Source organism: Erinaceus europaeus, chromosome 12 (genome assembly GCF_950295315.1).
Source record: "Erinaceus europaeus chromosome 12, mEriEur2.1, whole genome shotgun sequence".
In the NCBI taxonomy this organism is placed as follows: domain Eukaryota; kingdom Metazoa; phylum Chordata; class Mammalia; order Eulipotyphla; family Erinaceidae; genus Erinaceus; species Erinaceus europaeus.
The window spans coordinates 54,340,184-54,399,178 of NC_080173.1; the positions used below are offsets into that span (position 1 = coordinate 54,340,184).

General features: G+C 41.2%; 1 protein-coding gene across 7 annotated transcripts; it reads left to right on the plus strand.

Annotated features, from left to right (window-relative positions):
* Window positions 1–440: 440 nt before the first annotated feature.
* On the plus strand, window positions 441–55,384 carry KAT7 (lysine acetyltransferase 7). 7 transcript variants are annotated; one of them, XM_060203671.1, is made up of 15 exons: window positions 449–704; window positions 6,164–6,259; window positions 13,283–13,459; window positions 14,972–15,211; window positions 22,530–22,612; window positions 28,433–28,522; window positions 32,785–32,883; window positions 36,654–36,764; window positions 40,295–40,486; window positions 45,085–45,174; window positions 45,376–45,516; window positions 46,762–46,855; window positions 50,102–50,248; window positions 51,675–51,781; window positions 53,732–55,384. In XM_060203671.1, the coding sequence occupies exons 3-15, from the start codon at window positions 13,303–13,305 to the stop codon at window positions 53,831–53,833; spliced, it is 1,653 nt and encodes a 550-aa protein (XP_060059654.1). In that variant the 5' UTR covers window positions 449–704; window positions 6,164–6,259; window positions 13,283–13,302; the 3' UTR covers window positions 53,834–55,384. The 7 variants fall into 7 exon arrangements, with proteins under 7 accessions (XP_060059656.1, XP_060059655.1, XP_016044826.1 ...); XM_007525619.2 differs by having other exon boundaries at window positions 457–704; window positions 6,112–6,259; XM_060203673.1 differs by lacking the exon at window positions 51,675–51,781 and having other exon boundaries at window positions 441–704; window positions 6,112–6,259.
* The last annotated feature ends 3,611 nt before the right edge of the window (window positions 55,385–58,995 follow it).

The following is a 58,995-nucleotide window of genomic DNA, read 5'->3' on the forward strand; positions in this document are numbered from 1 at the left end:
AGTCGAGAAACTTGCTAAGTAGGGCCCATACCTATTTACTCCTTTTAGAAGCTCAAGATTCCACCCCTTTGAGTTGTTGGGAAGGTTTCTACTACAAAATACCCTTTCCAATTTTGAGTTTTTATGAAAAACGGAAACGTCCTTTAAGCTACTGGGCGACGAAGGGGTTAAATCTCTGCAACCTGATGGATTCTGGGGGGTTTCCTTTCTCAACTCTACGAATTAAAGCCGCTGGGGAGAGAAATTTTTGCCCGAGGTAAAGATGAAAACCGTTAACTTCAACCATCAGGCTTCTGCCCTAAACAAGAATGGCTACCCACGCCCACAAAAGGTGGGGTTTCCCTAACTAAGTATGTCCGACTCCGGTTTCTATCAATACTATCAGTGTCACTCCCCGCCCGATTCCAAAATGGCGCTCACTGGCCTCACCAAAACCAGCGAACCTCCCAGCACCCTCACTCGCCGATAACGTCAGTTGACGCGAACTCCAGCCGGAAGTGAAGGAAAAAGCGCCTCAGCCCGCGGCGCCTGCGCAGAAGGCACTAGACGCTGTGAAGCAGGAGGCACTTGGGGACGTCCGCAGGATTGGGACTGCTACAGAGGCCGCCACGGAGCCCACAGGAGCGACCGTGCCTACTGCTGCTGCCGCCGCTGCCCGAGTCGGATCCGTCGGGCCGCAGCCGCCGGCAATGCCGCGAAGGAAGGTAAGAGGAACGGGCAGGAGGGATGGCGGGTTTCTAAGGGCAGTTGAGAGAGCAACGTGACGCAGTTGGCCACGCCTCACAGTGGTGGAGTTCCAACTTCCCGTCTCCCCAAACCTAACTGAGCTAACCTCTCTTCTGTCCATACCCAACCGAAAAATGTGGGCCCGACCCTGGCCTCGGCCTGCGCTGGTAACTATTCCCGCCCTCTGCTTGCCTGGCTCGGAGGCGTTCTTCACGCTAATTGGTCGCTGAAATGTCTAGGAACATATTGATTGGCTGGTGGCACCGCCCATTTGGACCCAACGGTCTCCTCCCCGCGTGCGGGGGCGGTGTCTGGGTCCGGCCCTGCGGCCCTCCGACTGGCTGGAAAGAACGATCCCTCGTCTTTCGATTGGCTGGGCTTGGCAGTCTGTCCTGTGGGGGCGCGGTTTAACCAGAATGCAATTTGGTGTCAGGATTCCCCGCCCTCGGAGTTGGCGATGTTGATTGGTGCAGAGGCGGGGTTTGGGGCACCTTCCTTTCTGGGCCGGGGGCACAACAAAAGCGGAGGAGGACCCGGTGGTGGAGAACCAGCGCCCACTCCCCAGGGATGCCACTGGGGCCTGTTGCATCTGTTTTGCTTGGTTGTACAGCACCTCGGAAACGCATTTTCTACAGTCAGAAGCTTGCTAAAATTGGGCAGGACTTCCTACATCACCGACGGACAACCCCCTCTCTGCAACTGAGCAGGCGGAAGCCTAATGACATGTCCTCTGAGTCACTCGGTGAGGCAGCGTCAGGCTCAGGACCGCAGAACAAACCTAGTTTAAGCCGCTAAGTACTTGCCGACTTACATACTTACAAACTGGCTAGTGGGCATTCAGAAATTAGACATGGTCCCTAGTTTGACATTACAGCAGAGTGGTTTGGAAGACAGACATACAAATAACTGGAATAGTGTCTTGCAAATATTCTCCTTGGGTGTATATATAAAAGGCTGTGGGAGTAAGATGAAAAATAAATAGGTAGGAAGTTGGAAGAGCTGAGTTTGAGAGTCAGGCCAGGAAAGAATGTTTAGAAATAGGACCATCTCCAGTCAGTCGATTTTTCTGTGATGCCTTCTGGGATTTCTTCACTTAATGGGCAGATTACCCCTGAAAAAAAGGAAACCTAGGTGGTATTCTTGCTTATTCTTAAAAAAATTATTCTCTTCAGTGGTACGGGAGGAGGTGCAGTGGATCAGATGTTGAACTCTGAAGCATGAGGTCCCAAGTTCAGTCCCTGCTGCCAGAACATGTGCCAGAATGATGTCTGATTTTCTTTCTTTCCTTCTATCCTTCTCAGTAATAAATAAATAAAATATTTTAAAAACAATTCTTTTCACAGACTATAAAATATAACACTGCATCACCTCCCTGTGACTCGAAGAGAAATATGCAAAGTAATTTCTTTCAAAAATCCAAAAAGTTATGAATTCCAGATATAACTGCTCTGTAGTTGTGTACGTGTGTTTTTTAAATTTATTTTTATTTTATTTGATAGAGATCAATAGATAAAGGGGATATAGAGGAGAGAGAAAGAGAAGACACCTGCAGCACTGCTTCACTGCACATGAAGCTGCCTCTCTGCAGGTGGGGACCAGGGGCTTGAACCTGGGTCCTTGTGCATGGCAGCATGTGTGCTCTCCCAAGGTGTGTGTGTGTGTGTGTGTGTGTGTGTGTGTGTGTGTGTGTTTAACCAGGGTGCTGCTCAGCTCTGACTTAATGGTGGTGCTGGAGACTGACCCTGGGACTTCAACCTTTTGTCCTAATGTTTTTGAATAAAGAATAGGAAACTTGTGGTTTGAAACTTATTAACAGGAAAGAAAGAGAACCAGAGCACATGTGATGCTGAGCATGGAACTCAGAAACTCATACTTTAAAAAAATATATTTATTTATTTTCCCTTTTGTTGCCCTTGTTGTTTTTTATTGTTGTAGTTATTGTCATCGTTGTTGGATAGGATAGAGAAATGGAGAGAGAAGGGGAAGACGGGGAGAGAAAGACACCTGCAGACCTACTTCACTGCTTGTGAAGCGACTCCCCTGCAGGTCGGGAGCCGACTGGAACCAAGATCCTCATGCAGGTCCTTGCGCTTCATGCCACGTGCGTTTAACCTGCTGAGCTACCGCCTGACTCCCACAAACTCATACTTTTATGCCCTGGCAAGCCACTGCATCACCTCCTGGGCCACTGACTATTTTTTAAATATTTATTTATTTATTCCCTTTTGTTGACCTTGTTTTATTGTTGTAATTATTATTGTGGTTGTTATTGATGTAGTTTGTTGGATAGGACAGAGAGATGTGGAGAAAGGAGGGGAAACAGAGGGGGAGAGAAAAATAGACACCTGCAGACCTTCCTCAACGCTTGTGAAGCGACTCCTCTGCAGGTGAGGAGCTGGGGCTCGAACTGGATCCTTACACCGATCCTTGCGCTTTGCGCCACCTGCACTTAACCCACTGTGCTACCGCCGGACTCCCCTTGACTTTTTTTAAAATTTATTTTACCAGAGGACTGCTTAGCTCTTATTTGTGGTGGTGGTGGTGGTGGTGGAGTTGGTGGAGTTGAACCTGAAGCCTTTGGTACCTCTGGCATGAAAGTCTTTACATAACCATTATGCTATTTCCTCAGCCCTGATCTTTTTTTTTTTAAAGATTTTATTTATTATTAATGAGAAAGATAAGAGGAGAGAGAGAAAGAACCAGATATCACTCTGGTACATGTGCTGCCAGGGATTGAACTTGGGACCTCATGCTTGAGAATCCAGTGCTTTATCCACTGCGCCACCTCCCAGACCACAGCCCTGACACTTTTTTCCATTCTGACTTTCACCAGTTTGATATAATAAAGGGTTATAGTGTTAATACTCATTTGATAAAAGTTACCTTTATGGTTAATCATGCTTCAGGAGGTTAATTTATAAATAACTACTATTTTAAAAGGTGATTTTAGAGAGCTGAGTGGTAGCACACCTGGTTAAGTGCTCACATTACAGTGTCTAAGGACCCAGGGTCAAGCCCTTGCTCCCCACCTGCAGGAAGAAAGCTTCATAAGTGGTGAAGCAGGGCTGCAGGTGTTTCTCTGTCTCTCTCCCTTTCTTCCCCCTCTCAATTCCTCTCTGTCTCTATCCAATAATAAATAAATCATAAAAAGGTAATTAAAAAATCCTATTTGTGAATACTTGAAAGTCTTAATTTTTTAAAAATTATCTTTATTTATTTATTTGACAGAGACAGCCAGAAATTGAGAGGGAAGGGGGTGATACAGAGGGCGAGAGACCTGCAACACTGCTTCACCACTTGGAAAGCTTTCCCATTGCAGGTGGGGACCAGGGGCTTGAACCTGGGTCCTTTCACATTGTTATGTGTGTGCTCAATCAGGTGTGCCACCACTCAGTCCCTACTGAAAGTCTTTATATGCAACCTTATTTTTTTGTATTTTTGATTTCCATGTGGAGAATCTTCAGTGGTAGTAACATAAGAAAGATAACTTTTAGCCTTTTTTTTTTTTCTTTTTTACTTATTTTGGGATCAGAGTTGTAGATCATGACATTTTGATTGTAATATGAATTTTTAAAATGTGTTATCTATTCATGGAAACTTAGAACAAAAGTTAATCTAATGTTTTTTTTAATCTTTTTTATTTATTATTAGATAGATGCAGAAATTGAGAACGTATAGGGAGATAGAGAGCGAGAGAGACACCTACAGCCCAGCTTCACCACTCGTGAAGCTTTCCCTCTGCAGGTGGGGACCAGGGACTTGAACCTGGGTCCTTGCCCGCTGTAACGTGCACTTAACCAGGTGCACCACCACCTGGCCAAATCTAAAGGTTAAATGGTGTCTTGCACTAACATTTTTTCACCACACTAGACTTTTAAAAATTATTTTATTTTTCCCCTAAATATTTATTTATTTTGGATAGAGTCAGAGAGAAATTGAGAGGGAAGGGAGAGAGAAAGAGGAGGGGAGAAGAAGAGAGACAGACTCTTACAGCACTGTTTCACTGTTTTTGAAGCTTCAACCTGGGTCCTTGTGCACTGTAATGGGTGTACTCAGTCAGGTGTCCCACCACCCAGCCCCAAACTGGACTTTTCTTTTTTTTTAATTAAAAAATACATGCCCTTGTTTTTTATTGTTGTTGTAATTATTGATGTTGTTGTTAGATGGGATAGACTGAAATGGAGACGGGGAAGACAGAGAGGGGGAAGAGAAAGAGAGACACCTGCAGACCTGCTTCACTGCCTGTGAAGCGACTCCCCTGCAGGTGGGGAGCTGGGGGCTCAAACCAGGATCCTTACACCAGTCCTTGTGCTTAATCCGCTGCGCTACCCCCGGACTCCCTGGACTTTCCTTTTTCTCCCTCTCTCCCATTCTTTCTTTCTTGCCAGGATTTTTTTTCTCCCCTGATAGGTCAGGGAATGGAGGTGAGATGCAGAGAGAGAGAGTGAGACACATGGAGACCTGCTTCACCATTCGTAAAACTTCTACCCTACAGGTGGGGAACACAGGCTTGAACCTGGATCCTTGTGCATGGTAATACATGCGTGTAATTGGGTGTGCAACTGTCAGGCTCCCACTGCACTGGACTTTTTGTTAGTGCATGATTATGTAAGCCAGTTAATTTTGAGTTGTGGTACTGATTTGTTTCACAACTGGTGTTTAGTAAGAATTCCTGCTTGTGGTCCGGGAGGTGGCACAGTGGATAAAGCGTTAGACTCACAAGCATGAGGTCCTGAGTTCAATCCCCAGCAATCACACCAGACATCACTCTGGTACTTTCTCTCTTTCCTCCTATCTTTCTCATTAATAAACAGATAAAACATTTTTAAAAAAATGGAATTTTGGGGGGCTGGATGGTAGTGCATGCGCACCAGGTTAAGTGCTCATAGCTCATAGTACAAAGTGCAAGGATCCTGGTTTGAGCCTCTGGCTCCCCACCTTCAGGGGGGTCATTTTACGAGTGGTAAATCAAGTCTGCAGGTGTATGTCTGTCTTTCTCCCTCTCTGTCTTCCCCTCCTCTCTGAATTTCTCTCTTGTCCTATCCAGCAACAATAACAATAACAGCAAAGACAACAATGGAAAAAGATGTCCTCCAGGAGCAATGGATCTGTGGTATCCACTGGAGGGGAGAAACAATGGGGTCAATTCCTGGAGGCAAAAACCCCTGGAGGCTAATCCCTGGAGGAAAAAAAAAGAATTTCTTAATTTAACACATACAGGTTGTTTCACTTAAATACCATAAATAAAGGGACATTGACTATAGAACCTTTTCTTAGGTTTCAACTTAGTGTTTTCAGCATCATGGTTCTTTTTTATTTCCAGTGTTAATACATGCCCACAGAATAAATGCTTCTGTGCTAATGTCTGGATCTATGGTATTACAGAGAAATGCAGGCAGTAGTTCAGATGGAACCGAAGATTCCGATTTTTCTACAGATCTCGAGCACACAGACAGTTCAGAAAGTGATGGCACATCTCGGCGATCTGCCAGAGTCACCCGCTCCTCCGCCCGATTGAGCCAGAGTTCCCAAGGTAAAAGGCTTTCTCTTCCTGACTGTGCTTCACAGCTGACTGACAGGCTGTCTGTTATTATGCTAGGTAATGTGAAAGAATGGTTTGCTGTAGATGACAAAAGTTGGTAACATGCAGAGTGAATGAATGCAGAGCTATCAAGTTTTCAGGATATTTTTTTAGGGGGGTGTGCTGTCCAACTTGTGACCCAGAGGAATTATGTCTGGTATAATGGGTATGTGACAAAAGTGTGTGCCTTGAACCAATTAATTACTTTCAGACTGTAGTTGTTCTATCAGTAAAATAAGGGACCTTAGTGCTTCACTTTCTATCAGAATGGTTTAGGTTTAAGGACAGAAATAATAGTTTGTTAAGCTAAGTGGAGTACTTAAAATACTTCCAAAACTTTGGTTTGGTTTTATAACATAGTTAGTAGGTGTGTGTATGTGTGTGTGTCTCTCTGTGTGTGTATAAGTATGCTGAAACAAATACGTTTATTTATTTTGCCAGAGCACTGCTCAGCTCTGGCTTGTGGTGGTGCTGGGGATTGAACCTGGAATGTATGATGACTCAGGCATGAAAGTCATTTTGTATAACCATAATGCTATCTTCCTAGCCCACCTGAATTTTATTTTTTCACCACCAGTTCTGGCTGATGGTGGTTTTGGGGACTGAGTCTGGGACCTTAGAACCTCAGCATGAGAGTTTGTTTGCATAACCATTAAGCTGTCTCCTCAGTTCGGCCCCCTCTCCCTGAATTCCCTGAATTTTATTTTGATGGGAGAGAATAGGTAAATTAAAAAAAAAATTATTCCCTTTTGTTGCCCTTGTTGCTTTTTTATTGTAGTTATTGTTGTTGTTAATTGATGTTGTCATTGTTGGATAGGATAGAGAGAAATGGAGGGAGGAGGGGAAGATAGAGGGAGAGAAAGATAGACACCTGCAGACCTGCTTCACCACATGGGAAGTGACTCCCCTGCAGGTCGGGAGCTGGGAGCTTGAACTGGGATCCTTCCACCTGTCCTTGTGCTTAACCCGCTGCGCTACCACCTGACTCCCAATAATAGGTAAATTTTGGCACTGGAAAGTAGTTTGTAGATTCCCTGCAAAAATTAGCCACCTGGGATTAGATTTGGAGTGTACCTCTGACTTCTAGCTCTGATCTGGGAGTCCCTTAGGGAGGAAAGAAGCTTACAAAGCTGGTGCTGTGGAAATGGCTCATCATATAGAATGCAGAGCCTGTATGCAGGTTTGAACCTCTCTTCCACATGTGCCAGATCAGTCTCTGGTCTTTCTCTCTACCAATCAGTAAATCTTCAGAGGGCCAGGAGATAGTTCAACCAGTAGAGCAAACCCTTTGGCATACATAGAAGACCTGAGTTTCAGCCCACATGGGAGCACCGTGCATGGCAGAAAGGGAAGTAATGTGGTTTTCTCCCTCCTTGCATCTCTTCCTCTCTGTTTTTATCTGAATTTATTTTTTTCTATCTGAAATTAAAAATGAATCTACTGGGAGTGGTGGATGAATCATGCTGGAATGAAGCCCCAAAACACACGCACACGCACACGCACACACACACACTGTGTATATAGACAATAATAGATTAAGGGGGAAAATTGCAGTCTGCTTTTAGCAATTGTATAATGCTAACTTGGTACGTATTATAATAAAAAACATAGTGAGAAATGAAAGACAGTCTTTCTAGCAAGAAGTAAGCTTGTTCTTTTTCAGCTGCTGTTCCTAACTTCATTTTTGAATTTAGCATTTCACTTGTGGGTGTTACCTCTTGTGGGTTTTCAACTTTTTTGTTTTTTGCCTCCAGTATTTTTTCTTCCTTTTTAGCTAGAAGGTAAGAGCACATCACTGCTCTACTAGTAATTTGTGAAGCTTCCCTTTTTATTTTTATTTATTTATTTTTTACCAGAGCACTGCTCAGCTCTGGCTTGTGTTGCAGGGGAATTGAACCTGGGACTTTGGAGAGTGAGAGTGTCTGCATAACCATTATGTTGTCTACCCCTACCTTGAAGCTTCTCTTTTACATGGTGCTCCCATGTAAAGGCCAGGGGCTTGAACCTGGGTTCTTATATACATGGTAAAGTATGTGCTTTATCCCCTGTCTCATCTCCTTGCGACCTTTGGATTTTCAACTTGGTGAAGTATTTTTGAGCACAAGGGGAATAATGAGAAGCAGTTACTGTATTTTGGGCCTTGAGAGCTTGCTTGGAGGTTTTAGCAGGGGAGCGCAGCTACTCACATACCCTCGACTGAAGGCTGGTCTGTTGCTATCTGGGTAAGGCTATCCTCTTCCACGGAGGGTTCAGCTTTGGGAGGGACACACATGGAGCGGTGAGGGAGGATGAAGACACCCGCCTAGCCAGTTAGGTCAGCCAATTCAACCCTGGTGATTAATGGTATGACAGACATCACAGCCATATTGCCCGCCCTCACATCTGACTGTTTGTATCCTATATACTAGAGTATAGTAACAGAAACATCCTAACTCCTGGGGGCCAGGTGGTAGCGCACCTGGGTAAGAGCACTTATTTCTAAGCTCAAGGACCTGGGGGGGGGTCTAGCCCCCCTGCTCCCCACCTACAGAGTGGGATGCTTCATGAGTGGTGAAGCAGATCTGCAGGTGTTATTTTTCTCTTCCCTTCTTCTCTCAATTTCTCTGTCCTATCTAAAACAAACAGACAAACCCAACAACCAACTTAACTCCCGACTCCCAACATATTTGTTTTTATAAGAGAGAGAGGGAACAGCGCTGCTCAGCAGTAGCATATGGTGGTGCTGGGGAGTGAACCTGCTACCTTTAGGGGGTGGTCCTCAGATAGGCAAGTCTGGTACACAGCCCCTTAGGACAGACACACAGTCAGCTTATTAGTTTGCATAACTTCACAGGGTTCTAGTTACAGTGTCATCTACTTTTTGCTCTAGAGAAGATCATTTAGTCTACATTGTAAATGCAGTCCCCAAAGTAGTGCAACATTCTGGTCATGAAATATAATAATTAGCAAACAACTCAAGGGAGTCGGGCGGCAGCGCAGCAGGTTAAGCAGATGTGGCGCAAAGTGCAAGGACCAGCAAGGATCCCGGTTGGAACCCCAGGCTTTCCACCTGCAGGTGGAGTCGCTTCACAAGTAGTGAAGCAGGTCTGCAGGTGTCTCTCTTTCTCTCCCCCTCTCTGTCTTCCCCTCCTCTCTCCATTTCTCTCTGTCCTCTCTAACACTGACAACATCAATAACAACAATCATAATTACAACAATAATAAAAACAAGGGTAACCAAAGGGAAATACATAAATTTATAAATAATAAATTTATAATTTATAAATAATAAATAATAAATTTATTTCCTTTTTGTTGCCCTTGTCTTTTTTTTATTGTTGTTGTAGTTATTATTGTTATTGATGTCATCGTTATTAGATAGGACAGAGAGAAATAGAGGGGGAGAGAAAGAAACCTGCAGACCTGCTTCACCACCTGTGAAGCAACCCCCCTGAAGGTGGTCCTTGTGCTTTGTGCCACCTGCGCTTGACCTGATGCGCTGCCGCCCGACTCCCAAATAAATAAATATTTTAAAAAAATCTTTAAAAAAGGGAATCGGGCAGTAGTGCAGCGGATTGAGCGCATGTAGCGCAAAGTGGAAAGATCGGAGGAAGGATCCTGGTTCGAGCCCTCTGCTCCCCACCTGTAGGGGGAGTCGCTTCACAAACAGTGAAACAGGTCTGCAGGTATCTGTCTTTGTGTCGCCCTCTTTGTCTCCCCCTCCTCTCTTCATTTCTCTCTGTCCTATCCAACGACGACATCAATAACAAGAACAATAATAACTACAATGATAAAACAGCAAGGGAATAAATAAATTTTTTTAAAAGATTTTATTTATTAATGAGAAAGATAGGAGGAAAGAGAAAGAACCAGATGTCACCCTGGAACATGTGCTGCTGGGGCTTGAACTCAGGACCTCATGCTTGACAGTTCGGTGCTTTATCCACTAAGCCATCTCCCAGACCACGAAATAAATATTTTTTAAAAATCTTTTTTTTTAAAAAAAACTCAGAGCTCATGTATTACCTACCTGTTTTAAGTGTTAAGTATTTACAACTTCCAGGATATGTGTAATTACACTTGGTAAGAACATTACATCCTTTCTCAGTATATACTGGCCCCTCTGCCTAGAATAGTATCTTCCCATCTATCTATATCCTTTTTAAAAAATATTTATTTATTCCCTTTTGTTGCCCTTGTTGTTTTATTGTTGTAGTTATTATTGTTGTTATTGATGTTGTTGTTGTTGGATAGGACAGAGAGAAGTGGAGAGAGGAGGGGAAGACAGAGGGGGAGAGAAAGATAGACACCTGCAGACCTGCTTCACCACCTGTGATCGACTCCCTTGTAGGTGGGGAGCTGGGGGCTCAAACTGGGATCCTTATTGTGGGTCCTTGCACTTTGTGCCACCTGTACTTAATCTGCTGTGCTACCACCTGACTCCCGCTTCCAGCGTTATTTTTATTATTTATTTATTCCCTTTTGTTGCCCTTGTTTTATTGCTGTAGTTATTATTGTTGTTGTTATTGATGTCGTTGTTGTTGGATAGGACAGAAATGGAGAGAGCAGGGGGGAAGACAGGGAGAGAAAGACACCTGCAGACCTGCTTCACCGCTTGTGAAGCAACTCCCCTGCAGGTGGGGAGCTGGGGGGCTCGAACCAGGATCCTTATGCCAGTCCTTGCACTATGCGTCACCTGCACTAAACCCGCTGCGCAACTGCCCAACTCCCACTTCCAGGGTTATTACTGGGGCTTAGTGCCTGCACTACAAATCCATTACTCCTAGAGTCCATTTTTTTCCAATTTGGATGCCCTTGTTGTTATTGTTACCACTGATTTCATTGTTGTTGTTGGATAGGACAGAGAGAAATGGAGAGAGGAGAGGAGACAGAAAGGGAGAAAGACAGACACCTGCAGACCTGCTTCACTGCTTCACCACTTGTGAAACACACACACACACACACACACACATACACACACACACACACACACACCCCGTGCAGGTAGGGAGCCGGGGCTCGAAACAGGATCCTTACACTAGTCCTTGCGCTTCGTGCCATGTGCTGGTCTACTGCCTGACCCCCATATCTATAAGGTTTCATTCTGGGGCTGAGAAGATAGCACAGAGGTTGTGAATCAAATTTATTTTCACCAATTCTATCTATTACACTTAAAAAAAAAAGGAATAAAAGAAATTCAAAACTGAAATTAGAGCAAATTTGAAACAATAGAAACTCCTTAGATGATGTATAAATATTAGATAGTTCCAAAGATAAAAGTAAAACTCAGTGGTGTGCCTGGTTGAGTACATGTTATAATGTGCAAGGACCCAGGCTCAAGCCTCTAGTCCTCACCTGCAGGGAGAAAGCTTTGGGAGTGGTAAAGCAGGGCTGCAGGTGTCTCTCTGTTTCTTTCCTTCTCCCTCCCCTTTCCTCTCAATTTGTCTGTCTCTAGCCAAGAAATAATTAAAGAAAATTAAAAAATTTTAAAAATAAAAAAGCTAAAATTCGAAGGCAAAAAGAGAGGATACAACTATTGCTGGGTTTTCAGAAAAGTTATGATGCATTTTTGAATAGAAGAACATGAAAAAAAAAAACAAGCCATGTTTTGACAACACAATATTTGTGAAACACTAGACCTGTATACCAAGAATACCACGTGCAGTGCTGGGGATTGAACCCATAATCTTAGGTATGAATATCTGATGCTTTACCAGTTGAGCTAGTTCCCCAGCCACTGCTAGTTTTCTTTTTCTACTTCTCTCTCTCTCTCTTTTTTTTTTTTTTTTTTTTTTACCAAAAGCACTGCTCAACTCTGGTTTAAGCTGGTATGGGGTTGTTGAAACTGGAACTTCAGAGTCTTAAGCATGAAAGTCTTTTTTATAACCATGTTATGTTATCTCCTGCCACCCTAGTTTTCTTGTTCTTAAAGGTCAGAAAATAGATTTAGAGGTATTAGCTTGTCCATGTTATTATAGCTATTTGATATGGTGGAGTGAGTAAGGTTTATTATTGGTCTCAGAACCTAAATTTAATTCTATACTTGTGGTAGGCCTTTTTGTGTGAGTGTGTGTTGAATAGCTGGTGAGATTCAGAGAGAAATAGGAAGAAATAGATAGAGGGAGAGACACTGCAGCACTATTCCTGTGCCTGTGAATCCTCCCCCATATGCTGTCCCATGGTGGTCTGGGGCTCAAAAACCCAGGTTCTTGTGTATGATAATATAATTGTGCTACTGGGCCCACTACTAAACTTCTTGCTTATATTTTCTTTTACAAAACGGTGTATGTGTGTGTGTGTGTGTGTGTGTGTGTGTGTGTGTGTGTGTGTGTGTGTACAATTATACTGCTGCAAGTAGACTCTTGTTTTTGTTTTTCCAGATAGAGGGAGAGAGGGGAGAAAGATAGAGAAAGGGAGAGAGAGACTACAGCACCATTTGTTCCCTTTGCATAGTGCATCCATATAGTGATAGGGGATTTGAACCTGTTTCTCACTCATAGTAAAATGTGCACTCTACTGAATGAGCTCTCTCAAGACTACAAATAGAGTTTTTATTTTTTTATTATTATTATTTTTTATATAGGGGAAGACCTTCAGGGCTATCACTGGGGCTGGGTGCTAATACTGCAAATCCAATGCTTCTGGCAGCTGTTCCCCCCCTTTTTTTTCCTTTTCATTTGATAGGTCAGAGAGAAATTGAGGAGAGAGGGAGATAGAGAGCTGCAGGCCTACTTCACCATTCATGAAGTGTCCCCCAGCAGGTGGGGAGCAGTGGTTGGAACCCAAGTCCTTGCAAGTATCCTTGCACATAGTACTATGTTTGTTCGATTAACTGGGTATGCCACCACCCGGCTCCTACAGATAGAGACCTTAAGGATTTGTTGGATTTTGTGAAATAGTAGAAGAGGGCTTATATAATAACAAGTCATATGCATGGAAATAAAAAGATTTCCTCTTTCCTCTTGAATTATTTGTTACCTTTTATAATTGGCATCAGATTCCAGCCCTGTTCGAAATATGCAATCATTTGGCACTGAGGAACCTGTTTATTCTACAAGAAGAGTGACCAGGAGTCAGCAGCAACCTACCCCAGTGACTCCAAAAAAATACCCCCTTCGGCAAACTCGTTCATCTGGCTCAGAAACTGAACAAGTGGTTGACTTTTCAGATAGAGGTGAGTAGCTATGTTATGATTTGTACCCATTATAGAGATGATCTGGTCAGTTTCCTTTAAGGAACATTTGGAATATATTAGGTTAGACCTGTAACAGGTAAAAGGTTCTGGTGCCCTCATACCCACAAAGGAATAAGGGGTATCCCATATTTGTCACACACTTGCTTTATCAGTTTATTTATCTCTGGATTTCTGAAGAAGGGTGACCTTTAGTAATGGGAATGGCAAGCTATTGAGGTTGGGATTACCAGCCCCAATGAGAGGACTTGGAACAGAGGTCACAGAGTGGTAAACTTCTAGCCTGCCAACATGGTTGTTGGTTTGCTTGTACAGTTTGTATATCTTTAAAAGTTCATAGCTAACATTAAAAAAAAGAAAGAAAACGAAGATTGGGAGTAGATAGCATGATGTTTATGCAAAGAGACTCTCATGCCTGAGACTCTGGAGTACCAGGTTCAATCCCTTATACCACCATAAGCCAGAGCTGATCAGTGCTCTGGTAAAAAAAAGGAAAAGAAAAGTTCACATACAGATAGGGGTTACTCCTCCCCCCATCTCTTGTTTGTTTTTGTTTTTGTGTGTGTGTGTGTGTGTGTGTGTGTGTGAGATAGAGATAGGCATAGAGAGAGCTGTGTGTGTGAAAGAGACCAGAGCACGAAAACTTTACTACAGTGAGGGCCAGGAGCCTGGGTCATGCACATAGTAAAGTACTTCTTTCTTTTTAAAAAGGAATTAATTAAGTGGTCACTTAGTAGTAGTAATAATTGGTTGGACGTAAATTGTAGTTGTCTTCTTGAGATGAGCTTTAAGCTCTTATAGTCGTTTGGTTTCCAACCTGCGATTTTAGAGCCTAGAATTGACAGATTACCTGTAGGTTAACTTGAGTCCAGTCCAGTAACAGCCTTCACATCAGCTTTGTTCAGTGCCATCTAGAAAGGCAGCAACAATTTTCGTTTGTCTTCTATCCTCTTTATCCCCTAGGAGTGTAGAATGGCATTGTTTTTGTATTGTTTGTTTCCCTTATTTTCTTTCTTTTTTTAATTTATTGTTTTTTCTTTTTTAAAAGATTTTATTTATTTATTAATGAGAAAGATATGAGAAGAGAAAGAACCAGACATCACTCTGGTACATATGCTGCCGGGGATTGAACTCAGGACCTCATGCTTGAGAGTCCAGTGCCTTATCTACTGCGCCACCTCCCTGACCACTGTTTCTCTTAATTTCTACCTAGTTTTGATTACCTGTCGTTGGTGAACAAGAAAAGATACATGGCATGTATTAGGTAAACCCCAAATTTAGTTTTTTTCCCCAAATATAAGTTTAGAATTTAAAATGGCACAAAGGGAGTTATGAAATTTCTCTTCATTTTCCACTTACGAGTACAACAGATAAGTGGCTAGTGGTTAAAAGTAACTGGTTAAGTCATAGAAGGTCTGGAAGCCCAAAGGCTGAATAATACATTTCTGAATAAATGAATACACTCACAAGTTTAACTAATTGCTTTTGGTCTAGAAACTAAAAACACAGCTGATCATGATGAGTCTCCACCTCGAACTCCAACTGGAAATGCACCTTCTTCTGAGTCTGACATAGACATCTCCAGCCCCAACGTGTCTCACGATGAGAGCATCGCCAAGGACATGTCACTGAAAGACTCGGGTAGTGATCTCTCTCACCGCCCCAAGCGGCGTCGCTTCCATGAAAGCTACAATTTCAATATGAAGTGCCCCACACCAGGCTGTAATTCTCTAGGTTAGTATGCCCTGGCTTCATGAGACCTTGTGCTTTCCCTTGGAATTAGGATCACCCAGAAAGATTTTTTTTTTTTTTTTTTTTTTTTGGTGACCTAGCTCTAGGTTCTTCAGTGACCAGATGTTCTGAGTGCTAATGAGTTGTCCCCTTGAATAGAAGCATTTCTGCTTTTTTCCTTTCTTCTTCCCCCTCCAGGGTTATTGCTGGTGCTCGGTGCCTGCAATATGAATCCACTGCTCCTGGAGGCTATTTTTTCCTCTTTGTTGCCCTTGTTGTTTATCAGCATCATCATTATTATTGTTGTTGTTGTTGCTGTCGTTATCAGATAGGACAGAGAGAAATGGAGAGGGGGGGGAAACAGAGGGGAAGAAAAAGACGACACCTGCAGACCTGCTTCTCCGCCTGTGAAGTAACCCCCTGCAAGTGGGGGACTCGAAGCAGAATCCCTGTGCCAGTCCTTGTGCTTTGCGCCATAGGCGCTTAATCCACTGTGCTACTGGCCAACCCCCCTGTTTTTTTAATAATCATCTTTATTTATTGGATAGAGACAGCCAGAGATTGAGAGGGAACAGGGTCATGGGGGAGAGACATCTGCAACACTGCTTCGTCACTCACAAAGCTTTCCCCCTGCAGATGGGGACCAGGGATGCTCAAATCCAGATTCTTGCGCATTGTAATGCGCATTCAGCCAGGTGTGCTACCACCTGGTTCCTTCATTTTTATTTCTTTATTAACGAGAGAGGAGAGAATGAAGGAGATAAAACCAGAATTTTTGCTTTTTTGATCTATTGTTTATCACAATCTATTTGAATATTACTGTGATAACATTATTCAGTTTATTTATTTTTAATTAAATTACTTAAAAAGGGCGAGAGAGAAAATCAGCATCACTCTAGCACATCAGATCGAACTCAGAACTTCTTGCTTGAGAGTTGGTTGCCTTGTCCACTGACCACCTCCCAGGCCACTATACTTGTCTGTTTATCAAGAATTTTGGGGGCCAGATGGTGGTGCACCTGGTTGAACACACGTTTTATAATGCACAAGGACCCAGGTTCAAGCCCCTGGCCCCTACCTGCAAGGGGGAAAACTTTGCGAGTGATGAAGCAGGACTGCGGGTGTCTCTGTCTCTCTATCACCCCCTTCCCTCTCGATTTCTAGCAGTCTATCCAATAAATAAAGATAATACAAAGAAGAAGAAGAAGTTTTCTAGTGAATAGTTCCCTCTGAAAGGCCAGAGAGGTGGATTACCAGATAGAGTACAGGACTTGCATGTGTGAGGTGCTTGATTTAGTACCTTATACTCTACATGTGCTAGAGTGGGTATTCTGGTCTCTCTCATTAGATAAAATCTTTTTTAAAGTAGGAGCTGCTTTGTCATATATGTGACCCAGGTTCAAGTCCAGTCCCCACTACAAGGAAGGAAGCTTCAGTGCTGTGGTCTCTCTCACTTTCTACCTCTCTGCCTTCTTTTAAAAAAGAGGGGAGGAGGGAGACATCATAGTGATTATGTGAAGAACTTGCATGCCTGAGGCTCAGGTATCAGGTTCAATCCTCAATACCACCATAATCCAAAACTGTTTAGTGCTCTGGTAATAACAACAATGTAAATAAAGAAATAAATGATAAAAGAACTTAAAAAGAGGAACTGAGAGATGCCTCATCTGGTAGAATGAATACCTTAACAGGTATAGGCCCTTCCACTGCATAGGAAAACCATAGATGGCACCATAGCAGCTGTATGATGGTGTAGCAGTGCTTTGATAGTTCCCTCTCTCCTCTCTCTCTCCCTTTTCCTTTTCCTATTTAATTAATTAATTAACTAATTAATTAATTTCCTCCAGGGTTATTGCTGGGGCTCACTGTCTGCATTATGAATCCACTGCTCCTGGAGGTTATTTTTTTCCCTTTTGTTGCCCTTGTTGTTGTTGTTGGATAGGACAGAGAAAAATGGAGAGAGGATGGGAAGACAGAGAGGGGGAGAGGAAGATAGACACCTGCAGACCCGCTTTACTGCTTGTAAAGCGACCCCCTTGCAGGTGGGGAGCCGGGGGCTAGAACTGGTTCCTTACGCCGGTCCTTACACTCTGCACCATGTGCGCTTAACCTGCTTTGCTACTGCCTGGCCCCCTATTTTTATTTATTTATTATTGGATAGAGACAAAAAGAAATTGAGAGAGAGGGAGAGACAGCTGCAGCCCTTTTCTCTCTTTTTTAAAAAGATATTTATTTTTAATGAAAGAGAGATAACAGAGAGAAAGATACACAGAGAAAGCTACCAGAGCATGGCTCAACTCTGGCTTATGGTGGTGCTGGGGACTGAACCTGGGACTTTGAAGCCTCAGGCTTGAAAGTCTTTTGCATAAACATTATGCTGTCTCCCCAGCACCCCTTCCCTCCTCTCTACAATAAAAAGTGAAAAAAAATTTAACCTGAGGAGGCTGCTTACTGGTGGTATTGCAGATATGCAAAGTTCTGACTTGATTCTCCAGTGCTGTCAGAAAAGAAAGTTCTCTCCTTTTCTTAGCAAAAAGCAAAACACAGGACCAATCTTATGGCATGTAGTTCAAGCTCAGTAGGGACTAGTAGAGCATGACCTAGTTCAGAATAGTGGTTAAAAGGTCATAACTGTTAAAAAAAAAAAAAAAAGAAGAAAAGAAGAGAAAAGAAAAAAGAATAGAAAAAGAAAAGTAAATATATATTGATTTTTTTTTTTTTTAAACAGTATTTACCAGCTCTGGCTTATGGTGGTGTGGGTGATTGAACCTGGGTCTTGGGAGCCTCAGGCATGAGAATCTCTTTGCATAACCATTAAGCTATCTATTCCTGCCCAGAAAAATTGATTTCTTATCAAGAAGCTATAGAACTAGAGCAGAGTGGTAATACACCTGGTTGAGCACACATGTTGCAATACCCAAGGCCCCGGGTTCAAGCCCCCAGACCCAGTTTATAGGGAGGAAGCTTCATGGGCAGTGAAACAGTGCTTGTAGGTATCTCTCTCCCCCTCTATCTGTACCTTCTCTCTTAATTTTCTTCTCATTATCCAAAGTAAATTATTTTTTTAAAGCTATAGAACTAAAAGTATTCATACAAGATCTGGTCTTCTATAGTTTTAGTTTTAGGTCTTGAGACTGTGCACTTAAACCAGATAAGTAATATTGCATGTGCTGACTTTTCGCTCAGAGACAGAGAGAAGGCTTTTTAGCTATTTTAGACAATATTGTAGTAGATAGCCTTTTGTGGATGTATTTTGGTGTCTTTCTAGAAAAATATGTAAGATAAACTCATAATAGTAGAATTGCTAGATTAATAGATCAGCTATCTTTTTTTTTTTTTTTTAAAGATTTTATTTATTTATCAGTGAGAAAGATAGGAAGAGAGAGAGAAAGAACCAGATATCAGTCTGGTACATGTGCTGCCAGGGATTGAACTCAAGACCTCATGCTTGAGAGGCCAATGCCACCTCCCGGCCCACTCAGCCTTCATTTTTCAAAAGATTTTATTTATTCAAGAAGAAGAAGAAGGAGAGAGAAAGAACCAGACATCAGTCTGGTACATGTGCTGCCAGGGATTGAACTCAAGACCTCAGGCTTGAGAGTCCAATGCTTTTTCCACTACGCCACCTCCCGGACCACTCAGCTATCATTTTTTAAAAGATTTTATTTATGGGAGTCGGGCTGTAGCGCAGCGGGTTAAGCGCAGGTGGCGCAAAGCACAAGGATGGGCATAAGGATCCCAGTTTGAACCCCGGCTCCCCACCTGCAGGGGAATCGCTTCACAGGCGGTGAAGCAGGTCTGTAGGTGTCTATCTTTCTCTCCTCCTCTCTGTCTTCCCCTCCTCTCTCCATTTCTCTCTGTCCTATCCAACAACGACGACAACAACAATAATAACTACAACAATAAAAAAACAAGGGCAACAAAAGGGAATAAATAAATAAAATAAATATTTAAAAAAAAATATTTTACTTATTTATTCAAGAAGAAGGAGAGAGAAAGAACCAGACATCACTCTGGTACATGTGCTGTCAAGGATTGAACTCAGGACCTCATGCTTGAGAATCTAATGCTTTATACACTGCACCACCTCCTGGACCACAGCTGTCATTTTTTAAATGTTTTTGTTTATTTGTTACTAGATAGAGACAGAAATTGAGAGGGGAGGGGGAGATAGTGAGGGAAAGAGACAAAGACACCTGCAGACCTGCTTCATCACTTGTGAAGCTTTCTCCCTTCAGGTGGGGACCAGGGGATTGAACCTGGGTCCTTGTGTACTGTGATGTATGCTCAAGCAGGTGCTTTACTGCCTTGCCTCCCAGCTATCATTTTTTGTAAACTTAATGTAGAATTAATAGATCCATCTTACTTTTTTTTTTTAATTCTAAAACAAGTTACTGCAAACTTAAATCAGAATTATATTGTATGTGTGAGCAAGAGACCACAGCACTGTTCCATCATTTATTGTATTGTCTTTTTAAAAATGGATTTCCATTTATTTATTTATTTATTGTTGGATAGAGACAGAAAGAAATTGGAGGGGAAGGGAAGATAGAAAGGAAAAGAGACATAGAGACCTCTGTAGCTCTACTTCACCACTCATGAAGCTTTCCCCCTGCAGGTGGGCACCAGAGGCTTGAACCTGTGTCCTTGTGCACTGTAATTTGTGCACTTGACCAGGTGCGCTACCGCTTGGCCCCATTTACCCCTTATTTTATTTTACTTTATTTTATTTTATTTTTAAAATTTTTTTACATTTATTTATTTTCCCTTTTGTTGCCCTTGTTGTTTATCGTTGTTGTTGTTATTGCTGTCATCGTTGTTGGATAGGTCAGAGAGAAATGGAGAGAGGAGGGGAAGACAGAGAGGGGGAGAGAAAGACACCTGCGGACCTGCTTCACCACCTGTGAAGCGACGCCCCTGCAGGTGGGGAGCTGGGGGCTCGAACCGGGATCCTTATGCCGATCTTTGTGCTTTGCGCCACCTGCGCTTAACCCGCTGAGCTACGCCCGACTCCCTCCCCCTTATTTTAAAGAGAGAAAAAGGATAAGAGAGCCAAAAGGAAAGACACCACAGCATCTGTTACACATGGTGTTCCCTTGTGGTGATGAGAGACTCAAACTCGGGTCCTCACATATGGTAAAGTATGTACGCTATGAGGTGAGCTATCTTCTAGTCCCTGATAATAATTCTTTTTAAATTTTTTTAAAAATATTTATTTTATTTATTTATTCCCTTTTGTTGCCCTTGTTGTTTTATTGTTGTAGTTATTATTGTTGTTGTCATTGTTGGATAGGACAGAGAGAAATGGAGAGAGGAGGGGAAGACAGAGAGGAGGAGAGAAAGATAGACACCTGCAGACCTGCTTGTGAAGCGACTCCCCTGCAGGTGGGGAGCCGGGGTAAAATTTTTTTAAAAAATATTTTCTTTATTAATGAGAAAGATAGGAGGAGAAAGAAAGAATCAGACATCACTCTGGCACATGTGCTGCTGGGGATTGACATCAGGACCTCATGCTTGAGAGTCCAATGCTTTATCCACTGCACCACCTCCTGGACCACATAATAATTCTATTTTACTTTACACATAACATATGGCAGACTTATGTAATTTATGTAGATATTTTAGGTGCATATCTAAAAAGACTATTTTTTTTTCACTTCAATTTATTGATGAGAAGAGAGAGAGAACCAAAATACCAATCTATCCTCTATCACATGAAATGGCAGGAATCAGTGAGGGAGGAATATTACCTACGACCTTACAGCCTCAGGTATGAGAACCTTTTTTGCATAATCATAATGCTATCTGCCTGCCCCCCTACTACATTTTCTCTCCAAACTTTATTTAAGGAAAAGAGATTATGCACAGACACAGGTTTTATTTATTGAAAATCAAATAGTTCATGTGCTGGCACATGAGATCATTGGGAATGTGTTTTATCACTGAAGTTTTGAAATTGAAATAATTTGGATTTCCAGAATTTTATTTGTGAATGAGTTTTATTTTGGGGGGCCAGGTGGTGGCACACCTGGTTGAGCACATATGATATAATGTGCAAGGACCTGGCTCAAGCCCTCGGTCCCTACCTGCAGGGGTAAAACTTCACAAGTGGTGAAGCTGTGCTGCAGTTATCTCTCTGTCACTTTTCTGCCCCTTCCTCTCATTTCTGGCTGTCCCAATCAAATGAAAGGTAATAAAATTTTTATTTATTTATTTATTTTTCCTTTTGTTGCCCTTGTTGTTTAACATTGTTGTGGTTATTGATGTCGTCGTTGGTGGATAGAACAGAGAGAAATGGAGAAAGGAGGGGAAGACGGGGAAAGATAGACACTTGCAGACCTGCTTCACCACTTGTGAAGCGACTCCCCTGCAGGAGCCGGGGGCTCAAACCCAGATCCTTATGCCGGTCCCTGCGCTTTGTGCCATGTGTGCTTAACCAGCTGCACCACCGCCCGACTCCTGATAATGAAAATATTTTAAAAATTATTTTTACCAGTGCACTGCTTAGTTCTGGCTTATAATGGTGCTGGGGTTTCAATCTTGGACTTGAAATTCTTTTTGTATAGCCAATATAACTCTAACACACTTAATTGGTGAATTCAATCTGTGATCAGACTCATAACTGATAAAAATAATATACCAAAACCCCAGAGTTGTAGTAGAGAATATACATATATTTTTAATTATTACCTTTTTTGGATACAGTCAGAAATTTAGAGGGAAAGGGGGAGATACAGAGGGAGAGAGACAGAGAGACCCCTGCAGTACTGTTTCACCACTCATGAAGCTTTCCCCCTGTAGGTGGGGACCAGGAGACTTGAACCCTTGTCCTTGTGCACTGAAATGTGTGTACTCAACCAGATATGCCACCGCCTGGCTCCTTATATTCCCTTTCTATAGAAAACTTGCTTTAGAGGGGACCTGGAGGTGGTGCACCGAGTTAAATGCACATAGTACAAAGTGCAAGGATCCACATAAGGATCACAGTTCAAGCCCCCAGCGACTCACCTGCAGGGGAGTCACTTCACAAGCAGTGAAGCAGGTCTGCAAGTCTCTCTCTCTCTCTCTCTTCTTCTTCTCCCCCTTTCTATCTTACCCATCTCTTTCAATTTCTCTCTGTTCTATCAAAAAAAGGGGGGGGGGGCACAGGAGTAGTTGATTCGTAGTGCCAGCACCAAGCCCCAGTGATAATCATGGAGGCAAAAAGAGAAAACTTCCTTTTTGTTATGTTCATTCATACCTACTCTTGGAATTCTTTCTTTTTTAGAATTCTTTTTAAAATGCTCTTATCTTGAGATTAAGTTTTTCTGTCTTTTAACAGGACATCTTACAGGAAAACATGAGAGACATTTCTCCATCTCAGGATGCCCACTTTATCATAACCTCTCAGCTGATGAATGCAAGGTAACTGTATTTTCATTTATTCAAAATACATATTGGTTGCCTTACCATTTTTCAGGCACTCTGCTAATAAACACTGGGGATACACTATGAACAAAATAGACAAAGTAGAGGAGACATTATAGAAAACAAGTGGTGATTATTAATAAACTAGTTAAACAGAAGTATAGCTTGCAATGAGTGCTTTGAAAATTAGCAAGGTCACTATCTGTGGACTATTTGGAACACTAGTGCATTGATATTTTCCATTGAAAATTGACACCAGACTAATAGAAACATTTTCCACTGAGGCATGTGCGATCGAAATATGTATGTTTTGGGTTCTGCTTTTTGAAACTATTTTACTGTAGACACACTTTTAAAATAATTTTTCTTTCTGTTTGTTCAGAATACTTTTCCTTTTTTGTAATTCTTAGTCATACCTACTCTTAGAGTTCTAAGTTCTTGAAAAATATAGCACCTTGGCAGAGGTGGTCACAAAACTTTGGTGGTAGGGTAGTTGTAGTGTGGAACTATACTCCTGTAATCTTATAATCTTGTAAACTATTGTTAAGTAATAGAGAAAGAGAGAGGGAGAATGAACTCATGTTTTTAAGAGTTAAGTTTAATCAAGTTCCTACTTTGTATGTTTTCATATGGATTGTTGCTCTTAAGGATGAAATTTTAAAAAGTTAACTATGGGGAAGCAGGAGTTTATAATGTTATTAATTAAATGTACTGCTCATGTAGTATTTGGACAGGTTATCCAAAATGGCTAGATTAAAGTACTAATGGTTGTGTTCATGCTTGTTGCTTTCCTAACAAGGCCAGGATCATGTTTTTTTTTTTTTTCCAAAGGATTTGAAGTATTTAACTTTAGACACTGAAAGTTTTATATGCATTCTTTTTAGTCTATTAAGGGATTAATGATTTACAGTCAACAGTAAAATACAATAGTTTGTACATGCATAACAGTTCAATACCCACTAGGTCTTCTGCCATCGTGTTCCAGGACCTGAACCCTCCCCACCCACCCCAGAGTCTTTTACTTTGTTGTAGTACACCATCTCCAGTCCAAGTTCTGCTTAGTGTTTTTCCTTCTGATCTTTGTCAACTTCCACCTATGAGTGAGATCATCCTTCTGTTTCTGACTTATCTCACTTAACATGATTCCTTCCAGCACCAGAGGATCATAAAATTGTTCCTCACATAAAATTGTGAGTCAATTTCATTCTCAGGAAAATTAGATTATCCAGTTAATTCTTCCCAATTCAGGAATCTGTACTCTTAATTACAGGTAGACTACAGTGAAGGGTTTGCTTATGTGTTTAGTCTTTCAGTGAAGTAGTATATTTTCAGTGCTTATGTGAATTTTAAAGTCCCAAGACTCTTCCTTCATTCCAAGCTTCTTCTTATAAGCAAGGCAGTTCTTTCTTTTCTTTTCTTTCTTTCTTTCTTTTTTTTTTTTTTTTTAACCAGAGCACTGCTCAACTCTGGTTTATGGAGCTGCAGAGGATTGAAGCTGGGACTCTGGAGCCTCAGGCATGAGTCTCTTTGCATAATCATTATGTGATTTATCCCTACCCCTGCAAGGCAGTTTTTTTCTTGCTCTTGTAAACAAAGTATGTAGTCAGTCTTATTATTAGCTTCACATTAACCTGAGTCAAGATCTTTATCAGATGCTAACAAGACTTAAGGAACTTTTTTCTCTGAAAAATAATTGTGCTTTCTCTAAAAAAAAAGAGTAAAGATTTATTTTATGTTTGTGAGAGAGGAGAGAGAGATCTGGAGTGCACATCTGGTACATGTGATGCTGGGGATCAAACTTGGGACCTCATGCTTGACAGTCCAGTGTTTTGTCTATTATTACCCCACCTCCTGAGCCATTGAATATCTCTGTCTTTCTCTCCCCTTCCCCTCTTTTGGAGAGTTATCATCTACTTGTTTTTAAATACAATCTGTGGTTTCGTGCTCTTTTACCTAAAATCTTCCTAAGGTTTAATTTCTACAATTGTTGGTTTGTAGCAACATGAACATATTACTTTCAGCAAATGATTTTAAAGGAAAAAGAAAGATTTCAGTTTGGGGAAGAAAAGTCTGAAAAAAAAAAAGGTATTTCTCTCTTACATCTTCTTTTTTCACAAGAGGAAACAGACTCGTTGTTATCCATCTTCTGTTTTTATCAAGATTTATTATTTAAAATTGATAGAGGGGGAATGTGATAGAGAACCAGAGCATCACTTGTGCTGGACTCAAACACAGGATTTCATGCACTAAAATACCTCTTAGGCAGCATATTATCTAGTTTTACTATTGAGACATGTGCTTGGAGAATTAGGAGAACTTCTAAATAATGATATATTTTTACTAGATTTAGAATTGAAAATGGTCCCATGAAGCTGAACATTACCCTCACCCTCCACCCAGGGTTTTTACTTTGGTGCCCTACTACAAAATTAGTCAGCTTCATGGGAGGGAGAGGGATGGGACACAGTCTTTTGGTGGTGGGAATGGTGTTTATAAAAAAAAAAAATTGAAATGGTAATATTAAACTAATTCTTTGCTTTACAACCAACTTTAAGTTTCAAAGTACTTTTATGTGTAAGATTATTCTATTTTCCAGCAAACATTTGCAATCAGTGATGTTACTTTTTTTATTCAGTCATATATTTTTATTTATTTATTTTCCCTTTTGTTGCCCTTAATTTTTTATTGTTGTAGTTGTTGTTGATGTCGTTGTTGTTGGATAGGACAGAGAGAATTGGAGAGAGCAGGGGAAGACAGCGGGAGAAAAACATAAATACCTGCAGACCTGCTTCACCTCCTGTGAAGCGACTCCCCTGCAGGTGGGGAGCCGGGGGCTCGAACCAGGATCCTTACACTGGTCCTTGCATTTCATGCCCCGTGTGCTTAACCCGCTGCGCTACCGTCCAACTCTCCCATATATTTCTTTTTTAAAGGTTTTGCTTGTTTATGGGGTAGAGGGACAAGAGAAAGAACTAGAGTGTCACTGGCACATGTAATGCTAGGGATCAAACTCAGGGCTTCATGCTTGAGTCTAGTGACTTAGATATCTGCTGTCTCTTGGGCCACTCTGTTATAGAATTTTGTAATTGTATGTCCTTAACAGTGTTACATGGATTTGAGAATTATGTGAATTAAGAGACTGCATTCATTGAGGTTACATTTTTCTCTAAAAAGAAAGGCAAAATTATCATACAGTAAGAATTTTTGCACACTTGATTATTACATAATGCTACCTAGATTAAAAAACCAGACTTTTATGAGTTGGGCGGTAGCATAGCAGGTTAAAGCGCAAGGACCGGCATAAGAATCCCAGTTCGAGCCCCCAGCTCCCCATCTGCAAGGGAGCCGCTTCACAAGAGGTGAAGCTCGTCTGCAGGTGTCTGTCTTTCTCTCCCCCTCTCTGTCTTCCCCTCTCCATTTCTTTCTGTCCTATCCAACAATGATCATCAACAACAATAATAATAACTACAACAATAAAACAAGGGCAACAAAAGGGAATAAATACATAAATATTTTTAAAAAAGAAAAACAAGACTTTTGAGGCTGGGTGGTGGCGCACCTGGTTGAACACACATGTTATAATGCACAGGGACCCAGGTTTGAGCCCCTGGTGCCCACCTACAGGGGGAAAGCTTTGCAAGTGGTGAAGCAGTGCTGTATGTGTCTCTCTGCCTCTCTTCCTCTCTACCTCCCTTTCACCTCTTGATTTCTGACTGTCTCTATCCAGTAATAAAGGTAATTAAAAATAAAAGAAAATAATTTAAAAAGAAAAAACAAGATTTTTGTGTGGTGATAACTGATGTGTGGAACAACAACAAAAAAGTAAAGATATAGAGATTGACTTGATGATGGGAAACAGCACTGCTTTTGCTTGGGTAGTTAAGAAAACCTTTCGTGGGAGTCCGGCGGTAGCGTAGCGGGTTAACTGTATGTGGCGCAAAGCACAAGAACCTGTATAAGGATCCCAGTTCCAGCCCCCGGCTCCCCACCTGCAGAGGGGTTGCTTCACAAGCAGTGAAGCAGGTCTGCAGGTGTCTATCTTTCTCTCCCCCTCTCTGTCTTCTGTTCCTCTCTCGATTTCTCTCTGTCCTACCCAGCAATGAGGACAACAAGAATAACTACAGCAATAAAACAACAAGGGCAACAAAAGGGAATAAATAAATATTTAAATTTAAAAAAGACCTTTCCTGGGGAGTCGGGCTGTAGCTCAGCGGGTTAAGCGCAGGTGGCGCAAAGCACAAGGACTGGCATAAGGATCCCGGTTCGAGCCCCAGCTCCCCACCTGCAGGGGAGTCACTTCACAGGCGGTGAAGCAGGTCTGCAGGTGTCTGTCTTTCTCTCCTCCTCTCTGTCTTCCCCTCCTCTCTCCATTTCTCTCTGTCCTATCCAACAACGACGACAACAACAATAATAACTACAACAATAAAACAACAAAGGCAACAAAAGGGAATAAATAAAATAAATAAAAAAAAATTAAAAAAAAAAGACCTTTCCTGAGGAAGAATTGGCATTTGCTTTGAATCATGGCTTATGACAAAGAAACAGTTTTGTCAAGATCTAGAAGAGAGCTGGCAAAAAAAAAAAAAAAAAAAAAATCTCTTGGATAGTGTGCTGCTTTGTCAAATATGTGACCCAAGTTGAAGTCTGGCCCCTACTGAATTGAAGGAAGCTTTGATGATATGGTCTCTTTCACTCCCTGCCTCTCTTGTCTTCTCTGACTATTATCTTTAAAAAAAAAAAAAAGTCTAAAAGAGACATTGAAGTAGAAGGAGGAACAAGTTTGGAGGTAGTACAATCTGGGGATTAAACATTGAATTTAAGGACCAAAAGTAGTTCATAAGTTTGTTTGTTTGTTTATTTATTACTAGAGCACTGCTCAGCTCTGGTATATGGTGGTAAGGGAGATTTAACCTGGAATTTTTAAAGCGTCAGGCATGGGAGTCTCTTTGTATAGCCATTATGCTGTCTTTGCCTACCCCATAAGTATTTTGAAATATCAGAACTTTCTAGTATGTGGAAGAGTGGACTGGAGGATCCAAGAGTTGACAACATACAGCGTAGCCTAGATGGAACCCCTCTTCAAAGTTCAAGTAATAGATGCTGATTTGGATTAGTGTATTATCTGTGACGATAAGAATTGCTTTGGCACTGGATATAATTTAGAGGCAGCAGCCTAAAACATGTTGATGGCAGCCCAGGAGGTGGCACAGTGAAAAAAAAAACAAGCATGTGATGGACTCAGTATAAGTTGTGAGAAAAAGAGAAGACTCAAGGGTATCTTTTATCTGATCAGTTATCTAGAAGATGTTTCTATTGATGTAGGGAAGGCTTTAGTTTTAGTATTGAACTTGAATAGGCTGTTGAATTTTAGTCCTGAGTTTCTAGAAGGTAAAATTCAAGTTTTGAAGAGCTAGTGGAATTTATCTATGGTCTACAGAGCTATCTCCCTATAGACTTGTTCTCAGGTTTCTAGCCTTTTTTCTATATTTCCTTCTGCTGCTCTTGTACTTCCTTAACACTGCTCCTTAGCCTTGTTCAATGGGCTAAGAACAGGCTCAGTCATCAAACTTAGTTAAAATCTCAGCTTTACCACCATTTAGCTCTCAGTTATGTGACTTCTCTGATTCTCAGTTAGTGACTGAGAAAACAGAATGTGAAACTTACTTTATTTCTTACAGAGATTGCAGTTATAAATGTGAAGACCTTTTGAAAGTAAAAGGACAATATAAATTCACAGGACTACAATTGCATTCTTATGCTTTGAGTAAACATAGTCTTAGAAGCAGGTGGATTTATTGACATTGTTGATGGTTGCAGGTGAGAGCACAGAGCCGGGATAAGCAGATAGAAGAAAGGATGCTGTCCCACAGGCAAGATGACAACAACAGGCATGCAACCAGGCACCAGGTATGGGCTTTGTAAAGCTCTGGCCATTCACAGTTTGAGAGCTGAGTCTTGAATCTTCATTGCCCAGTAACTGTCTTTAGGCGTATCCATATATCAATATCTTATTTCTGCTTGTATAGCTAAGTAACTGGTCTTCTAGTCATATAATCAGAGTAATTTTTGTTTTCTAAATAGTAAATTTTCATCAGGTACTTTTGCTTAATAAATGAAGAAATCATGCTATCAGTAATAATAATAAAAGAGAATCCTCATTATTTGGAACATCATACTTCCTGTGTGACTTTCTCATTTTGTATCTACTTTTTAAAGCATTCAGTTTACCTTCAAACCCTTCCACTCTGCTGATATATTTCCAAGGTCACCAGTGGCTTTCTTAGCATTTGACACTTGTTGATATGTCATTTTTCTTCTACCTCATTCTTCCGTGGTGTTCAAGATCTGCTTTAGCTGATTCTTCTGCCTCTCTGAACAGTCATGCCCCTTGATTACACTTCATTCCTTATCCTGCCCTGAATGCCTTTGGACTTTACTCTTGCTCTTTTTCTGCTTATAGCACTATACCTACACCAAGAAGAGATCATATTTATCCTTCAGGACCTTGTGCCACTCTAAGTTGTAGGAAGTCTCCCCAAATCATCTACCATTAAAGAATCTCTTCTGCATATTCCCATTGTAACATTCTCAGAAATATCAGTTTAGTCTTGCCATGAATTAGTTTATGATACTGGTGCTTTTGTTTTTGTGGCCAGATTATAGATGGTTAACAGAGGATACATGGTGATAAGGGAGAAATTTGCTTTTGGAGCCAAATAAATCAAGATCTGAATATTGTGATTCTGTTAGTCTAACTGTGTGTGATCTTGTGTAGGTCAGTTAACCTTCCTAAGGTTTACTTCCTTGTTAGTAAAAAGTAGTGAAGAGCTGCTGCAAAGATAGCATATCATTATGCAAAAAAAAAAAAAAAAATTTCATGCTCAAGGCTGAGATCCTATGTTCAATTTCAAGCACCACCATAAGCCATGAGCAGTATGCTGGTGAAAATTAAGTAAATAAATCCTTTCTGTTAGATATTAGCTAAATCATGCATATAAAGCACCTCTTCCTAGTACTTGGCAATTATTAAGAACTCTAGAACAGTAACTTTTTTTAAAAAAAAAATTATTTATTCCCTTCTGTTGTCCTTGTTTTATTGTTGTAGTTATTATTGTTGTCATTGATGTTGTTGTTGTTGGATAGGACAGAGAGAGATGGAGAGAGGAGGGGAAGACAGAGAGGGGGAGAGAAAGATAGACACCTGCAGACTTGCTTCACCGCCTATGAAGTGACTCCCCTGCTGGCGAGTAGCCGGGGTCCCGAACCAGGATCCTTGCATCCGTCCTTGTGCTTTGTGCCACGTGCGCTTAACCCGCTGCGCTACCACCCGACTCCCGAGCAGTAACTTTTTAAATTTTGGGTAGACAGTGAAATTGAGAGGGAATAAGGAGATAGGGAGAGAAAGACACCTGCAGTACTGTTTCATAAAGTTTCCCTCCTGCAGGTGGGGGCTGAGGGCTTGAAGCTGGGCCCTTGTGCACTGTAAATTGTGCACTTAAGCAGGTGTGCCTCTGTCTGGCTCCTAGAGCAGTAGCTTTTTACTCCTCGTTCTTGCTCAGTTTCTAAATTGGTATCTATTTTTGTGTGCCGTGGATCAGACCAGTAATTGAAAGAAGCAAGCTTTCAGTAAGTCCATACTGAATAGAATTGGCATTTTATTTTTTTGTCATTGCTAGAGCTTCTGTGCTTCCGTGTGACTTTTCCAGGTAGTGTCAGAGAGACAAAGACTGAGAGGGGAGAGACACACCACTCACTAATGCTTCCTTCAGTGCCTCAATACCTTCATTTGGTATACTGGGGGCTTGATCTTGAGTTGCACTTATGGTAGAAAAGCAGAAGCCCTTCCAGATGAGCTATCTCACTGGCATATTTTAATAATAGTTTCTTTTTTCTTTTCAGTTTTTTTTTAATATTTTATGTATTTATTTTCTCTTTTGTTGTCCTTGTTGTTTTTCGTTGTTGTTGTAGTTATTATTGTTATTGATGTTGTCGTTGTTAGATAGGACAGAGAGAAATGGAGAGAGGAGGGGAAGACAGAGAGGGGCAGAGAAAGATAGACACCTGCAGACCTGCTTCACCGCTTGTGAAGCAACTCCCCTGCAGGTGGGGAGCCGGGGCTCGAACCAGGACCCTTATGCCGACCTTGTGCTTTGTGCCACCTGCGCTTAACCCGCTGAGCTACAGCCCGACTCCCTTCTTTTCAGTTTTTAATGTGTTTTGTGTTTTTTATTTATTATTGGATAGAGAACAGAATTTGAGAGCGGAGGGGGAGATAGAGAGGTAGAGAGATGGAGAAACACTTGCAGCCCTGCTTCACCACTTCTGAAGCTTTCCCCTTGCAAGTGGGGCCCAGGGGGCTTGAACCTGGGTCCATGTACACTGTAATGTGTGCGTTCAGCCAGGTGTGCCACCGCCTGGCCCCTTACTGTTTTTTTCTAAAATCAGTGCATACGTGATTTCACTTTTTCATTCATATAGGAGATTGACGTGTGAGCAATGAGGTTGTATGTGCATAAAGGCTAGACTCAACAAATTAATTAAATGCTATAAATAAGTATTTAAATAAATAAATAAATGAAATAAGTCAGGAGAGACACCACAGTCCCAGAGCTTCCTGAAGTGCCATGGTACTCTCTTGTGATGTCAGGAGTTCAAGTATTATCCATGCACATAGCAAGACATTGTTGTGTTAATGAACACTTCCATCTTTAATTATATTCTACTTGGATTAATATGAAAGTACTCACACTTCTGAATCCATGTTAACTGATAGTGAGGGTGGTGTCTGAATGATGAAGGGAGTCTATTTAATTTTAATTAATTAATTAATTAATTAATTTACAGCCTGGGTTATTATGACTGCTTAATTTCTCTGCTCCAAGGGGACCTTCTTTCTTTCCTCTTTCTTTCTTTCTTTCTTTCTTTCTTTCTTTCTCTCTTTCTCTCTTTCTCTCTTTCTCTCTTTCTTTCTTTTTGCCTTAAAGATTCATTTAATCTTGTGGTCCAGGAGGTGGTGCAGTGGGTAAAGCACTGGACTCTCAAGCATGAGGTCCCAAGTTCAATCCCTGGCAGCACATGTACCAGAGTGATGTATGGCTCTTTCTCTCTCCTATCTTTCTTATTAATAAATAAATAAAATCTATATAAAATTCATTTATTTATGAGAGAGAGAGAGGATAAGTATAGAGAGAATCAGCATCATTCTGACATATGGTGACACTGGTGATTAGATTTGACATCTCATACTTGAAGGTCTTAACAATTAATCCATTGTGCTACTTCCTGGGCTATACTCTATTTTTTAGATAGAGAGTGGAGTAGGGGAGAGAGAGAAGGGAGACATTGAAGCACTGCTCTGCTGCTTATGTAGTGTGCCCAGACAGATGCTGCCATGTGGTAGCCGGAGGCCTGAATCTAGATATTCATATACAGTAAAGTATGTGCTCTACCAGATCTCCCTGCCTCTGCAATTTGCAAGTTTTATTTCATGATTTTAAAAAGATATATATGTTAATAAGAGGGAGAGAAAAAGAGAACCAGAGCATTACTCTGGCATTATGCAAGGCTCAGAATCTTCTGACACTGTGCTTTATCCCTTATGCCACCACCTTTGATACTCTTACAACTTGCAATTTTATTTATTTATCTATTTATTTATTTATTAGGGGAAGGGAGGTAAGGAGAGAGACAGTGACACCTACAGCACTGCTTCTCCACTCATGAAGCTTTCTTCCTGCAAGTAGGGGCAAGGGCTTGAACCTCAGTCCTTAATTTGAGCACTTAACCAGGCATGCCACCTCCTGCCCCATCCCCTTATTTATTTTTAAGATTGTTAACTAGAGAGGGGATGAGAGTGAGAACCAGAATATTACTGGCATATTTGATTCTGGGAATCCAACTAGGACCTCATGCTTAAGAGTCTCCCACCCAATTCACAAGACCTTAGTATTTGGGCATTGGGGAAGACCTTAGTATTTACAGAGTGGCTGTGATACAACTGCCGTCCCCCCCCCCTTATTTCCTTTATTATCCTTTTCTTTTTTCTTCTTCCCCCTCTACTTCCCTGTCTTCCTTCCTTCTCTTCTTCTTTTTTGTTACTTTGATTTTGAAACTTAATTATGTGCTTTCTTTCTGGCTGACTTCTCAGTTTTCTCCCCTTTTCATTTTAGGCACCCACAGAGAGGCAGCTTCGATATAAGGAAAAGGTGGCAGAACTCAGGAAGAAAAGGAATTCTGGGCTGAGCAAAGAGCAGAAAGAGAAATATATGGTGAGAAAGGTCAAATATTTATTTACTATCTCTTTTGATTCATTTTGTTTTATAAGCTTCTGCTTTTCAGATTTGCCATTTAGTATCCACTATACGTTGAAAAGATCTTTCTATGGCATTTAGAGCGTACTGTCATGCCTCAAGGCTGGCTGCCAACAGTGGAAACAAGGTTTTTGGAAAATAAAAATCTGTTAGAATTTAGGTGAAAATATTGAGTCCTCTAGTTTGTAAACTTCACTTTAGATTAATGAGTAAATTTGTCTTTTTTCAGGTTTAAGCATAATGCACATAGTGCACATTTATAATAGAAACTATATAATTAAAATGTATAGACATAGACATATTTTAGGCTATATTCTTTAGCTTAAAAGTATACATATGGGAGTCGGGCGGTAGCGCAGCAGGTTAAGCGCAGGTGGCGCAAAGCACAAGGACTGGTATGAGAATACCGGTTCAAGCCCCCAGCACCCGCTTCGCCAAGTGGTGAAGCAGGTCTACAGGTGTCTTATCTTTCTCTCCCCCCTGTCTTCCTCTCCTCTCTCCATTTCTGTCTGTCCTATCCAACAACGAAGACATCAGTAACAACAACAACTGCAACAATAAAACAAGGGAAACAGAAGGAATAAATAAATTTTTAAAAAGTATATATATATATATATATATATATATATATATATTCAGGAAAGAGCAGAGAGAGAAGGAATAAGAACACTGCTGTGGCACTGGGAACCTCATATTTGAGAACCCAGAACTTTATTCACTATCTCACCTCCTGGATTGCTATCTGTAGCTTTTTTTTTTTTTAATGGAGTCAGAAATTGAGAAGGGAAAGGGAGATAAAGAGACAGACACTTACAGCACTGCTTCACTACTTACAAAGCCGCCCCCCCAACCTGTATGAATCCTTGTACATGGCAATGCTTGTACTCAATCAGGTGACCTATCAGCTGGCCCCTATCCTTTATAATTTTTAAAAAATATTTATTTATTTATTCCCTTTTGTTGCCCTTATTGCCTTTAATTTTTTTAAATGTCTTTTTTAAAGATTTTATTTATGAGAACAAATGAAAGGAGAGAGAGAGAATTACTCTGGCACAAACAATGCCAGGAATCAAACTTGTTAGGAATAATGAGACACAAATGGCAAGTAGAGTCAGGTGTGTAGATAAAGGAACTTTTTTTTAAGTTTATTTACTTATTTTCCCTTTTGTTGCCCTCGTTCTTTTTCATTGTTGCTGTAATTATTATTGTTGTTAGTGATGTCCTCATTGTTGGATAGGACAGAGAAATAAATGGAGAGAGAAGGGGAAGACGGGGGGGGGGGGGGGGGGGGGGGAGGAGAAAGATAGATACCTGCAGACCTGCTTCACTACTTGTGAAGCAACTCCCCTGCAGGTGGGGAACCGGAGCTCAAACCGGGATCCTTACACTGGTCCTTGTGCTTTGTGACACGTGCGCTTAACCCGCTGTGGACTCCCGATAAAGGAACTTTTTTTCCCCCTTTTGTTGCCTTTGTTGTTTATCATTGTTATTATAGTTGTCGTTGTTGGATAGGACAGAATGAAATATAGAGAGAGGAGGGGAAGTCAGATAGGGAGAGATAGACACCTGCAGACCTGCTTCACTGCTTGTGGAGCGACCCCTCTCCCCACCCAATTGGCAGGTGGGGAACCGGGATCCTTCCGCCAGTTCTTGAGCTTCGAGCTTAATCAGCTGCGTAATCGCCCTGCCCCCATAAAGGAACGTTTTAATGCGGTAACCAGGGAAGAACTTGAGAAGCCCAGCTACAGCAGCCAGGGGGAGTTGAGAGCCCGACGGGGAGCTGAGCCTGGCCTGGGATATGGTGGGCTTTATATAGGGTCTTGGTTCAGGGGATATATCTGGCATGAGAAGAGTTGGTGGTCTTGATTTATTATTTATTCTGGGATATTTCTGGTCGAATGTGTCTGGTGTCAGGAGTAAGATAAGTTTTGCCTGTATGGATGAGGGGTCTGCTTGTCCCCTTGAGTCTGTTTCAGCGAGATAAGTTCTTTCTGTGAGGGTGTCAGACTTCAGCATATTCCCTTCATTGTGTAATTTGAATATTACTATAAATATACATATTAAAACATGGCTGTGAATACTTAGAGCATGAGATGACTTTACTTAGACAGAAATATGCCATATGTATTTATATATACTTAATGAAAATGTTAACACTGTAAATAAATAGATATGGGTTACTGTGAGATGGACTGTAGGTGGTGGATGTGAATTTGTTTTTTGTTTTTAAAACATTTTATTTATTATTGAGAAAGATAGGAGTAGGAGAGAAAGAACGAGACATCACTCTGGCATATGTGCTGCCAGGGATTGAACTCAGGACCTTATGCTTGAGAGTCCAGTTCTTTTATCCATTGTGCCACCTCCTGGACTTTGTGGGTCTGAATTTGTGGCTAAATACTTAACACCAGACTGTGTTCAATTTGTAGAGATGATACTAAAGTAATAGACTGTAGAGTACATGATTAATCTGCAAATTAGGTAAAGGTGTACTCCATTATTGAGTGCTTACTGTAGTTAATGTTGCTTCCATAATCTTTGTAACAAAATGTATGAAGGGTATTTTTTCACGTATAGGTGGGAAAATAGGTTTAGAGAGGTTAATTTGGTCAAAATCGTACAGGTAGGAAGGTTCTGAAACACAAGTTTATAAGCATCTGCTTTCCAGTAATGGGTGAGGTTATAGGAACCCAACCTTCCCAGTAAAAATGCTGGATAGGAGTTTTTTTTATTATTATTGTAAAATAAAGTTCATGAAACTTAGAAGAAATCACTAATACTTAAATTTTGAGGGGCTAAACCCAATTTTTAAAAGACATATGAATGGTTTCTTTTTGTTTGTTTGTTTCTTCATATGCTAATAGATGTGTGAAATCGCTAATGTCCCTGAGATGAGCCATCCACCTCACCTAGCAACCATTATCTCTAGTCTCTAGGAGGGAGGTGGAGTCTGGGACTGAGAGGGAAGGGCTAGAATCAAAGATTTAAAAGGAAAAGGAAAGTTTCCCCAGTGGCATTTCTTTTCAAGGAAAGGGTACATTATTGAGGCCACTATGGTAAGATTTGATGCTTACTTAAAACTGGGTTATATTTTTGCTTCTATTTTTCTGATTGGAACAATATTTAGCAAAACTCTTTTTTTTTTTTTTTTTTTTTTTAAAGGTGAGCCTGTTTTTCCTGTGTACTTGGGCTGTTGTTGTAAAATGGGATCTTCATGCCTTTGGCAGACAACGTAGTGGTGGATGCAGTAGTTCTAAGTGAAAGAATTTACATGACTGCGCCGTCCAGTTGGACCTTTCTACCTGAAGATTCTAAAATCTGGTTTCTTGTGGTTTGTTTTGATATCGGGTGAATATATATAATGAATTTCAGATCTCAGGAATTTGTTGTACCTTTGTGTTTGTTAAATTTTATTGATTTGTACTGCCATGCATTTTTTTTTCTTTTTAGAGGAAGAAATGGAGATAGAGTTCTTATCCCTTCAGTGTTTACTTAGAGATAAAAGAAAATCCATTTGGAGGCATAGGAGCATTTCCTTCCCAGATTCCCTAGGGTGGCTAGTGGGTGTCTTCTTAATTAACTTGGTTTATAATATTTTGTGCTGAATCCCAAGTATTTAATAGTGTCATACCTAGCATATAGTAGGCACTAAATAAATAGCTTGTGGTTATGTTTGTTCCTTTGAAGTACATGAAAGCAGAGAACATCATGCTTGGTTATTTTCTTAGGAACACAGGCAGACGTATGGGAACACTAGGGAACCTCTCTTGGAAAACCTGACTAGCGAGTATGACTTGGATCTTTTCCGGAGAGCACAAGCCCGGGCTTCAGAAGATTTGGTGAGTATCAAAATCTTTATGTTTAGTAACACTAGTGAAGGCCACTTAGAACCTCAGAATCTCATGCTTGAGGCTCTATAAAGTCCCAGGTTTAATCTGCTACACCACCATAAATAAGCCAGAGCTGAGCAGTGCTCTGGTAAAATAACAACATCAATAATAATATAAATGAAAAAGAAGAAAAATGATTTAGCAGTAGCTTTGATAGGAATTAGATGTACCTTGCTGCCTGAATCTCTTTTCCCTTTCCCTAGCTATCCTTATTAGAGATTGTCCTCATTCATATTTAAAATTAATTGCCCCATCTCTCTTCCCAACTTAGTTTTCCTCCTGGAAGGACCAGTATGGTTGTATTGGTATGGCTGGATAGAACAGTAGGTGCCCTTTTGTCTCAGTTGGGTTGGGTCATTTGCAATTCTTTAAGCCTTAACCCCCTAACCGGACCTCCCCTTTGCAGGGTTTCCTGAGTCCAATGCAACTAGAAAAGGATTTAAAAAATACCAGATATTGTAGGATTACATATTCAGACGATTTTTCTGTTCTGATTTTCAGTTAATTCACTTTTAGTTTTGACACCATAGGCAGAATTTTATACAATTTTTAAAGAAAATTGTGGTGATTGAATTTACTTCTCATAAGTACATTTTACCTTCCTCTCACTCCCACTCCCCTTTTTGATTTTTTTTTTTTTAAGGTATACTTCATTTAAAAATCCTCCAGTAGCATTGTTGAATGGGAGATAAGGTTAGAGTTGCCTTTGACTGGGATAGGCTGTTTCTGATTTTCTGTGTCCCATTCAGGAACAGAACATGCCCTTCACAGCCCTCTACCAAGAATTATTTCTGTAGTCTATGCTTAGTGGAGGTAGTTATCTAAAATGTGTTATAATTTCTGTGGTTTAAATCCTAGAGTCAATTTTTTTTTTTTTTTTATTAATCCGTTTATTGGATAGAGACAGAAACTGAGAAAGAAGCAGGAAATAGAAAGGGAGAAAGAGAAAGACGTATAGCATGCTTTTGCCACTTGTAAAGCTTCCCTCCTGCAGGTGAGGACTGGAGGTTTAAAGCTGGGTCCTCAACCTGATGTGCCACCACCTGGCCCTTTTTAAAGACCCTAAATTGAATGACTGTCTGTGAATATATGTCACAGATCCACAAAGCTTTATGAAAACTGCAGATAAGTAAAGCACATCTTAGTTTTGTAAAGGTGGGAGTTGTTTTTATAATCAATTGCCTTTTATAATTCAGTTTGCTTCAGACTGAAGAATTTTACCAGAGGCAGTGGTGCACCTTGTAGAGAGCACACAAATTATAATACACAGGGAACTGGGTTCAAACCCCCACCCCCACCCCATACCTGTGCGGGGGGGGGGGGGGTAGATTTACAAGTGGTGGAACAATACTATCTCACCCCTTACCTTTCTTTTTCTTTCTTTTATTCTCTCTGTTTTTTATTATCTTTATTTATTTGTTGGATAGAGTCAAATACTGAGAGAGAAAGGGGAGATAGGGAGAGAGACAGATACCTGCAGCACTGCTTTATCACTCGCAAAGCTTTCCCCCTGTAGGTGGGGACCGGGGGTTTGGAACCTGGGTCCTTGAGCATTGTAACATGTGCACTCATCCAGGTGCACCACCACCCAGCCCTTTCTTTATTTGTTTTACCTGCAGGGTTAACACTGGGGCTAGGTGCCTGCACTAAGAATCTACTGCTACTAGCAGCTTTTGTTTTTGATAGGGCTGAGAAATTGACAAGGAAGGGGGGTAGATAGCATAATGGTTCTTCTTCTAGCGTTTGCCCTTCTTCTGTAGCCAGTCAACAGCGTCAGGTTGAGCCTGATGTCTGCTTGTTGCTGGCTTTGAAAGTGACTGGGATCCATGTGGATTCATTCGGCTAGGAAGGATCGTCAGTTTCCCCAATAAATGGGTACTCACGGGATGCACCACCAGAAGGTCGATCCAATGCATAATGGTAATGCAAAGAAACCCTCATGTCTGAGGCTCCAAAGTCCCAGGTTCCATTCCCTGTACCACTATAAGCAAGAGCTGAGTAGTGCTCTGGTTAAAAAAAGAGACACCTGCTTCACAGGTGGGGACCAGGGGCTTGAACCTGGGTCCTTGTGCATGTGTACTTAACAAGGTCCTTCACTTTTCAATTTCTCTGTCTCTACAATAAATAAAATGTTAAAAAACAATTTTACCAAGGAATTAGTCTGATATTCAAGAGGTGATTTGAATTTTATATTCAGAGTATAATAAAAGCCTGTGCTGGGGAGTCGGGCGGTAGCGCAGCGGGTTAAGTGCAGGTAGGGCAAAGCGCAAGGACAGGTTGAAGGATCCCAGTTTGAGCCCCCGGCTCCCCACCTGCAGGGGGGTCACTTCACAAGTGATGAAGCAGGTCTGCAGGTGTCTATCTTTCTCCCTCTCTGTCTTCCCTTCCTCTCTCCATTTCTCTCTGTCCTATCCAACAACGACATGAATAACCACAACAACAACAAAACAAGGGCAATACAAGGGAATAAATAAATAAATAAATATTTTTTTAAAAGCCTGTGCTCTGGGCAATATAGATAGGAAGTTTGTTCTATGCCTTTCTGTTTATCCTTGTCCAAATAACTCTCTTTTTTTAGATTTGTTACACACGAGAATTTCACAGGACACACACAGAAAGAGAAACCAGAGCACCATTCTGACACATTTGGTACCAGAGTTCAAATTGGGATGACCTCACACATGCAAATCTCTACCAGTTGAGAAATTTCCCCAGCCATTGCATCCAATTTAGTGCAAGTTTCTCATGAATAGACGCCAAATGTGTCTCTTTCTTTTTTTCCTTCACAGCCTAGCATGATGACATGCACAGAAATTAAAACTACAGGCATTTATTTATTTTCATTTATTTTTATCCCCCAGGACACTGCTCAGTTCTACCTTATGGTGTGTATGTGTGTGTGCGCTTAACTAAGTTCTCCCCTTCACTTTTCAATTTTTCTTTATCTATACAATAGATAAATAAGTAATGGTTTTGGGCAGTAGTGCAGTGGGTTAAGTGCACATGACGTGAAGCAGAAGGACTGGCCTAAGGATCCCAGTTTGAACCCCTGGCTCTCTATCTGCAGAGGGATTGCTTCATGAGTGGTGAAGCAGGTCTGCAGGTGTCTGTCTTTTCCCCTCTCTGTCTTCCCCCTCCTCTTGATTTCTGTCTATCCTGTCCAACAACAAGAGCAATATGAACAATAACAACAAAAATGGGAAAAAATGGCCTTCAAGAGCAGTGGATTTGTGGTTCAGGCACCGAGCCCCAGTGATAACCCTGGAGACAATAAATAAATAAATAAATAAAATAACATTAAAAGAAAAAGAATTTTAAGGGGTAGGGTAGTTATTGAACCTGTAACCTCAGAACCTCAGGTGGAAAAGTCACTTCTATAACCACTATGCTGTCTCCCTGACCCTAGCTACAGGTTTTTATATCAAAAGTGATTGATTCTAATTCTTTGACTTTTTATTTTTTTTTTTTCTTTACAATAGGAGAAGTTAAGGCTGCAAGGCCAAATCACAGAAGGGAGTAACATGATAAAAACAATTGCTTTTGGTCGCTATGAACTTGATACTTGGTACCATTCACCTTATCCTGAAGAATATGCACGACTGGGCCGTCTTTACATGTGTGAGTTCTGTTTAAAATACATGAAGAGCCAAACGATACTCCGCCGGCACATGGTAGGTTGTCTGGGGTTCATGATCATGATCTCAATTAGTGTTGAGTCTAGATATTAGAGGTCCTGAAAACCACATTTCAGGAATAGGATAAACAGTCTGGCATGACTGGTGTGTTGGACAGTACTCATAGCAACTGATGACACTTGTCATATTGTTGCCCTGTCTTCTTACTGCTGCTTACCTGTTTTTTAACCCAAGATATGAATCAACTTTGCTACATATTTTAAGTGTGTCTGAAACTCAGTGAAAATGAATAGGCTTCATTAGACGAACAGGGCACATTTGTTTCCTGAAATAGTGTTATGAGTGCACACTAAATTTAAGAGAAGTAGGGGAGTTGGGCGGTAGCACAGCGGATTTAGCACACATGCTGCGAAGCACAAGGACCAGGTATTAAGAATCCTGGTTTGAACCCCCAGCTCCCCACCTGCAGGGGAGTCCCTGCAGGTGTCTTTTTCTCCCCCTCTCTGTCTTCCCCTCCTCTCTCCATTTCTCTCTGTCCTAACAATGACGACATTAATAACTACAACAACAATAAAAAACAAGGGCAACAAAAGGGAAAATAACTAAATAAATATAAAAAAATTAGGAGAAATAAATTTTGAAATTAACTGAATGGGTCCTTTGGCATCTTGTCAAGTTGTTTAGTGCTTTGGTTTACATTCATCGTATTAAAATGGGTATGTAGACTTGAATCTGATTACATTGTTGACAAACATGTTTGCTAGTTTTGCGGTTTAAAAGTATTTTTCTTTCCCTGGTTATGAAGTGAAAGTCTTGTTGTTATTTATTTTTGTTTTTTAATTGCCACTATTGTGATTGCTGGAGCTCAGTGCTGGCACTATGAATCCATCACTCCTGGAAGCCTTTTTCCTAAGCATGTATAGCCCAGACTTTCTATGGTTTCTGTCAGTACACTTAATTTTTTTTTTTTCCACTTATTTTATTGGATAGAGAGAAATGGAGAGGGAAGGGGACTATTGAAGGAGAGAGAAAGAGACACCTGATCAGAAGCTAGGCTACATGACTATACGTCATGTAAATAAAGCAAGATCTATTTCTTAATTGATATGAATATTGTTTTGCCCTTTTTATTTCTGGTTATTGAGTGGCACTAACCAATATAATAGCCAGAAGGGGCAAGAAATTGTAGTGGGAGAAAGCAAAGGGTCTATTTTATCTGAGACTGTAAGCATTCTGAATATTTGAGGACCTACTGTTTTATGAGTTATAGAAATTGAATATCAGGAAGCCTATTAAACCCATATTGCTTCTGATTCTTACTGCATCAGGTATAATCATAGAAATGGTGGGCTTTTCTTTTCCCATCTGGCCAATAGTTTGACTTTGTTTCTAAACAAACAGTTGTTACATTCATCTGGTTATTGTTGAAAAGCTGACATGAGTGGTATGGAAAGAGGACCAGAATATAGACGGGGCTTTCCTGAAGCAATTCTAGTTAACAGATATTTAGATTTATATGTGACAAGTTAAGGTATGATTCTTGTCTTTTTTTTTTTTTTAATTTTTTTCCTATTATTATTTTCCCTTTTGTTGCCCTTGTTGTTTTGTCTTTTTTTTTTTAATATTTATTTATTCCCTTGTTTTATTGTTGGAGTTATTGTTGTCGTTATTGTTGGATAGGACAGAGAGAAATGGAGAGATGAGGGGAAGACAGAGGGCGAGAGAGACATCGGCAGACCTGCTTCTTCACTTGTGAAGCGACTTCCCTGCAGGTGGGGAGCTGGGGGCTCGAACCAGGATCCTTACGCCGGTCCTTGTGTTTTGCGCCACCTGCGCTTACCCCGCTGCACTATTGCCTGATTCCCAATTCTTGTCTTTTTTAAAAAAAGATTTATTTATTGATGAGGAAGAGAGCCAGAGAATTATTCTGGCACATGTAATGCCAGAGATCAAACTCAGGACTTTATTATACTTGACAGTCTCAACATTTTATTCACATGGCATGCAGGGCATGATTCTTGAGTTGACCTAAAGAATCATAATATGGGGAGTTGGGCGGTAGCGCCGCAGGTTAAGTGCACATGGCGCGAAGCACAAGGACTGGTTTAAGGATCCAGGTTCGAGCCTCTGGCTCCCCACATGCAGGGGAGTTGCTTCACAAGAGGTGAAACAGGTCTGCAGGTGTCTTATCTTTCTCTCTTCCTCTCTGTATTCCCCTCCTCTCTCCATTTGTCTCTGTCCTATCCAACAACGACTACAACAATAAAACAACAAGGGCAACAAAAGGGGATAAATAAATAAATATTTAAGAAAAAAAAAGAATCATAATATGGTGTATTGCACCAAAGTAGTAGACTCTGGGGTGGGTGTGGGGGAGAGTACAGGTCCTGGAAAAGGATGACAGAGGACCTAGTGGGGGTTGTATTGTTATGTGGAAAACTGAGAAAAGTTATGCATGTACAAACTACTGTATTTAATGTCAACTGTAAAACAATCTTTCAATAGAGAAATTAAAAAAAAAAAGAATAAAGTTTAACAGAGAATGTTCTAGTGGTCCTGAGTTGGCACAGTGGATAAAGCCTTAGACTCTCAAGCATGAGGTCCCTAGCAGCACATTACTGGAGTGATGTCTAGTTCTTTCTTTTCTTCTATCCCGCTCATAAATAAATAAAATATTAAAAAAGAGAGAAAATGCACTATTGTTGATTTATTTAATATTTATTCCCTTTTGTTGCCCTTTTTTTTTTAGATTTTATTTACTTATTAATGAGAAAGATAGGGGGAGAGAGAAAGAACCAGACATCACTCTGGTACATGTGCTGCTAGGGATCAAACTCAGGACCTCATGCTTGAGAGTCCAACGTTTTATCTACTGTGCCACGTCCCAGACCACGCACACTTGTTTTTTTTGTTGTAGTTATTGTTGTTGTTATTGATGTCATCATCATTGATGTCATCGTCGTTGGATAGGACAGAGAAATGGAGAGAGGAGGGGAAGACAGAGAGAGAGAGAAAGATAAACACCTGCAGACCTGCTTCACCACCTGGGAAAGTACCCCCCTGCAGGTGGGGAGTCGGAGGGCTCCAAACAGGATCCTTAATGGTCTTTGAGCTTTTTGCCTCCAGGGTTATTGCTGGGTTCCACACCAATCCACTGCTCCTGGAGGCTTTTTTTTTCACTTTTATTGCCCAACGTTCTTGTGATTATTATTGTTGTTGTTATTGATGTTGTGTTGTTAGATAGGACCAAGAAATGGAGAAAGGAGGGGAAGACGGGGAAAGATAGACACTTGTGGACCTGCTTCACCGCTTGTGAAGCGACTCCCCTGCAGGTGGGGAACCGGGGGCTGGAACCAGGATCCTTATGCCGGTCCTTGTGCTTTGTGCCACGTGTGCTTAACCTGCTGCACTACTGCCTGACCTCCCCCCCTCCCGCCCTCAGATTTAAAGATTTATTTCAGAGAGGCCAGAGCACCCTTCTGCAGTGTGGCACTGGAGATTGAGGCCGGTCCTTACACATACTCACTGAGCCACTTCCCCAGTTGCTCCACATACTCCCAAACCAGGCTCTTCTACAAGTGCAGTTCAACCATCCTCTGGGCCACTTTATCTGATAGAGAGAGGGAAAGACACCATAGCACCGGAGCCTCTTCCAGTGTCATAACACTTCTCATGTAATTCTCGTGCTCCACCCTGGTCTGTACTCATTGGGAGGCAAGGCATGTGCCCTACCCAGTAAGCTATCTCTCTGCCCTGCATATGCTTTTAAATGTATTTACATAAAACCTTTTATATTTTTTAACTTTATTTTTTACCAGAGCACTGCTCAGCTTTGGCTTATAATGGTGTGGTGTGGAGGGTTGAACCTGGGACCTTGGAGCCTCAAGCAGGAAAGTCTCTTTGCATAACCATTATGCTATCCCCCCCCCATGCTTACATAAAACCTTTTAAGAATTCACCTATTGGGCTGGGGAAACAGCATAATGGTTTTCAGCCCTGAGGCACCAAAGGTCTAAACTAACAGGCTCAGTTCTCAGCACCACCATAAGGCAAAGCTGAGCAGTGCTCTGGTTTAAAAAACAACAACAACAACGTTGCAATGAGGAAAGCAGGACCTTGTGCCCCCTTGAGGCCAAGTGCATCCCCTGCCTCTTGCTTTAAAACCAGTCTGAGGTGTGTGTTTAAGCTACAGAAGAATTTATATAACAAAGGTAATACTTTATGGGGGGAGTTGTAAATGGTAAGGTGGTTACGAGAAGTTATGGATAAAGTATTCTTTACTTAGCTCTAAGCTGCTGGAAGTAAGCCGCTTAAGAATTTCCTGTTGGTTCAAGGGTATTTTTATTTTATCTACCTTTTACGTAGTAGATGGTTTAATCTCCTGGGTTGAAACTATGCCAGACTAAAACCCAGAGAGCTTATTCCAAACTATTATAAAGATGCAATAAATATATTGCAGTGACTTCAGAAGCTTTTGTTTTATGAGGCAGGGGGTGGGTAGGAATCTCTTTTGCTATATGTTCTTGTCTGTCACCCCAGCTGATCAAATATGACCTGTCATTTGTTTTCCCATGTGAGCAAGCAATCATTTTGGAAAGGCTTGTTTCCCCGATAAGAATTTTATTCTCTTGCAGGCTAAGTGTGTGTGGAAACATCCACCTGGTGATGAGATATATCGTAAAGGTTCCATCTCCGTATTTGAAGTGGATGGCAAGAAAAACAAGGTAAAACAGTGGTGCCGTAATAAAGAAGGGGTGGTAGGATCAGAGGTTTTAGGAATTTGTTTCCCTGCTACCTGCACTTAACTCTTGTGTAGGCTAAATTACACAATTTCTGTGTCATTAATAGTAGTGATTTTGTTTAGACTTTTATCTAATAAGCTTTGGGATCATTGACCTACACATGAACCTTTTCTCTACTTCCAGATCTACTGCCAAAACCTGTGCCTGTTGGCCAAGCTTTTTCTGGACCACAAGACACTATATTATGATGTGGAGCCCTTCCTGTTCTATGTTATGACAGAAGCAGACAACACTGGCTGTCACCTGATTGGATATTTTTCCAAGGTTAGCAGGATCTAGAGATTAAGAAGCAAATAGCCAGTGCAGAGTGATTGATGTTGACATATGGGGACTCAGTTCACTAACAGGAAGGCTGTACCCTGTGCCATGAGCCCCATTCTTTCTCCTCTACCCGTGCCCGCCCCCCCCCCCCATGTGCTTTCAGCAAATCCACATATCAGAGACTACTTGAAAATATGCAATTCTTTACAAAAAGCTTCTGATTTATTCACTTTTGGACTTGGGGGTTGGAACTGTCTCTTAAATATAGTCCAGAGTCATTTTTACTAGCCCACTATTCTACATCTTATAATGAAGCCAGTCCTCCTCGCTCTGCCCTCCTTTATGCTGTGAACTTAAAGCCAGGGGGTATTTTATGTTTGCCTGGCTTTCTGAAAGCCAGGGTTCTTCAACGAGAACACCACTGTGCCTTTAAAAACTATCAGCTGACACTACCTGTTTCCATTCTACCCCTTCACAGTCACTCTGTCTATAAATGTATCTATTGTGGACATTTCACATAAATGGATTCCCACAATATGTGATTTTACTGGTCTTAACTATCAGAATTGATACTTAGTTTTTAGGGTTTCTCCCTTTTCCAATGATAATTTCTTTTGAGAAATTGCTTTGTAAGAGGGCTACCCTAGACTAACTCTACTTTCTTTTTTTTTTTTTTTAATTTTTTTTTAATGTTTATTTTATTTATTTATTCCCTTTTGTTGCCCTTGTTGTTTTATTGTTGTAGTTATTATTGTTGTTGTCGTTGTTGGATAGGACAGAGAGAAATGGAGAGAGGAGGGGAAGACAGAGAGGAGGAGAGAAAGATAGACACCTGCAGATCTGCTTCACCGCCTGTGAAGTGACTCCCCTGCAGGTGGGGAGCCGGGGTTCGAACCGGGATCCTTATGCCGGTCCTTGTGCTTTGCGCCACCTGCGCTTAACCCGTTGTGCTACAGCCCGACTCCCCTAACTCTACTTTCTAAACCTTTCTGTTCTGCTTTGCTCTGTGAAAAACGCAGAGTCAGCCCCCATAAAAAGAGACTGGAGGTCTTAGAGCCTTGGGAACCCTGAGATCAATGATGCTGGCCATCATCAGGGGGTGTGGATGTAGCAGCCAGGAGCCTGCCTTGCCTCTCCTCCGGATTAGTCAGCCAAAGATTTTGTAAGCAGATTTATTTGTCGGCAAGATTGCTGACACCTTGGTTTCAAACCCTCCTGACCTGCTCACTTGTTTGCTCTTGATTTTAGGAAAAGAATTCATTTCTCAACTACAATGTATCCTGTATCCTTACCATGCCTCAGTACATGAGACAGGGCTATGGCAAGATGCTCATTGATTTCAGTAAGTGAATCTGCTAAGTCCTAAGTGCCACAGATAAAAGACCACATGAATACTATTTGTCATTTTGTTCTATAATCTCTATAATTTCTGACATGGTAGCTGACATTTATTAGGTAAATAAGTGGAGAAAGCTTGATTGCAATCAGTTGGCCTGAAACACATTGAACACTCAGTGACCGTAGGACTCTGCATTGGTACCTCATAGGAGGCGAGAGAGAATAAATAAATTAAGCTCTTTAGGGTTGTCCCATTTTCAGACTTAGGAACAGCACTTGTAAGTTTAGGCTTCTTCACTAAAGTTTATTTGTAGTCCTAACTTATAAAAATTTGAGTAATTCTGAGCCCCATCAAACTGGAGGGAGCTTTGATACTGTGATGTCTCCCCCCTCCCTTGTCTCTGTGTCTGTCTACTCTGAGAAAGCCAACCCAGAGGAATGGAGACTGGCAACCACAACAAAACTAGAATCGGGCACTAACCCCAAAACTAATACTTTAGGCACAATTTTTTCTCTCTTGATAGATATAAAGAGAAAGACTGGGAAGAGAGGAAGAAAGATATACTTGCAGCACAGTTCTGCTGCTTGTGAAACTCCCCTCCCCACCTTGGGGGCCTGGGATTTGAACCTGAGTCCTCACACATACTAATGTATGTGCTCTACTGGGTGTGCCACCACTCTCCCCCTCCCAACACACACATACACACATACTATTTTGTTTTATAAAACTTGCTTTTCCTTTTCAGTCAGAGCATTGGTCAGCTCAGGCTTGTGGTGAGGACTGAACCTAGAGCCTCAGAACTTTAGGCACAAAAGTTTTTCACATAATTGCTATGCTATCTTCTTGGCTTTTAAGATTTTTTTATTATCTTATAATATTTATTTAATAGGATAGAGAAAAAGAAACACACCTGTAGCATTGCTTCAAAGGGAACTTCCCCCACTGCAGCTAGAAACTGTGGGATTGAACCCACATCCTAGTGCAGAGTGTGTCACCGTCCAGCCCTGATTTTCCCCCTTGAGCTTGTTTGGAGGTTCTAGCACGGGACCGTTTCTATTTGGGGAAGGTCGTCCTCTTCGACTGAGCGCACAGCAGTGAGGGAGGAAGGGGACACCCGCCTAGCCAGCCAGATCAGCCGAATCAACCCTGGTGATCAGTGGGGTGACAGATGTCACAACCAGATCGCCCTCACATCCGATTTTCCCCCTCTTAACATTGATTTATTAGTGTGAGAGAACGAAAACCAGAGCACATGCATTGTGCTGAGGATTTCATGCTTGAGAGTCAACACTTTGTCCACTGAACCACCTCCCAGACTTTTTGTTTGTTTGTTTTTGTTTTTATGACAAAAAGTTAAGAGCACTGCTCATCTCTGACATAGCAGTACCAGAGGTCAAACAGGTCCTGTGCTCTGCCACAGAGCTACCTTCCCAACTCTGTTGTTGATTTAAGTTATTTATTTTACCAGAGCACTTCTCAGCTCTGTTTTATGGTGCTGGGGCTTGAATCTGGGATCTTGAAGCTTGTGGCATAGAAGGCTCTTTGCATATCCATTATGCTATCTCCCCATCCCTGGTTTAATTAAAATGAATTTTTTTTTTTTTTCAGTTCTTACAGTCCATTTCCAGATTTTTGTATTTTATTTTTTTTAAATATTCATTTATTTCCTTTTTGTTGCCCTTGTTTTTTATTGTTGTTGTAGTTAATTGTTGTTGTTAATGTCATCACTAGATAGGACAGAGAGATATGTAGAGAGGAGGGGAAGACGGGGGGGGGGGGAGAAAGATAGACACCTGCAGACCTGCTTCACCGCCTGTGAAGTGACTCCCCTGAAGGTGGGGAGCTGGGGCCTCTAACCGGGATCCTCACGTCTTAACCCGCTGCGCTACCACCCGACTCCATATTCATTTTATTTAAGGTAAATTAAACTTTTATTGAAAACAAAACATGTTAGGGAAAGAGAGAGAGAGGAAGAGAGAAAAAGAGAAGAGGACTCACTTATAAGCTATATGTTCATGTGGTGGTTCAGGAGAGAGCGAGACAAAAATGAATTTATTAATTTTACCAGAGCACAGCTCAGCTCTGGCTTTTGGTGGTGCTAAGAGTTGAACCTGCAACGCTTGGTGCCTCAGGCACAAAAGTTTTTGCATAGTGATTATGTTGTTTACCCTGACCCAATTTTCTTCTTTTTTTTTATATATGTATGTTATATATATTATAAATATATGTATAGTTTACTTTTTTTTTAAATAATTTATTTCTTTATTGGGGAATTAATGCTTTACATTCAACAGTAAATACAATAGTTTGTACATGCATAACATTCCCCAGATTCGCATTTAACAATACAACCCCCACTATGTCATGGACCTGTATTCTCCCCACCCACCCATCCACCCCAGAGTCTTTTACTTTGGTGTAATACTCCAATTCCATTTCAGGTTCAACTTGTGTTTTCTTTTCTAATCTTGTTTTTCAACTTTGGCCTGAGAGTGAGATCATCCCATATTCATCCTTCTGTTTCTGGCTTATTTCACTCAACATGATTTTTTCAAGGTCCATCCAAGATCGGCTGAAAACAGTGAAGTCACCATTTTTTACAGCTGAGTAGTATTCCATTGTGTATATATACCACAACTTGCTCAGCCACTCATCTGTTGTTGGACACCTGGGTTGCTTCCAGGTTTTGGCTGTTGCAAATTGTGCTGCCAAGAACATGTGTACACAGATCTTTTTGGATGGATGTGTTGGGTTCCTTAGGATATATCCCTAGGAGGGGAATTGCAGGGTCATAGGGTAGGTCCATTTCTAGCCTTCTCACAGTTCTCCAGACTGTTCTCCACAGAGGTTGGACCAATTGACATTCCCACCAGCAGTGCAGGAGGGTTCCTTTGACCCCACACCCTCTCCAGCATTTGCTGCTGTTATCTTTTCTGATGTATGACATTCTCACAGGAGTGAAGTTGTCTCATTGTTGTCTTGATTTGCATTTCTCTGACAATCAGAGACTTGGAGCATTTTTTCATGTGTTTCTCAGCCTTTTTTTCAATGGTTCCTAATTGTAGTACTGAAGGCTGTGCTTTACAGGAGCTAGATGCTATTATGCTGTTGGCCATGGATCAGTGTGTTAAATATAAGCATATAAAATAAGACTACTCATAGATTGGTTGACAACCTTATTTCCTCCTGACACATTGCTCTTTGCTTTTAGAGTAAGATATAGTACATCTATATGTCTTTTCCCGGCAGGTTATTTGCTTTCTAAAGTGGAAGAAAAAGTTGGCTCCCCAGAACGTCCGCTCTCAGATCTGGGTCTCATTAGCTATCGCAGTTACTGGAAAGAAGTGCTTCTCCGTTACCTGCATAATTTCCAGGGAAAAGAAATTTCTATCAAAGGTTGGTTTCTGACTCTTTAGAATGGTGGTAATTCAAGATGTAATCCCCACTAAATATTCTAGCTTTCCCAATCCATGTTCACTTTTTTTTTTTTTTTTTTTAACCAAAGCACTATTCAGTTCTGGCTTACAATGGGGTGGGGAATTGAATCTGGGACTTTGAAGCCTCAGGCATGAGAATCTTTGCATAACCATTATACTATCTACCCCCTCTACCCCGTGTTCATGTTTTATAATCTACAAAGAAGATGCCCCATTCTTTGTTACCCCTGGATGTAAGAGCATATAGTCCTGCTGAAAATAGGCCATTGCAGAGTCCTTTTCTAAAGATGTCTAAGATTTTCAAAGCTGTCAGCCCCTTGGAATGATTTGGTTTCTCAAATCCGAAAGTACTAACACTTAATTTTTGATAAAGACAGAAAAATTGAGGGCTGGGAAGATAGCATAATAGTTATGCAAAAGATTTACATGCCTGAGGCTCTGAGGTCCCAGGTTCAATCCCTAGCAGCAGCATAAACCAGAGCTGAGTGTATCTTTGTTTCTTTCTGCCTCTCATTTAAATAAATACAATTTTTAAAATATATATAGAGAGACAAATTCAGAGGGGAGGGGGAATACAGAGGAAAAGAGGTACCTGCAGTACTGCTTTCACAGCACATGAAACTTCTCTCCCTGGGGGGGGGGGGGGGTTAATGGGGCTGGGCGTGTCACTCCCAGTTGAGCATACATATTACCATGTGCCAGGACCTAAGTTTGCACCCCTGCTCCTCACCTGTAGGGAGACACTTCACAAGTTGTAAAGCAGATCTACAAGTATTTTTCTCTCTCCCTATTTATTTCCCTTTCACCTCTCAATTCTCTGTTCTATCAAAATAGAAAGGAAACAAAAAGGAAAAAGTGGCTGCAAGGAATGGTGTGTTTATAGTTCAGGCACTGAGCCCCAGCAGTAACCCTGGTGGGGGGGGGGGGGGACAGGGACAAGGCTCAGGTAAAGAGCCTCTTATGCCTGAGAGTCCAGAGTCTCAGGTCCTAGGTTCAATCCACCATACCTCCATAAACCAGAGCTGAACAGTGTTCTGCTTAAAAGCAGAAGCTTCCCTCCTGAAGGTGGGGAGCAGGGGGCTTGAGCCCAGGTGATTGTGCATTCTACTGAGCCACAGCACAACCCCACTAACACTTTGGTTCTTAAAAGTCAAGAAAGAAAAAAAGCTTTCCAGTCTTTTTGATTTGTACAGTACCATCTAGGACATTTGTATAGGGAAAAGAGTTTCAGTTTATTTTGTCACTGGCATGGACTTCTGGAGGAGCTAAAATTGGTTTCTCGCTATAATATCTCTCTTCTGTTAGGGAAAAAGTGATATTGGAAGGGAGGTAGGAACTTTAAGGTCTATACTTTGGCTGAGTTCTAAGTAGCTTTTCTGTTTCAGAAATTAGCCAGGAAACAGCTGTGAATCCTGTGGACATTGTCAGCACTCTGCAAGCCCTTCAGATGCTCAAATACTGGAAAGGGAAACACCTAGTTTTAAAGAGACAGGTAAAGTTTTTATCAACGGCCTGGTCATTGCTGTGCCCTTTGAGACTTAACACAGTGGGGCTCAAATACCCAAAAGTCAATCATCTCATAAGTAGTCTGATTACATTCATTTTTTAAAAAAATATTTATTTATTCCCTTTTATTGCCCTTGTTGTTTTATTGTTGTAGTTATTATTGTTGTTATTGATGTCGTTGTTGTTGGATATGAGAGAGAGAGAAATGGAGAGAGGAGGGGAAGACAGAGAGGGGGAGAGAAAGATAGACACCTGCAGACCTGCTTCACTGCCTGTGAAGCAACCCCCTGCAGGTGGGGAACCGGGAACTCGAACCGGGATCCTTATATCGGTCCTTGTGCTCTGCGCCACGTGCACTTAACCTGCTGCACTACTGCCCGACTCCCTACATTCATCTTTTACATGGTCTCATTTCTTTAACATGCAATTAAGCAATTTAAAAATTTTTTTTTTTCTCTTTTGTTGCCCTTGGTTTTTATTGTTGTTATAGTTATTGTTGTTATTGGTATTGTCGTTGTTGGATAGGACAGAGAGAAATGGAGAGAGGAGGGGGTAGACAGAGAGGGGGAGAGAAAGACAGACACCTACAGACTTGCTTCACCTCCTGTGAAGGGAATCCCCTGCAGGTGGGGAGCCGGGGGCTCGAACCCTGATCCTTAATGCCAGTCCTTGTGCTTCGTGCCACATGCACTTAACCTGCTGCGCTACCACCCGATTCCCCAGTTAAGCATTTGTTAAGCTTATCTCCTATCATACTCTTTTTTTTTTTTTGTCACTTCTTATTGGGGGATTAATGTTTTACAGTCAACAGTAAATACAATAGTTTGTACATGCATAACACTTCCCAGTTTTCTTCTTTTTTTAAAATTTCTTTGTTGGGGATGTTAATGTTTTACATTTGACAGTAAATACAATAGTTTGTACATGCATAACATTTCTCAGTTTTCCACATAATACAACCCCCACTAGGTCCTCTGTCATCCTTTTTGTACCTGTACTCTCCCCACCTACCCACCCAAGAATCTCTTACTTTTGTGCAATACACCAACTCCAGTTTTACACATAACAATACAACCCCTACTAGGTCCTCTGCCATGTTCCAAGACCTGAACCCTCCCCCACCCACCCCAGAGTCTTGTACTTTGGTGCAATACACCAATTCTATCTTACTCTTATCAGGACCTTTTGGTAAGTTCCTGTCCCATAATTTGAATGACATAAGTTAAGCAGCTTTGTGTCACATAGCTTTTCTGTGTTTGATTGTCTCAAACACAGAAGACACTTTTCTGTGTTTGATTTGAGAAAATTGCCCATTTGTAGAGGGGAAATGAATTCCAAGGTTCATAGAAGTGGTTTTAAATTGCTTTAACAAATGCCATCTCTACTAATACCTACTTAATTTTTTTCATTGACTTATATATGTAATAAGAGAAAATGAATAATGGATTTTAGTTCTCAGTAAGGTTTATAGTAGGAGTAAATGGATTAGGTAAAGAAGATAATTTTTTTCAAAAAATGTTATGCTAGAGAGAGATCTGATCTGATTACCAGTTTTCTCCAAGATTTATTTATAGGGCTGAGGCGATAGCATAATGGTTATGCAGACTTTCGTGCCTGAGCCTCTGAGGTCCCAGGTTCAGTCCCCAACACCACAATCAGCTAAAGCTGAGTAGTGCTCTGGTTTAAAAAAAAAAAAAATACACATACACATATGAGAGAGAATAAAACCAGAATATCTTTCTGGCACATGCAATGCTGGACATTAAACTTACAACCTTGTTCTTGAGAGTCTAACACTTTATCTGTTGGACTACTATCATTAAATCTTTGATAATCCCGTCTTCAGTAGAAGTCTTTTTGAATGCACATGTATACTAGAATATATAATGACATTTTGGTGACCTAATAATTTTTCCTAATTTTTTTTTCCTTCTAGGACCTGATAGATGAGTGGATAGCCAAAGAGGCCAAGAGATCCAATTCCAATAAAACCATGGATCCAAGCTGTTTAAAATGGACCCCTCCAAAGGGCACTTAAAGTGTCCTTTATTACTCTGAGCCAGCGAACCCCAGCAGTAGGAATCCGTGCCCTAGGGATCTGTCTGTCATTTCTGTTGCTCTTGTGATTGGCAAGTACAGTATCCTTTGGGAAGGTCATCCCCCTCAGGACTGTCCTGGCTCCGACCTTTGTGTACACTGCAGACGCTGGTTCTGAGGAACTATTGTTTCGGCCTCAGTGAGGTTGCCTGGATGGGATCTATATTAGACTTGAGTGCAGATCCCTCATAGCACTGACCCAAGGTGTTCTGTTTTGGTACTGTACCTGTCCAGTCACTGGTTCCCTCCTCATGCTCTTTAGCCCCATGAGGTTGTGTTGTGTCTTCTAAACTGTGTACTAGTGCTTCTTGCTGCCTGGTCACCAGACCTCCAAATACGGTTGTCACTACCAGGACCTTTCCAGTTATTTCTTACCTGTGTTTTATTAGAAGGCAGGAATGAGGTAACACTTCTGCGTGTGTATGTACTGGGAGGGTTCTTTCTCTTTGGAATTCATCTCACTTAAACTGTATTCCTCCATTTTTGTGGAAAGCCCTATTTTTGATCAGTATCTGGCTGACCAGAACCAAATACTTTCAAAGACTTTTTCCCAGAGGGTAGTTTGAATAACAATACATAATCTTCTGAAGGAAGGAGATGGAGAATTAAGAGATGGTGATTCTGGATTTTTTATTTGAATTCACCTGTAGGCAGTGTCTTGGTAAAAGGAAATGAATACTTTCTGCCCCACCAGTAGTAAGTGTTTTATTCTTTCTTTACTCTCTGCTCCTTCTTACATCTCCAGGTGCCAAAATAATTTCAGACCCTCCCCTTTTATGCTGTATGCTAACTGTGACACTGCAAAAATCTTCCCACCAGAATCAGTTTGACATGGCAGACATGTACTTCCACATAAATGCCATTGATTTTGTCTGAACATTCTCAGAGAAGTTAAGTAACTTCAGTATCTCACCCCATGACTCAGGCAGAGGGGCCAGCCCTGCCAAGTTTTGCATCTCTGTTCAGCCATGCCTCACGTTCCCTCTAGGACTGCAGTGTTCATGCCCTTCCAAGACCTTCTCCATTTCCTTTTTGGGATTTGCCACCACCATCCTGTTCTGCTTTCCTATTTTTGGTGTTCAAGTGAAGGAAGAGATGTTCCCTCTAATTTCTCCCTAGCCCACTATATAACCTGCTATCTTGGGGCAGTTTTTGATGTTTAACATGTCACCCTTCCCAACTTGGTCTCCTTCGACAGTTTTGTCTTCATGTGGAGCCCTCACCACAATCCTGACTCTGGTCATTTGTGCCTTTCTCTTGTCATCTCTGTACACTACTTATACTCACTGTGGGTTGGGGGAGCTAATTTTAAGCATGTTCAGTGGCAGCTCCCTGCCAGTTTCAGTGTCACTGTTACAATTTATCCAAAAGCAACTTCACTAGGGGTTTTCTTAAGGGGGAAAGGTCTTTTACAGAAGCTAAACCCTTCCTCACATGTGGTAGAATGTGCTGTTCTGTATCTATCCTTCAATAAAGCATGTTCTCTGCTCAAGTCCGTTTCACACAGGAGTTCTCATTTGTGTATGAAAATGGTTCAACTGACTTGTTATTGAAAGTGAATATACTTGGGATTTACTGTTGAAGGATGTGGTTTGTGGCTATTGACTTAGTTGCTGCTCCTCCCTCCCCCCCTGCAGGCTATCCAGAGAGCTCTTGCTCTGAAGAACATTTTCTTTCTTTTTTTTTTTTTTTTTTTAAGATTTTATTTATTAGTGAAAAAGATAAGGAGAAGGAACCAGACATCACTCTGGTACATGGGCTGTGGGGGATTGAACTCAGGACCTCATGCTTAAGAGTCCGATGCTTTATCCACTGCACCACCTCCTGGACCATGAAGAACATTTTCTTAAAAAGATCCTTGTGGATGGGGAAAATAGCATAATGGTTATGTGAAAGAAAAAGAAAAACACTTTTAGGCCAGAGTTCTCAAAGTCCTAGGTTTAAGCTGCTGCACTACTGTAAGTCAGAGCTGAGCAGTACTCTAGTTCTTGTGAGGCTTGTGCATTCAGTTAGGCACACTACTACTTGGTTGTTTTTTTTTTTTTTTTGGTTGTTTTTTTTTTTTAACCAGAGCATTGTTCAGTTCTGGCATATGGTGTAGCGGGGGATTGAATTTTGGAGCCAGCCTCAGGCATGAGAATCATTTTGCATAACCATTATGCTATTTACCCCCACCCTAAGTTATTTTTTAAGGCTTTTATTATTTTTTTTACATTTTAAAATTTATTTTCCCTCTTGTTGCCCTTGTTTATTTATTGTTGTTGGATAGGACAGAGAAATGGAGAGAGGAGGGGAAGACGGGGAGAGAAAAATAAGTCACCTGCAGACCTGCTTCTCTGCTTGTGAAGCGACTCGCCTGCAGGTGGGGAGCTGGGGGCTCGAACAGGGATCCTTAAGCCAGTCCTTGCACTATGTGGGGCTGGTAAAATAGCTCACCTAGACAATTCATCTGCTTTGCCATGCATATGACCCAGGTTCAGTCTGGTTCCTACTGCATTGACGGAAACCTGTGTTGTCTTTCCATCTCGCTTGTCTGCCTCTACCTGAGGCCAGATTGTTAAAGCCCTAGTGATGACCCCCCTCAAAAAGTGTTCAGATCCCCCTATCTTAGATGTCTTTTATGAAAGAGAAATTCTGTGTTTTCACATTTTTGAAAAAATTGGATTATGATAGTGCAATGCTGAAAGGTCAAGGCACTTTAAGTTTTGTAGTCTAGATTGCCCCAAAAAGGAGGAGGAAGGAAGAAGGAAAAGAAAGCAGTTTTTTCTGGTTTATTCCTTTAAAGGGCTGGGACTAGAGTGTTCACTTCTCCCCCCGACTTCACCTGTATGAAAGAAGTTTAGATTTGTTTGTTTGAAGCTTAAAAATTATCAGTTATTCCTGGATCAAGTTCCTGAAATCCTCTTGATGTGTGTGGGCTTTTTCTTTTTAATTTTTTTTTAAATTTTATTTTATTGAAATGAGAGAACTCAAGCATCACTCTGAAACATGCAGTGCTGGGGACTGAACTCAGGACCTTGTTCTCCCAGGTCTTAATACTCTAGTTACAGCACAACCTCCTGAGTTACTCTGCTGAAATTCTCTGAATAGTAGCACTTCTTGTTTCTGGAGGAAGGAGAGAGCCCTTGTATGTGCTGGTTGCATTCAAAAGCTCACTATTGTGCTGGATAGCTTTACTCATTCAGTTCTCATATTGGTCTATTCTTAAACATGAATTTAAGAAATAAAAAACTACTTTCTGGGAGGAGGAACAATGGATAAAGGGTTGGTCTCTCAACCATGAGATCCTAAATTCAATCCCTAGCATTGCCTGTATTAAAGTGATGTTCTGGTTCTCATGAATATATATAATCTGAGAGGTGGTGCAGTGGATGAAGCACTGACCTTGTGGGCATGAGGTCCTGAGTCTGATCCTCAGCATCGTATATACCAGAATGCTGCTCTGCTGCTTTCTCCCTGTCCCTCTCATTAGTAAATCTCTTATTTTTATTATATTTATTTTCCCTTTTGTTGCCCTTGTTGTTTTTCATTGTTGTTGTAGTTGTTGTTGTTGATGTCGTCGTTGTTAGGACAGAGAGAAATCAAGAGAGGAGGGGAGACATAGGGAGAGAAAGATAGACATACTTGTAGACCTGCTTCACTACCTGTGAAGCGACTCCCCTGCAGGTGGGGAGCCGGGGGCTCAAACTGGGATCATTAAGCCAGTCCTTGCACTTTGCGCCACGTGTGCTTAACCCGCTGCACCACCGTCCGACTCCCATTAGTAAATCTTTTTAAAAAGAAAGCCTGGCTTGAGATAAATCTTAGTGAGAAATCCTGCCTTCAGTGTCATACCCAAGCCCTAAACTGGTTCTTTTTGAATGTGCCTTTCAAGTAATGGAAACATGCCAGCTGAGGAAAAAGATCTTTCTGGCTTTGGCCCTCAACATTGGTTTTCTCCTTTCCCGTGGCTTTCCAGGTGTACATAAATACATTGTTGAAGGGAGTGAGTTGTGTCAAATCATTTGTGCTGTATGCTTAGCATTCTAGAAACTTAACTTTTTTGTTGTTCACTTGGAATTGTGGAACTATGGAATTGTACCTCCCCTAGCATTTTTTTGCCACAAACTTGTATGACTACCTCTTCCAGACTATTTCCTGATGGTGGGAACAGTGTAATTGCCCGCTTCCTTTGCGGTATCTTGAACAAAATGACAATGAATGTCACTAAGAAGGAAGTTACAGACCACCTCATGGTGCGAAATGTTGAAATATCAGGTTGTCTGTTCTGTCTTTAGATTTAATACTTTTAGATGGCAGAACCTGCTGTCACCATTTGTAGATGAGGGGGGCGGTATTTGTACCCATGAGCAGGGAAAATAACCTGTGTTATTGCACAACTTGGACTCCATTGCTTCTCCCAAATGTTCCATGTGAGATATAAACACCTCTATTCTTGACAAGTCGTGTGTATTCAAAGAAGCCACCCTTTCTTCTTAACTGGGTGTTTTTATTTTCTGGAAACAATTCACATTATTCTTATTCTGTTATAAAGTTACTAACAATCATGGTTCAGCTGGGTAAAGCATTGGACTCTCAAGCATTAGGTCCCGAGTTCCATCCCTGGCAGCACATGTACCAGAGTGAAGTCTGGTTCTTCTTGCTCTCCTATCTTTCTCATTAATAATAATAATTTAAAAAAAGTTACTGACAATCTACACTCAAAAAAAAAAAAAAGGAATGGTAGGTAAGTCAGCTGCAGAGATGGTCGCCAACATTTTCTCCCATCTCATTGTATATGCTGGTCCTTCCAACAACAAAAAGTAGTTTTCCTTCTTGACTGATTGGTTATGGCAGGAATGATATTCTGGCATCATCCACTTTTGCACTTAGCAACTAGTAAGTTTGCAAACCTAAAGATAGAGTCAAGCTTACTAGTGAGAGAATGTAAGATCTTGTGTAGAACTGAAATGCTGAAGCCAAAACTTGGACCCCAGACCCCCTACTGACTGTCATTTGAAACTCCAACATTGAGCTGAGTGTTGCTGCTAACCCAGAGAAAAACTATTTAAGCAGTTTGGGGAGGTGGTTTGATATATAGCAACATGGGTCAGTAAAAGGATT

Coding starts and splice junctions, on each gene's coding strand:
- KAT7 (XM_007525619.2), top strand. Junction 36,765..40,294: donor CCCGGGCTTCAGAAGATTTG/GTGAGTATCAAA, acceptor TCTTTACAATAG/GAGAAGTTAAGGCTGCAAGG. Junction 46,856..50,101: donor CAAGATGCTCATTGATTTCA/GTAAGTGAATCT, acceptor TTTTCCCGGCAG/GTTATTTGCTTTCTAAAGTG.